Source organism: Schistocerca piceifrons, chromosome 4, assembly GCF_021461385.2.
Source record: "Schistocerca piceifrons isolate TAMUIC-IGC-003096 chromosome 4, iqSchPice1.1, whole genome shotgun sequence".
Classification (NCBI taxonomy): domain Eukaryota; kingdom Metazoa; phylum Arthropoda; class Insecta; order Orthoptera; family Acrididae; genus Schistocerca; species Schistocerca piceifrons.
In genome coordinates, this window is record NC_060141.1 from 609,347,471 (window position 1) to 609,419,559 (window position 72,089).

The following is a 72,089-nucleotide window of genomic DNA, read 5'->3' on the forward strand; positions in this document are numbered from 1 at the left end:
TTGCTGGAGACCTGAAGACCGAATCGGTTTCATACCTGTTTAGGAGCCGGCTAATCTTACCCGTTACTGTGCCACTGAACGGCAAAACGCAAGGACACACTGGACTCGGCCATCGGAAAGTTGAAGAAGGCGCGACGCGTGCGCAGCGAAAACATTACCATATACGGAGATGGAGCGAGCAACAGTGACGTCACAGAAAGGAGCGCTGCTATACGAGGACGGCAGCAGTAGTCACACGACAGCCAACAACTGACTATCTCCGAGGATTTCTCCACTGTAAGCTTGTGTACATTTAATCTCTTAACGCCGCTGGAAGCTCGAGAAATTTGTATCAATAATAGGTATATTTTTATCAAATAGCTTTAATATGTTTACTTTTCAAAAAATGGCTCTGAGTACTAAGGGAACCGCTGAGGTCATAAGTCCCCTAGAACTTAGAACTACTTAAACCTAACTAACCTAAGGACAACACACACATCCACGCCCGAGGCAGGATTCGAACCTGCGACCGTAGCGGTCGCGCGGTTCCAGACTGCAGCGCCAGAACCGCTCGGCCACCAGCGGCCGGCTTACTTTTCTAGCATCTTAAATAAAATTTGAAGGTTGTTCCAAATTTAAATTGTTACGATACTGAAGAGAACAATTTTAGTTCGCAATGTGGAGACTTTCAAGCTTTTATTTACTGTCAAGTTTCCATTATCCGGAACGGCTAAGCAGACCGTGAGAACAAAATTACGAGTTAATGCGAAGCGCAAATCGTTATTTTCTGAATCTTTGCCAACTGGCGACCTGCACTGCACGGTATTTTGTAATTAATGCATTGAGGATAACCACGAACCGGGGCCAACAAAATCAAAGAGTGACGGCATTTGTCTTTGTATGCACTGGGGTTGGTCGAGATTCCCTGTGTGCAATATGTCTTCAGTTACGATATTTTATAAAAAATTAAAAACCTGCCTCGATTGCGAAAAAGCACTTAGTGTTAAGAGTTAACCCAAGTTTCGGCGTAGATAACTACACCCTCTTCAGAACAAAACCCACAAGTGTCTAAGAAGACCTTTGTCAATTATTAAAAGAACACCATAGCTATACATTTATAAACAAAAAAGAAAAGGAAAACACAAACAGTAGATATGTACAAAGTGAAAACCACTACTTAAATTAATGATGTACGCTCCACCTGACACCGGTCTATGTTCGATGGGCCATGACCCGCCATAAACTGCAGCTACAAACGGTCGCTCAATTACAAGCCTGACCCGCTATCTATGTACATGCGCAAGACAAGGGAAGTTACTTGAACGTGAATGTGCATACGAATACGAGAAAGTTTATACATGAGTCGGGGCTAAATAGCCCATATACTCCCAACCGTAGATCAACGTATATCAAAAAATGAAATGAATAGAACAAGAGACGAGTTAATTAGGAGATGAAACCTAAAAATAACCGCACACGGTTGCTTATGCTAGTAAAGAAACTTATATTTGAAGCTACCTATGACAACAGGAGGAACTCTTATTAAAAACTATGCCTAAAACCAGTAGTTAGCCTGGGGGGGGGGGGGGGGGGCTGAAGGGACGTATGTGAAGACATCGTGGTAATAAAGATATAGGGATAAAACGTGAGGTGTTCAACGGGCTAAAATGACCTTCATCGTAAAAGGAAAATGAGGATAAAAAGAAAGAAGATGAACAGCTTGACCAACCGCGCTCGCCAATCAGCGCGCGCATGTAATAGTGCCCAGATCATCAGATTTACAAGTATGAAGAACAAAGTAAAGGCGTGAAACCTTCAAATAATTTTCTATTTCTTAGTAGGAGTTGGTCATTGAGGATATTGTCTTTAACATGTTGCAGATTCTTAAAGATCTGCATTTCTTCCAAAACATCCAGTTTTAAGCCCTTGTCTTCGGGATGAAGTAACCGGGTATTAACTGGAGGGCTCGGCGCAAGAGCCGTTTGCACAAGGTGTTCCGCATAAGTAGAGCCCTTAGTACCGTCACCGCCTCTAGTAGGAATATGCTCTTTATACATGAGACCTAGAGCTCGCCCCGTTTGCCCGATGTAAAATTTTGGACAATCCCCGCATGTAATTTTATATACTCCTGATTGGGAACGTTCAACGCTCTTACTCTGCAAGGAGTGAATTAAATTCCTATGTAAATTATTATTGGTACAATAGGCGACTCTGAATTTATGGGCTCTGAGTAAACGCCCCAATTGGTAACTTATATTGCCTATGTAAGGGATAGATGTCGTTGCCACCTGTTTGTCATCTAACGCATCCACTAGGGTGGAAGACGTAATACTATTTTCATTTATTGTCTTGTTATACATCTGGCTTACCAACTGAGGCCTATAGCCATTATTTATAGCAATATTCTCAAGTGTGACCAGTTCAGTTTCTACTGCATCTGGTGCAAGAGGGATAGCTGTAACTCGATGAATATTAGAATGAAAAAAGGCCATCTTACGGGCGTACGGATGGGCCCAGTCTGCAGGGATAATAATGTCGGAAAACGCGTTTTTCGGAAAAAAATTAAATTCAGTGCGGTTGTCAACCACAGTTAAAGTGAGGTCCAAGTAACTTCCCTTGTCTTGCGCATGTGCATAGATAGCGGGTCGGGATTATAAGTGAGCGACTGTTTGTAGCTGCAGTTTATGCCGGGTCATGGCCCATCCAACATAGGCCGGTGTGAGGTGGAGCGTACACCATTAAGTAGTGGTTTTGACTTTGTACATATGTACTGTTTGTGTTTTCCTTTTCTTTTTCGTTTATAAATGCATAGCTATGGTGTTCTTTTAATCATTGACAAAGGTCTTCTTAGGCACTTGTGGGTTTTATTGTTGTTCTGAAGAAGGTGTACTTACCTACGCCGAAACCTGGGTTAACAATGCTAGGTGCTTTTTTCGCAATCGAGGCGGGTTTTTAGTTTTTTATAAAATAATAACCAACGATTGCTGACGCGCTGCGATGTTGAAGGATCTTACGATATTTTCTTTGGATAGATTGAGAGAGAATCAATTAACAGTGTCTTAATTTCAAGTTTTCAGACCTATCTGACTGATAAACGCTAGAGCAACGTGTAGTAAGAAACGCAGATTCCCTCAGACGTTGCTCCTTTAAGAGACGTGACAGGTAGGACCATGACACGGGAAGGGCGTCCCCGCATCACGCCGTAAATAGCAGCCCTGTCTGCCACAAGCGCTCGTTAGCTACACACCTTGCCTCAGCCAGCCGTCAGTAGCAAACACGACCCACTTTTATCGGCTGCCTATCAGCGTTAATATTACGCATCCATCCCACTTTATTAGCGGCAATTTTGGCATGGCCGCATTTTTTAAATATTCAGCACACCATCCGTTCGCTTTTTTTACGGCCACGTTACAGCAGACACGAAAACATCAATGGAAACGAGCCACGTGGCCTTATGGCCTGTGCAGAAGTCGTTGCTGTTCCAAAGCGTTATCAAACAATTATGAAGATCTAGTGGTACTGCTTTGTAAATTATTGATTCTCAAATATCTGTATTACTATACTACTGATGTAGTTCATGGCACTATTCCAGTTGCAGGCAGAAGCAAAAAAATCTCCATTTTTCAATGTTTCTGAAACCTTCCCGTCACCTCTATACCTCTTTTGTTACGTAATAACCGTCTCCTCTATATCTCATTTGTTACTCAACCTTCGCTTCTACAATAACCTATGAAACATTCCCTTAGGATTTCTATCTCTCGCTTAATAATAACAAATGAAATCTTCCCTTTGAAATTAATTCTTTTTCTCAATCTTCGCATACAAATTTAAATGCTGCTTATTAAAAGTTATTTTCTGATTTTTTCGACAAAACATAGAATGTGTCGTCGTCGTGGCCCTCAGTCGTTACTTGCAATAACCCAAAACAGTTCCTTACCTTCTTTACTGTTATTGGATCGCCATCTGACTGCTACATCGAACTGCGACATGAATATACTTACTCTGTTTTACTATACTCTATTAGCTGCTGGTGGACTTTCATAATAAGTGGTTATATTTATTACCAAAGCTGACGTTATTCATTAATAGCAAAGCTGACGTTATTCCTTAATTAATTTGACTGAAGTTACGTAATTCATAGTTAAACTTTTTCTTGACAAACAATAAAATTTTGCGAAGTTTTACGTTGATGGTTTTTGAGATGGATTATAATTAGAAATGCAATATTGCTGGCAAAAATTAATTATATTCTGAATGAAATGATTTTACAAACGTTCAAATGGGACTTACTTTTTACAATAACCTTACAACTAGCATTGCGCAAACATACCTTCAGTAGTCTTGACTTTCTCCACAAAATAATTCAATAATATTAGTTCCTCTTACAATAATAGTTAGCTGATGTCTCTGTACATTCGTTTATAATCTCTTATAAATCATAGCTGGTGGCTGACAGGCACACCGCTCCTCTCAACCTCTCGCTTCAGACCTGCTACCGACTAGCTTCACTTCTCGCTTACTACTGACTTCCTACGAACGCTTAAGTGCGGTCTCTCCCGCCAACAGTGCTTTCTGGTGCAAGCAATCCTTGCTACCATTACAAAAGTATCAGTGCGCGGTCTTTCCCGCTCTTTTCTTAAAATGTATCCATACGTGGTCTCTCACGCCCATTTTTAAAACTATACCAACAATACTTTGGTGCAGATATTCCCTGCTACCACAGTTATTTCCAACATGACAAATATTAATTATTCCTACTTAATCCTATTAATAAAATATAAACATCTTTCATAAGTTGTGGTTTGACAATAGACAATAGAAATACACGCGTCTTACATTTCTTATGATTTATTACTGACCGAATTTAAAAATTCCATATGCTGTCATAGTCTGTTCATTAAGAGGTACACTGATCGGCCAGAACATTATGACCAACTACCTAGTAGCCGGTGCGTCCACCATTGGCACGGATAACAGCGGCGACGCGTCGTGGCAAGGAAACACAGAAGTCTCGGTAGTTCGCTGTACCACATCTGCACACACAAGTAACCCAATTTCCGTTAATTCGAGAAAGGGGGAGATGACCTCTGACACCACGTTCAATCACATCCCAGATATGTTCTATCGGGTTCAGATATAGCGAGTTGGGAGGGTCAGCACACCAACTGGAACTCGCCACTGCGTTCCTCGAACCACTCCATCACTCACGCCTTGTGATATGGCGCATTATCTTTTTGAAAAATGGCAGTGCCTTGGCGAAGCATGATCGTCATGAAGGGATGTACGTGATATGCAACGAGCGTACGATACTCCTTGGGCATCATGGTGCCTTGCATCAGCTCCACGAGTCCTGTGCATGCCCACATGGCTGGCCGGGGTGGGCGAGGGGTTCTAGGCGCTACAGTCTGGAACAGCGCGACCGCTACGGTCGCAGGTTCGAATCCTGCCTCGGGCATCGATGTGTGTGATGTCTTTAGGTTAGTTAGGTTTAAGTAGTTCTATGGGACTGATGGCCGCAGCAGTTGAATCCCATAGTGCTTAGAGCCATTTGAATTTGCCATGCCCACGTGAATGTTTCCCAAGGATAATGGAGCTGCCGCCAGCTTGTTTCCGTCCCATAGTACAGGTGTCAAGGAGCTGTTTCCCTGGAAGACGACGGGTTCGCGCCCTCCCATAGGCATGATGAAGAAAGTATCGGGATTCATCAGACGGTGCAACGCTCTGCTGCTGTGCCAACGTCCAGTGCCGATGGTTACGCCCCCGTTTCGTAGTTGCCGACGTCGTGGTGCTAACATTGGCGCATGCAGTGGTCGTCAGCTGCGGAGGCCCACCGTTAGGAGTGTTCGGTGCTCTGTGTGTTCAGACACACTTGTACTCAGCCCAGCATTTATGTCCGATGTTAGTTCCGCAGCAGTTCGCCGCCTTTCCTGCTTTGCCAGTCTGTCCAGCCTACGATATCCGACATCTGTAGTGAAGGGTGGTCGCCCAACCCCACGACATCTGGTCGTGTTTTCCCCTTGATTTCGCCACCTGCTGAAGACACCACAGCACTGCTAGAATACCCGACAAGTCGTGGAGTTCCCGATATGGTCGTGCCGAATAGCCGGGCCATCGCAATCTGCCTTCCGTCAAACTCAGATAGATCGCGCGCCTTCCTCGTTCTACATAGAGAACTCATGTAGGGACAGAGTGGCCAATCGGCCCGTGGCCGCCATGATTTTACCATACTGCGAGCGGGACGTGCAGTTAGGTAGCGACGAGAGCAGAGGGCGAGCCACTTCACGAGTAAATTAAGGCATGTGTTTGACGCATGAGACCAAAGCAGATCATCTAGCTCAATACTCAGTACATGATTAAAACAAATGACATTCGTCTTCGTTTATATAGGCGCAATAAATTTGTGAGCAAATGGAAGTATCGTGAAGCAGTATGTGTGTCTGCCGAATTTCAGCAGTATTTTATGATGCTATATAAACATTGACAACTGATTAATAAGAGGAAGAAGTTCCATTTAATGTATCTCAGAGTACATGATGCTATTTCAGATTTTTCCTTGCGGATATTCATCGCTGAAATTGGTAAACTCTTGTTTCTCTCCTTCCCAACATAATGCATTTTAAGTGTGTGTCAGTCTTATAACATTTTTCTTATGCTGGCTAAATCCGTCATTCTGTACACACTTTTAGGAACTCTGTACCACAGAAAATGGGAAAAATATCAATATTTAGATCCTCTACTGAAACAGCAGAAAGTAATTCAAAATAGGTAACTGAATATCCACACGATAATTATTTTTAATTTGCAGGAATGTGAATAGCCAAGATTACAGAGCCAAGTGCGAGTCGCCAGTCGGAAGTACGTAAACTTAGGGTTCCGTATACATGTTAAAACACATCGTGTCACTCAGAACCATTAAAAGTCTAGAAAATAACGTTTAAAGAAAATCTGGACTGAACAGGATTCCGACTCACGATGTTCGGATTACAACGAGCAATATACATCCATCTTCACTTCAGTTTTTGCACCCAACAGCGGAGCAACCAGGGATTTCTCTTGATTGTCCTTAATGATTTTGAAGTTCATATCATAAGTGACACTCAGTAAATCACTTTAAATAAAAATTTTGCCTCTGAAATTGCTGTAAATTTCTAAAAATATCGTTATAGATACGAGCAACAGAGTGACTGTAACGTAATTTACATAAATAGGATCGACAGAGAACATGTAACAGTCCTTCAATAGCTACCGTATTACAACCTGTACACAATTGTACAGTGGAATTGGCGACTGAAAGGTTGAAGAGAACCAGTAGTACAGAATCACGCACAGTATCTATTTATACTCGTAACAAGTCAGCATTAGTTTGATAAAATCATGGCGTCCTCTGCTCTCAGCCAAGCAGCGACGCTATCACCATTGGCCACTCTCTCCCTCTATATAGGCTCTCTAGTTCTACACACGGACAACACGCTCACTGATACTACATGTGCCTTGGGTGTGTCTGAGTAGCCGCCATTCCTTGCCACGTGTCACTGCTGTCGCCTTGACGGTTTCACATTAATAGTTGCTCGATGGAAATAATGTTCCGGCTCATCAGTTTATAACGCAATGTTAAATGTTTAACACAGTAACACAAGTATTACTGAAACTTCGTGGCAGATTAAAACTGTGTGCCAGACCGCGACTCGAATTCGGGACCTTTGCCTTTCGCGGGCTAGTGCTCTACCAAGTGAGCTACCCAAGCCCGACTCACGCCCCGTCGTCACAGCTTTACTTCTGCCAGTACCTCAAGTCTTGGTCCGGCACACAGTTTTAATCTGCCAGGAAGTTTCATATCAGCGCACACTTCGCTGCAGAGTGAAAATCTCATTCTGGAAACAAATATTACTGTTAGAAACTGTGCGAGTGTTTTGAGTCGGCGTAGCTCACGCGGCGCAAATACGGAAATTTTATTCATCCAGTATTTGAGAATGTGATTACATTGTGATTTGCAACAAACCTCAATAATTTCAAACATTTACGAAACTTTCTACTCTCTGACACATCCCAAGAAGTGTTAAAACGAAGAAACTTCATCGCTTACTGCATATTCACTGTTCATGCGGTAGAACTAACGCATCAGGGGAGGTGCTTCCATTTATTGTGAGAGGTGATCAAAAAGCATCCGTTTGAGGGCACTGCTGCAGCGTACATGCACCGTAGAACGACTCCGATGCTGATATATAAGCACAGACATGTAGGCAAGGGACTGCTGTGACACTGGTGTCGTTCCAACATGCCTGAGGTAAGTGCAGAAATGAAACTTCGTGGCAGATTAAAACTGTGTGTAGGTCCGAGACTCGAGCTCGGGACCTTTGCCTTTCGCGGGCAAGTGCTCTACCAACTGAACTACCCAAGCACAACTCAAGCCTCGACTCTACAGCTATATTTCCGCCAGTACATCGTAGGTAGGAGACGAGGTATTGGCGGAATTAAAGCTGTGAGGCGGGCCGAGAGTCCTGCTTGGATAGCTCAGTTGGTAGAGCACTTGCCCGCGAAAGGCAAAGGTCCCGAGTTCAAGTCTAGGTCCAGCAAACAGTTTTAGTCTGCCACGAAGTTTCATATCACCGCACACTCCGCTTCAGAGTGAAAATTTCATTCTGGTAAGCGCAGAAACGTGAATTATGTCGAAGTTATTACCAAATTCGTCCAAAAAGGACCAACAGACTATTATTCTTTCCTCGTTGCCGAGGGACAAACATCAATAGAGGAGGAGAAGAAGATGAGTGTTTAACTTCCCGTCGACAACGAGGTCATTAGAGACGGAGCACAAGCCCAGATTAGGAAAGGATGGGGAAAGAAAGTGACTTTTTGAAGGAACCATTCCGACATTCGCCTTAAGCGATTTAGAGAACTCATAGAAAACCTTAATCAGGACTATCGGACGCTGATTTGAACCGCCGTCCTCCAGAATGCGATTCCAGTAAGGCAACCACTGCGCTACCACGCTCGGAGAAACCAGTAGACATCCATCGGTGCATGAACAATGTGTATAGGACAGCATGTCTGTCGAAATCCACCACTGTGGAATGGTGCGCCCACTCACATCCTCATTTCGCTGATGTCCTAACGCAGAAGTTACGTGAACTCAAGTGGGAAACACTCGAACAGCCGCTCCATAGTCCTGATCTCTCCCGACGCCGTTCTCACGCCTTCGGTCCCTTACAAAACGAAGATGTGCTGCGGGCAGTAACAGACTTCTTCACTGAGCTCAGGGTGATTTACAAGACAGATATCTTGAACATGATACGTCGGTGGGTCATTGTGTCAGTGGTCACGGCGATTTTATTTGACTGGTATACCGTTCCTGGGCTGTACAGCATTCGAATGGAAACTTTTGTTCGGCCGTTGCTCTTCTTTACCACTACCTTTATACGCCACATTTTGTACAGACGCTATCCAGATATACACGGAAAATTTTGACATTCAGGACATATGACGACATAACATTGAGATACGTAGAAAAGCTAGCTTTTAATTAAAACGGACCGCAAATTACTCAGATTATATTCATCCAGTGTTTGATTATGTGAGCACTTACTGATTTCCATCAAACTATTAACGTAATTTCAAAACATTTGTGATCTTTCTCTTATACAGCGTGGTACATTGATAGTGAACGGGCCAAATATCTCACGAAATAGGCATCAAACGAAAAAACTACAAAGAACGAAACTCGCCTAGCTTAAAGGGGGAAACCAGATCGAGGAATGGTTGGCCTGCTGGATGACGCTGCCATAGGTCAAACGGATATCAACTGCGTTTCTTTTTTAAATAGGAACCCCCATTTTTATTACATTTTCCTGTAGTACGTAAAGAAATATGAATGTTTTATTTGGACAACTTCTTTCACTTTCTGAAAGATGGCGCTGTAAAGTCACAAACATATAAGTACGTGGTATCACGTAACATTCCTCCAGTGCGGACGGTATTTGCTTCGTAATACATTACCCTTGTTGAAATAGACTGCTTACAAATTGCGGAAAAGGTCGATATCGTGTTGATGTACGGCTATTGTGATCAAAACGCACAACTGGCGTGTGCTACGTACGCTGATCAGTATTCTGGACGACATCATCCAAGTGTCCGAACCGTTCGCCGGATAGTTACGTTATTTAAGGAAACAGGAAGTGTTCAGCCATATGTGAAACGTCAACCACGACCTGCAACAAATGATGATGCCCAAGTAGGCGTTTTAGCTGCTGTCGCAGCTAATCCGCACATCAGTAGCAGACAAATTGCGCGAGAATAGGGAAACTCAAAATCGTCGGTGTTGAGAATGCTACATCAACATCGATTGAACCCGTACCGTATTTATGAGCAGCAGGAATTGCGTGGCGACGAATTTGAACGTCGTGTACAGTTCTGCCACTGGGCACCAGAGAAATTACGGGACGATGACAGCTTTTTTTGCACGCGTTCTATTTAGCAACGAAGCGTCTTTCACCAACCGGCATAATGTGCTCTATTCGGCAACGGAAAACCCACGATGGCTGCGACAAGTGGAACATCACCGACCTTGGTGGCTTAATGAATGGTGCGGCATTATGGAAGGAAGGATAATTGGCCCCCATTTTATCGATGGAAATCTAAATGATGCAATGTTTGCTGATTTGCTACGTACTATTGTACCGATGTTACTACAAGAAGTTTCAATGCATGAAAGAATGGCGATGTACTTCCAACATGATGGGTGTCCGAGACATAGCTCGTAAGCGGTTGAAGCGGTACTGAATATCATACTTCATGACAGGTGGATTGGTCGTCGAAGAACCATACCATGGCCCGCACGTTCACCGGATCTGACGTCCCCCGATTTCTTTCTGTGGGGAAAGTTGAAGGATATTTGCTATCGTGATCCACCGACAACGCCTGACAACATGCGTCAGCGCATTGTCAATGCATGTGCGAACATTACGGAAGGCGAACTACTCGCTGTTGAGAGAAATGTCGTTACACGTATTGCCAAATGCATTTTGGTCGCCGGACATCATTTTGAGCATTTATTTCATTAATGTGGGATTTACAGGTAATCACTCTGTAACTGCATGCGTTCTCAGAAATTATAAGTTCACAAAGGTACATGTATCACATTGGAACGACCGAAATAAAATGTTCAAACGTACCTACGTTCTGAATTTTAATTTTAAAAACCTACCTGTTACCAACTGTTTGTCTAATATTGTGAGCCATATGTTTGTGACTATTACAGCGCCATCTATCACAAAGCGAAAAAAGTGGTCCAACTAGAACATTCATATTTCTTTTCGTACTACACGAATGTTGTTGCTGTGGTCTTCAGACCAGAGGCTGGTCTGATGGAGCTGTCCATGCTACTCTATCCTGTGCAACATTCCTCATCCCCCAGTACCTTTGCAACCTACATCCTTCTGAATCTGTTTAGTCTATTCATCTCTCCCTCTACGATTTTTATCCGACACGCTGCCCTCCAATACTAAATTGGTGATCCCTTGATGCCTCAGAATATGCCCTACCAACCTATCCCTTCTTCTATTCAAGTTGTGCCACAGATTTCTCTTCTCTCCAATTCTATTCAGTACCTCCTCAGTAGTTATGTGATCTACCCATCTAATCTTCAGCATTCCTCTGTAGCACTACATTTCAAAAGCTTCTATTCACTTCTTGTCTAAATTATTTATCGTCCATGTTTCACTTTCATACATGGCTACACTCCATACATATACTTTCAGAAACGACTTCCTGACACTTAAATCTATACCCGATGTTAACAAATTTCTCTTCTTCAGAAACGCTTTCCTTGCTATTGCCAGTCTACATTTTATATTTTTTCTACTTCGACCATCATCAGTTATTTTTCTTCCCAGATAGTAAAACTAATTTACTACTTTAAAAGTCTCATTTCCTAATCTAATTCCCGAAGCATCATCCGATTTAATTCGACTACATTCCATTATCCTCGTTCTGCTTTTGTTTATGTTCATCTGACATCCTCCTTTCAAGACACTGTCCATTCCGTTCAGCTGCTCTTCCAGGTCCTTTGCTGTGTCTGACAGAATTACAATGTCATCAGCGAACCTCAAAGTTTTTATTTCTTCTCCATGGAATTTAATTCCTACTCCGAATTTTTCTTTTGTTTCCTTTACTGCTTGCTCAATATACAGATTGAATAACATCGGGGATAGGCCACAACCCTGTCTCACTCCTTTCCCAACGACTGCTTCCCTTTCATGCCCCTCGACTCTTATAATTTTCATCTGGATTCTGTACAAATGGTAAATAGCCTTTAGCTCCCTGTGTTTTACCCCTGCTACCTTCAGAATTTGAAAGAGCGTATTCCAGTCAACATTGTCAACCGCTTTCTCTAAGTCTACAAATGCTAGATAAGTGGGTGTGGTGTCAGCGCCAGACACCACACTTGCTAGGTGGTAGCTTTAAATCGGCCGCGGTCCATTAGTACATGTCGGACCCGCGTGTCGCCACTGTGTGATCGCAGACCGAGCGCCACCACAAGGCAGGTCTCGAGACACGGAATAGCACTCGCCCCAGTTGTACGGACGACATTGCTAGCGACTACACTGACGAAGCATCGCTCATGAGCCGAGCAGATAGTTAGAATAGCCTTCAGCTAAGTCCATGGCTACGACCTAGCAAGGCGCCATTAGCCTTACATAGCAATTGATAGTTTGATAGTTATCGTATGAGATGTCTCATCAAGAACGCTGTATACAAATGGTGGATTAAAGTTGAGTGTTCCAGCAGCTACGTACTTTTCTTTATAGCATTTATGAAGTGTCCTGTTTCAGACCATCAAGTCCGCCTGCTTGCTTAATGGCCTCTCCCTTAAATAATGTGCGTAGTGTTGGCAATCTGTCAACACTACAGTGGGTTTGTCCTTCCTTAATCTATTTTGTAAGACAAGTCTTAGGGTCAGTACTGCATCACGTGATCCAACATTTCTACGGAATCCAATCTGTTCTTCCCCGTGGTCGGCTTCTACCAGTTTTTACATTCGTCTGTAAGGAATTCGTGTTAAAATTTTGCAGCCGTTGCTTATTAAATTGATAGTTCGTTAATTTTCACATCTGTCAACACCTGCTTTCTTTGGGATTGGAATTATAATATTCTTCTTGACGTTTGAGGGTATTTCACCTGTCTCATTCATCTTGGTCACCAGTTGGTAGAGTTTTGTTAAGCCTGGCTCTCCCAAGGCTGTCAGTAGTTCTAATGGAATATTGTCTACTCTCGCGGCCTTGTTTCCACTTAGGTTTTTCACTGCTCTGTCAAACTCTTCACGCGGTATCATGTCTCCTATTTCATTTTCGTCTACGTTCTCTTCCATTTCTATAATATTGTCCTCAAGAACATCGCCCTTTTATAGACGCTGTATATACTCCTTCCACCTTTCTGTTTTCCCTTCTTTGCTTATAACTGGACTTCCATCTGAGCTCTTGATATTCATGCAAGTGGTTCTCTTTTCTCCAAAGGTCTCTTTAATTTACCTGTAGGCAGTGTCTATTTTACCCCTAGTGAAACGCGCCTCTGCATCCTTACATTTGTCGTCTAGCCTTCCCTGCTTAGCCATTTCGCACTACCTGTGGATCTCATTTTTGTGACGTTTGTATGCCATTTTGCCTTCTTCATTTGCTGCATTTTCATATTTTCTCCTTTCATCAATTAAATTCAGTATCTCTTCTGTTTCCCAAGGATTTCTATTAGTCCTCGTATTTTTACCTACTTAATCCTCTGCTACCTTCACTATTTTATCTCAAAGCCACCCATTCTTCTTCTTCTGTATTTCTTTCCTCCATTCTCGTCAGTCGTTCCCTAATGCTCTCCCTGAAGCTCTCTACACTCACGAATATGTAATAAAAATGGGGGTTCCTATTTTTATAAAAACGCAGTTGATATCCGTTTGACCTATGGCAGCGCCATCTAGCGGGCCAACCATAGCGCCATCTCGTTTCCCCCTTCAAGCTAGACAAGTTTCGTTCTTTGTAGTTTTTTCGTTTGACGCTTATTTCGTGAGATATTTGGTCCGGTCACGATCAATGGACCACCCTTTATACTAAAAGTCACATATTTAACGCAGTAACTGCACTGTAAACTAAAGTTCATCTTTAATGAATCGGGGATTCACTGGTAAATAAATGTTATACACACTACATGCTTCATATCATTGTCAGTACGACTGCAAATAATAGGACGTACTGAGAAACACTTGCTGATGCAAACAGAGATAAGATCTTCAAATGGTTCAAATGGCTCTGAGCACTATTGGACTTAACATCTGTGGTCATCAGTCCCCTAGAACTTAGAACTACTTAAACCTAACTAACCTAAGGACATCACACACATCCATGCCCTAGGCAGGATGCGAACCTGCGACCGTAGCGGTCACGCGGTTTCAGACTGAAGCGCCTATAACCGCACGGCCACACCGGCCGGCAGAGATAAGATCTCTCTCTCTCTCTCTCTCTCTCCGTCCGTATCCTTTGGTCATTAGACCGACCCTACAACTCAACCGCACGCTTCGCAATTGTTTCGCGACGACAATGACCAAACTCGCGGCTGTCCACGTGGCAGCTCAAGCGTCCGTGACCAACGGCAGATAAGGAAATACACCACCTGAGTTAAGAGCGTGCGAACGATGTACACTTACAGCGAAAAAGAAGTGCAAAGATATAATTTCTCTGCAACTAGCAGTTGAGAAGAAGGCCTGCGGGGAAAGAGGTGCTAAACGGAAGTAGTTCTTCCATTCGTTCCGCGGTTGCCAGCGGGCTGTGATGCGGTCCGCCCAAAAAATACTTCTTTGGACGTTGTGTTTCACCGTTCAACGTTTCTGGTTTCACGGTCTCTTTTTTTATTATTTAAAGCACCACTGCCAGAGGGGAAAAATTTAGTGATAAATACATGTAGACATCAATCAAAATTAAAATCAGTACATGGACGAAAGAATTCCTACCACTGGCAATGCTTTAACTGAATAAAACGTACGTGTATCATGACGAAAAAATACACTTCATCAGGCCCGCTGAGAGCGGGGTAGGTGATGGGGGTTGGGGGAGGGGATGGGAGGGAGAAAGTCCCCGGGCCTTTGTTTCTCGAGGTTTCGAATTGCCAGGATGCTCAGTTCCCAAGTATCAGGCAGCGAGTGTAAAATAATTTGCGTATCATATAATAAGTAAATGAACATTACCTCGGCACCAGCGTAGCCAGTTTAGCTCTTGCTTTCTACTTCAAACATTCACTTTTTTGATTCCTGCAGACCATCTGGATACAATTCAAGTTCGTGTTTGATCTTGAATCCACAATACTTTCTTTACACATCGTGCACTTAAAGCCGCATTGTTATGGAGCCGACAATGCTTTTTCTTTTAGTGTTGTTAGAAATGCTACCAGAACATTTCCCCAAAAAATATACACGGAAATACCTGTGAAATTTCGTTTTCATTTGATAGGATTGCCAACAACATTCAAAGACAATACACTTCTGATTACCTCACACGGTGATTTTACAAGAAACACTCGGGAAATTTTTACATTGCGGAGAAAACACAAAATAAAACGTATCTACACCACTGGCCATTAAGATTGCTACACCACGAAGAGGACGTGCTACAGACGCGAAATTTAACCAACAGGAAGAAGATGCTGTGATATGCAGATAATTAGCTTTTCATAGCATTCACACAAGGTTGGCCGGTGGCGACACGTGCAACGTACTGACATGAAGAAAGTTTCCAACCGATTTCTCATACACAAACAGCAGTTCACCGGCGTTGCCTGGTGAAACGTTGCTGTGATGCCTCGTGTAAGGAGGAGAAATACCTACCATCACGTTTCTGACTTTGATAAAGGTCGCATTGTAGCCTATCGCGATTGCAGTTTACCGTATCGTGACATTGCTGCTCGCATTGGTCGAGATTTAATAACAGTTGTGTTGTGTGCTGTCCTTTGGTTAGTTAGGTTTAAGTAGTTCTAAGTTCTAGGGGACTGATGACCATAGATGTTAAGTCCCATAGTGCTCAGAGCCATTTGAACCATTGAACCAATACCAGTTAGCAGAATATGGAATCGGTGGGTTCAGGAGGGTAATACGGAACGCCGTGCTGGATCGCAACGGCCTCGTATCACTAGTAGTCGAGATGACAGGCATCTTATCCGCATGGCTGTAACGGATCGTGCAGCCACGTCTCGATCCCTGAGTCAACAGATGGGGACGGTTGAAAGACAACAACCAACTGCACGAACAGTTCGACGACGTCTGCAGCAACATGGACTATCAGCTCGGAGACCATGACCGCGGTTACCCTTGGCGCTCCATCACAGACAGCAGCGCGTGCGATGCCGAACTCAGCGACGAACCTGGGTGCAAGAATGGCAAAATGTCATTTTTTCGGATGAATCCAGGTTCTGTTTACAGCATCATGATGGTCGCATCCGTGTTTGGCGAAATCGAGGTGAACGCACATTGGAAGAGTGTATTCGTCATCGCCCTACTGGCGTATCACCCGGCGTGATATTATTATAGGGTGCCATTGGTTACACGTCTTGGTCACCTCTTATTCGCATTGACGGCACTTTGAACAGTGGACGTTACATTTCAGATGTGTTACGACTCGTGAATGGGTACCCGTGGTCTAGGGGCAGCGTCTTTGATACATAATCAAAACGTCTTCAGTCCTGGGTTCGATCCTCGCCACTGCCTAAATTTTGATAAATAATCAGCATTGGCGGCCGAAGACTTCCGGCATAAGAAGTCAGCCTCATTCTGCCAACGGCCTTGTCAAAGAGGGCGGAGGAGCGGATAGAGGTTCAGGGCACTCTCTTGTCCTAGGGGTGGGAAATTGCCCCTAAAGGCGGAAGAATCAGCAATGATCAACGACATGAGGATGCACAAGGCAATGGAAACCACTGCATTAAAGACAGGTAACGTGTATCCACAGGACATGTGGCCTGTAATTGAAGAAGTGTCATGATGATCTCTCCATTGGCAAAAGATTCCGGAATAGTCCCCCATTCGGATCTCCGGGAGGGGACTGCCAACGGGGAGGTTACCAGGAGAGAAAGATTGAGTAATCAACGAAAGGATAACGTTCTACGAGTCGGGGCGTGGAATGTCAGATGTTTGAAAGTAGTAGGTAAACTAGAAAATCTGAAAAGGGAAATGCAAAGGCTCAATCTAGATATAGTAGGGGTCAGTGAAGTGAAGTGGAAGGAAGACAAGGATTTCTAGTCAGATGAGTATCGGGTAATATCAACAGCAGCAGAAAATGGTATAAGAGGTGTAAGATTCGTTATGAATAGGAAGGTAGGGCACAGGGTGTGTTACTGTGAACAGTTCAGTGACCGGGTTGTTCTAATCAGAATCGACAGCAGACCAACACCGACAACGATAGTTCAGGTATACATGCCGACGTCGCAAGCTGAAGATGAACAGATAGAGAAAGTATATGAGGATATTGAAAGGGTAATGCAGTATGTAAAGGGGGACGAAAATCTAATAGTCATGGGCGACTGGAATGCAGTTGTAGGGGAAGGAGTAGAAGAAAAGGTTACAGGAGAATATGGGCTTGGGACAAGGAATGAAAGAGGAGAAAGACTAATTGAGTTCTGTAACAAGTTTCAGCTAATAATAGCGAATACCCTGTTCAAGAATCACAAGAGAAGGAGGTATACTTGGAAAAGGCCGGGAGATACGGGAAGATTTCAGCTAGATTACATCATGGTCAGACAGAGATTCCGAAATCAGATACTGGACTGTAAGGCGTACCCAGGAGCTGATATAGACTCAGATCACAATATAGTAGTGATGAAGAGTAGGCTAAAGTTAAGACATTAGTCAGAAAGAATCAATACGCAAAGAAGTGGGATACGGAAGTACTAAGGAATGATGAGATACGTTTGAAGTTCTCTAACGCTATAGATACAGCAATAAGGAATATCGCAGTAGGCAGTACAGTTGAAGAGGAATGGACATCTCTAAACAGGGCCATCACAGAAGTTGGGAAGGAAAACATAGGTACAAAGAAACCATGGGTAACAGAAGAAATACTTCAGTTGATTGAGGAAGGGAGAAAGTACAAACATGTTCCGGGAAAATCAGGAATACAGAAATACAAGTCGCTGAGGAATGAAATAAATAGGAAGTGCAGGGAAGCTAAGACGAAACGGCTGCAGGAAAAATGTGAAGACATCGAAAAAGATATGATTGTCGGAAGGACAGACTCAGCATACAGGAAATTCAAAACAACCTTTGGTGACATTAAGAGCAACGGTGGTAACATTAAGAGTGCAACGGGAATTCCACTGTTAAAAGCAGAGGAGACAGCAGATAGGTGGAAAGAATACATTGAAAGCCTCTATGAGGGTGAAGCTTTGTCTGATGTGATAGAAGAAGAAACAGGAGTCGATTTAGAAGGGATAGGGGATCCAGTATTAGAATCGGAATTTAAAAGAACTTTGGAGGACTTACGGTCATATAAGGCAGAAGGGATAGATAACATTCCATCAGAATTCCTAAAATCATTGGGGGAAGTGGCAACAAAACGACTATTCACGTTGGTGTGTAGACTATATGAGTCTGTCGATATACCATCAGACTTTCGGAAAAGCATCATCCACACAATTCTGAAGACGCCAAGAGCTGACAAGTGCGAGAATTATCGCACAATCAGCTTAACAGCTCATGCATCGAAGCTGCTTACAAGAATAATATACAGAAGAATGGAAAAGAAAATTGAGAATGCGCTAGGTGACGATCAATTCGGCTTTAGGAAAAGTAAAGGGACGAGAGAGGCAATTCTGACGTTACGGCTAATAATGGAAGTAAGGCTAAAGAAAAATCAAGACACTTTCATAGGATTTGTCGATCTGGAACAAGTGTTCGAAAATATAAAATGGTGCAAGTTGTTCGAGATTCTGAAAAAAGTAGGGGTTAGCTATAGGGAGAGACGGGTCATATACAATATGTACAACAACCAAGAGGGAATAATAAGAATGGACGATCAAGAACGAAGTGCTCGTATTAAGAAGGGTGTAAGACAAGGCTGTAGCCTTTCGCCCCTACTCTTCAATCTGTACATCGAGGAAGCAATGATGGAAATAAAAGAAAGGTTCATGAGTGGAATTAAAATACATGGTGAAAGGATATCAATGATACGATTCGCTGGTGACATTGTTATCCTGAGTGAAAGTGAAGAAGAATTAAATGATCTGCTGAACGGAATGAACAGTCTAATGAGTACACAGTATGGTTTGAGAGTAAATCGGAGAAAGACGAAGGTAATGAGAAGTAGTAGAAGTGAGAACTGTGTGTAACTTAACATCAGAATTGATGGTCACGAAGTCAATGAAGTTAAGGAATTCTGCTACCTAGGCAGTAAAATAACCAATGACGGACGGAGCAAGGAGGACATCAAAAGCAGACTCACTATGGAAAAAAAGGCATTTCTGGCCAAGAGATGTCTACTAATATCAAATACCGGCCTAATTTGAGGAAGAAATTTCTGAGGATGTACGTCTGGAGTACAGCATTGTATGGTAGTGAAACATGGACTGTGGGAAAACCGGAACGGAAGAGAATCGAAGCATTTGAGATGTGGTGCTATAGACGAATGTTGAAAATTAGGTGGACTGATAAGGTAAGGAATGAGGAGGTTCTACGCAGAATCGGAAAGGAAAGGAATATGTGGAAAACACTGATAAGGAGAAGGGACAGGATGATAGGACATCTGCTAAGACATGTGGGAATGACTTCCATGGCACTAGAGGGAGCTGTAGAGGGCAAATACTGTAGAGGAAGACAGAGATAGGAATACGTCAAGCAAAGAATTGAGGACGTAGGTTGCAAGTGCTACTCTGAGATGAAAGAGGTTAGCACAGGAAAGGAATTCGTGGCGGGCCGCATCAAATCAGTCAGCAGACTGATGAAAAAAAAAAAAAAAAAAGGACCCGTGGCCATGGCTCTACCCTTCATTCGATCCCTGCGAAACCGTACATTTCAGCAGGATAATGCACTAATGCACCACCGCATGTTGCAGGTCCTGTACGGCCCTTTCTGGATACAGAAAATGTTCGACTGCTGCCCCGGCCAGCACATTTTCCAGATCTCTCACCTACTGAAAACGTCTGGTCAATGGTGTCCGAGCAACTGGCTCGTCACAATACGCCAGTCAGTACTCTTGATTAACTGCGGTATCGTGTTGAAGCTGCACGGGCAGCTGTACCTGTACACTCCATCCAAGCTCTGTTTGAGTCAATGCCCAGGCGTATCAAGGCCGTTATTACGACCAGAGGTGGTTGTTCTGGGTACTGATTCCTGAGGGTCTATGCACCCAAATTGCGTGATAATGTAATCACATGTCAGTTCCAGTATAATATATTTGTCCAATGAGTACCCGTTTGTCATCTGCATTTCTTCTTTGTGTAGTAATTTTAATGACCAGTAGTGTATTTGTACACAGTTATGTTGTGGTGTCTGAAGAGCGAGATACTAAGGTAAGGTTGGTACCTTGCAACACAACCACGACCGCATCGACGAATGATTCACACCGACGTAGCCACGCACAGAAACTTTTCGCTACACCGCCTCAACGGGTCTTCCTCCTACGGCCCAGCTCAGTACCACTCAGCCCAATCTGCGATCAACGACAGCATCGTCTTCTATATCTTTGTGATAAATATATTAGGCAGAACTCAGTGTGAAAGTTATTGTTAAATGTATTCTGAGTGAGACACTCGTATTTCGTGTGTACCAAGTGATACGTTAATGTTTCAGACATAGTTGCCAGTACTCAAGACATTACTGTGGAAATGGAGTATACAAAGTTTAGCCTCCTTATCTCTGTTGTAATAAAGTGAACTAATATTTTATGGGTTACAGTATCTACTCAGCTTCCTCCGGAGCAGAATAAAGAATTCACTGTTGTACCGACGAGTGCATTTTCATCCGGTAGCCTACAACAACTCGTCCTGGAAGAATCACAAAATTGGTCATGCTGATGCTCGGAAGTGAAGAGTTAATGTTCTCCTTCTGTTCGTCTGTGGAACAGCCAACTTAGATGAAAACTCTCATGTTACGCGATGAGGCATTATTTCTTGGTCAAAGAAGTCTGGCTTTGAGTTCATCTCAGAAATTGGGGATCCAATTAATCAGAATTTCCTCGGCAATAAGAGCTCTTGAGGAACTATTATCCAGTTGTTTCCAAACACATTAGCAAGGTCAGAGAGGGACGAGAAGCTCTAAAGCGTTTATAAGTGCATTATTTGACAAGCGATACTCAAAATGAATTTAGTTCTCGTTGTGCTCATGTCAAGAGAGCCATCTTGGAACGGACAGCAAATCAGAAGTATTACTCAACTTTTCTTCCAAATTATTCACTGGAAGCGAATTTCATGGCATCATCTGCAATTTGTATAGATATAATACACAACAGTGATATACGAAAATCTGTGCCGGACTGAGACTCGAATCTGGATCTCCTGCTTATCATTATCGGTCCCCTCCACCACCTTTTTTTTCTTCTTCTTTTTTTTTAATTTTGCGTGCCGTTTCCACAACCACTCTTTTTTACAATGGTGCAGTACTATTCAATAATGGAAACTGCATTAAGGAAATATCATTTCCACAGTATTTAAGCAGTTACTAGTACAAATGACTGACTAGCAACTCTTTTTGAAGTATCACTTTTTTGCACCATCTTTTAATAGGATCATTTAAGATCTGGGAACATCATCAAAATGACAGACAGAAAAAAGTAACATAGAAACTCCCTCGCGGCGAATTAGAGCAACATGGCCACCACGAGAGGTGAATATATTCACTTTGATCCCCACGCGTCAGCATGCATGATTCGAGCACGTTTTCTCGAAAATTATTCCATAGTCCTGTCAATGGGTCTAGTTCCCGAACAGACACCAAACAAAGAATTCGTCTTCTCATACCTTGCACATCCCAGCCGCGCGGAGGGTCCATGAAAACACAACCCAAAAAACTGGCAAAGATCTGACGAAATCTCGAATGGCGCTCTAAAGAGTTACTACGATCCTGGAGAAACGCCCAAAGATCAAGGACACTTTTGCTGCCATCTGGAAACAGATAATAAACAGACAGTCCTTTGATCCTATTCACTGTGTTTGTCTTCGTGCGTGGAAAAGAAGCCTCATCCGGGAACGGAAGCGGCTGCGGCGCAAAAACGTGCGGAGCAACACGAAGTAGAAGTATTTTCCTTAACAACAGCCACATCTCTACAGAGGTTCATTCGCGTCTAGCGTGTAACTCTGAGGACAATGCGGAGAATCTGCCCACATCTTAATGTCGTAGTCTTACGTACGTCTCTCCTTACGTTCGCAAACGTTAGTCGATTCTCGCTTAGGGAGAGTGACACCACCACAAGTAATCGAGACAATTTTTACCTTTGTATGCCCTATCTCGGCTTTATGATAATTACGTAAGATTTGATATTATTCGAAATTATTTGTTGAATATGAATTTCATGGCACAAGCTGCAGTGAGTGTAGATGTATTACCCGCGATAAGCGGAAAATCCGGTTTCGAGCCCCGGACCGGCACAAATTTTCATTGTCGTTGTTCCATTACACAGCAGATGGCTGTCCATATTCGAAACTCCGAATGCATTCAAAATATATCAGAGTTAGCAAAAAGAAAAGGAACCAGAGAAAGTTACAGAAGAGTACAGGAGGGGGGGGGGGGGGGGGAGGGAAGAAAAGAGCGGAAAATTGCTTAACACAAATTAAGCTTCTTCATTTGTGTGGCGATAGTGTCCGTAGTTGCCTTACAATTCCTGAAGCTATTTTCTTTCCGTCGTTACATAAAGTGGGTGTGGAAATCACCATCAGTAAAAACCGAAATATCGTTAAAGAACTGTTTTGAAATGTTAAAAACAAATCAGATTGTAAATGTCTTTAATTACAGACCGCTGATGACGCGTTACCTCAATAAAGCGAAACGCGGCTGGTGCAAAAAATATGTATTTTCTTGGAGTTGTAACGACGGAACGAAAATACTCTCATGAATAAATGTAAATGTCGTGTGACTAGGTCTCCCAGTCGGGTAGACCGTTCGCCGGGTGCAAGTCATTCGATATGACGCCGCTTCGGTGACTTGCGCGTCGATGGGGATGAAATGATGATGATGAGAACAACACAACACCCAGTCCCCGAGCGGAGAAAATCTCCGACCCAGCTGGGAATTGAACCCGGGCACTTAGGATTGATATTATGTCGCACTGACCACTCAGCTACAGGGGGCGCACCAGGAACTAATAAAGCTGTGCATACACGTAAGAGGTTATAATAAATCTTGGCAAAGGTTAAAGTACAACTCTGTATTAGAGTGAATCTGTTCGTTGAGAATATCATCTCTACTGCTTTTTAAGTATCTGTAGATATAAATTTCACCCAAAATATCTAGGTCACGTCCTTTAGGTTCAACATGCAATATAGTAAGACAATTCTCAGTCGCGCCTTACTTACTTACTCGCTCACTGGTCATACCGGACTCGGGAGTCCATTACGCAGCAACGTATTTTCGCCATCTGTCCCTGTCTTGGGCTATTCCCTTCCATCCCTTTCAATACCTAGGCTCCTCAAATCAGCCTTCACATAGTCCTCCCATCTACGCCTCGGTCTCCCCACAGGACGTTTTCCCCCTAGGTGCCCTACCAGTACTCTGCGCGCTGCCCTGCTTTCATCCATTCGAGCTACGTGACCCGCCCATCGCAGCCTATGTGATTTAATGATACTGATTATGTCAGGGTTTGAATAGAGTTCGTGAACCTCTTCGTTATGCAGTTTTCGCCACTCTCCGCATATGTCATCCCTTTTTGCTCCGAAAATGTTCCTCAAAATTTTGTTTTCAAATACTCTAAACGGCTTTTCATTTTGCACAGTGAGAGACCAAGTCTCACACCCATATAGCATAACTGGTAGAATAATAGTTTTGTATATTCTAATCTTTAAATTCCTAGACAATATCCATGATGAAAGTAATCTATTCAGTGAGAAGTAGCACGCATTTCCCGCCCGTAATCTCTTCTTCAGTTCGGATTCAATCTCATTTCACGAAGTGATGTCCACGCCTAGATACTTAAATGTGTTCACTTTTTCAAACTGCATGTCTCCAACTCTTAACATTTCCTGATCTACTGCTGTTGGCATTCTAGTAGTAACCAGGTATTTAGTTTTGTCTTCATTTATCCTTAGACCTACATCTTCGCTAGCCTTGATTAACGCATACGCATTTGCTGTTACAGATTCTTTCCTATCGCTAATGATGTTTAGATCATCTGCATACCCTAATATCTTAATATTTCAATTTAACTCCACACCTTCTGAATTATCTTCTGCCATTCGTACAATATATTCTAGGACTAAATTAAAAAGTAGCGGAGACAGGGCTTCTCCCTGCTTAAGTCCGTTCTTTATTACAAATTCTTCTGACTCCAATTTCCCCACGCGTACTCTACCTTTTGTGTTTTTCAAACTCACTTCTATAAGTCTAACATACTTCTTTGGTATTCCAAGTTCCAAAAGAATTTTGTACAATTTTGATTGCAATACTGAATCATATGCTTTTGTAAAATCTATGAAAAGATTATGAACTGGTTTATTGTATTCCCATTTCTTTTCCAAAATTTGACGCAGGGTGAATATTTGGTCAATGGTTGATCTGTTCCTCCGAAAGCCGGCTTGGTGATCCGAGCGGTTTTAGGCGCTACAGTCTGGAACCTCGCGACCGCTACGGTCGCAGGTTCGAATCCTGCCTCGGGCATGGATGTGTGTGATGTCCTTAGGTTAGTTAGGTTTAAGTAGTTCTAAGTCCTAGGGGACTGATGACCAAAGAAGTTAAGTCCCATAGTGCTCAGAGCCATTTGAACCGGCTTGGTAATCCCACACAATTTCATCTGCATATGGTGTAAGCCTGCTTAGCGGAATATTCGAGAAAATTTTGGAACATACTGGTAATAGCGATATCCCTCTATAATTACTACAATCCATTTTGTCGGCTTTCTTAAAAACTGGGATCAGAATCCACTCCTGCCACTCTTCAGGTATCATCTCTGAGTTCCATACTTTAGTTATCACTTTGTGAAGTAATTCCACCAATTTCTGTCCCCTAGTTTTAACTAATTCTGCAGTTAGGCAATCTGATCCTGGTGCTTTATGGTTTTTCAATTTGTTGATTGCATCTCTTACTTCCTTTAACGTTGGCTCAGGTATCCGGGGTTCTGCTGTATGTATTTCGTACTCCTGCTCATTTCCTGCTTCCTGGTGTACATTTAATAGATGCTCAAAATGCGCGCTCCATTTACTTAATATAGCACTGGAGTCTGTCAGTATTCCCCCAGCATCCCCTCGAAGTGCATTTGTCCTAACCCTTAAGCCCTTCCTATACCCATTTATGTCTAGGTAAAGTTCCCTAATGTTTTTTGTTTTACTGTTTGTTTCCATTTTTGTAATTTGATTGTTCAAATAATCCCTCTTCTTTGCCCGTAGCCTACGACCAACTTCCCTTCTCCAGTTCCAGAACTCCTCTCGTTTTCTGTCTCCCATTCCATCCCAATCTAATCGCGCTTTTCTCCTTTCCTCTACCAATTTCTTGCATTCCTTATCAAACCACGGTTTCGTCCTGTTCTTCTTAATTGTACCTATTGTGACCTCCGCTGCCTCTTTGATATTATTCCGAACAGTGATCCACTGTTTATTTACATCCTCGTCTTGATCTTCGTGTGTCCTGCGAGCATCAAACCTATTTGAAATTTCTATCATGTACCTTCTTCTAAAGTTTTCATCATTTAGTTTGTCAGTGTCGAACCTAACAAGTTCTGCATTGTGACACCTTGAAGTTGCTGTAGATAGCCGTTGGTGAACTTTGGCAACTACAAGAAAATGATCAGAATCGCAGTCTGCTCCCCTGAATGTCCTAACATTTTCTATACTAGTGTGCCATCTCCGATCTACAAGAACATGATCAATTTGGTTTCGGGTGTGTCCATCCGGAGAGATCCAAGTTGCTTTATGAATGTCGCTCCTTTTGAAATATGTGCTCTCAACAATCATGTCTTTTGAAACAGCAAAATTAACCACCCTCGTGCCAATATCATTCGAAATGTTATGCAAACTTTCATTCCCAATTGTAGGCCGGAATGCTTCCTCCTTCCCTATCTTCGCATTAAAATCACGCCTTAAACATGTTTATTTTCAGGAAGGTGACAACCCATGGCTTGGAATATTCGTTGCAATATTCTTTAAATCTTTTAGCATCCTGTTTGTCCTATGTAAGAGCTACTACATTACACACATATGGTCTGATGGACTCCTGATTTTAAAAATTTATTTTGTTTACCACCAACTGAAGTACGTAAAACAAAATTAAGATTTCTACTTGTCTGGAAACCCGATTTGCGTTGCACTGCAGCGTCATTACTTAACTTAACTTTGGTTTAGAGCGTGACTTCAACCTAATGTCCAATGGTGGTTTTATTTTTAATGGCTGCCTGCATTCCCGGCGGCAACTTTGGGACAGGGAGAATTTTCCCCGGCGACGATTGAAAGTTGGGATTATGTGCAGCCACTATTTGGGATTTGATTGACGGTCCACCTACGATAGGTGTTTGCCTACTAGTTGTTTGGGAATGGACATTTCACATACACCTAATGGTTAAGACCCCGAAACCGTAGTACTCTATAGAGACTTCTGTCGTGCAAGACTTCGGTACAAAGTACGTTACAACTGTGGCACGCATGTCTGATGGAATATTGCATCATACTTCCTAATACCACATGAACTGCAATGACGTCTGATATGTTTCACTCTTCTCTTTCTGAAGTTCATTTCAAGACATATTTTGTCCCTGGTATATAGCTATTAATATGAACATGTAAAGACGACGAATTTTACTCCACGTGGAGCAGAGCGTTACAGAATATATATTTAATTGGCTGTTTATTTCTTCTTTGATGTTTCAAATCCATCGGACAGTATTTTAAACTTACTGTATTGACATTCTGTGATTTTAATTCAAATGATTCAGTTGGCTATGTGCACTAGGGGACTTAACATCTGAGGTCATCAGTCCCCTAGAACTTAGGACTACGTAAACCAAACTAACCTAAGGACATAACACACAGTCATGCCCGAGGCAGGATTCGAACCTGCGACCGTAGCGGTCGCGCGGTTCCAGACTGAAGTGCCTAGAACCGCTCGGCCACAGTGACCGGCTGTGATTTTAATATCCTGCTATTTGCACATACATATTCTTGTTGTGTCTACAGAGTCAGTTTCATTGAAATGGTTTTGTTACGTTGCATATACCTGTATTACCACAGTAAAATGTTCATGTTGATTTGTTAGCGTTTGACAATAAAGTATACCATTTTTACGACTCGTAGTCAATGATCTACACATGTCTCTGGATGCATTGCACCACCGACTTGGATCGTATAATCTTTATGTACCGTTTTGAATGTTTCTTTTATTGTTTTATTAAAACAGTTTATCACACTGTATTATTTTTCTGCCTTGCAACAGGTATATCGATGGTTTCTTGGGAATCAATGTTTTATAATATACAAAGATCTTTGGTGCCCGTATGAGGCCAGAGTGATGGAGACGTCGGCACACGAGACGAGTTACCTACTTGGCGCTCTACCAGATTTGTGACGTCCTACTTCAAGTGGAGGATCCATTTTGTCACATGAAACAAAAAAATGAGTTCTGCGATATTTCAGCAACGTGTCGCATAAAGTAGAGCCAATAGAAAGCAAGAACGCTCGCGACGTCACAAGCAGAAAGCCTGAAGCTCGCAGATATCAAAACGCCGTATTGTCTTGTTCAGTAGAGACCCATACTCGCTGGGTTTTGTGTTGTACCTTGCAGCCCATGAATATATGCTGTTTGTAAGCACATTGAATGTCTCGAGAGCGAATCGTTATTGGCACGATATGTTGTAATAAAACTCTGAGAAACTTCGTGTTGGTGCCGGCCGAAGTGGCCGTGCGGTTCTAGGCCCTACAGCCTGGAACCGAGCGACCGCTCCGGTCGCAGGTTCGAATTCTGCCTCGGGCATGGCTGGGCGACTGATGACCTCAGAAGTTGAGTCGCATAGTGCTCAGAGCCATTTGAACCATTTTTGAACTTCGTGTTGGTGGTTAAAGAATTTTCGTATTCGGTTATCATCACGTTATAACTCGCGTCTTATCAGAGTAAGCAACGGCACATTAAAGATTCATAAAAAAACTAATCGTTATTCTTAGGATTTGTTATAAAAAAATATAAATTAATAACATAACAGCAATTAAAGCCTATAGAAGACTAAGATAAGATCCTATTATAACGGTGCTACAACCTAACGTATGATGGCAAACTTCGGGTTTCTCTTACAAAGGAAGGTCTTGAACCCCCTAAGGATGCTGTTAGAAGGCCGAAACAGACAAGAATGGCAAGGTAGTGAAGAATTTTGTCGATGCTGCTGTTAGAGACTGCTCTTCTGTCCCCATATTCACTCCGGAGAAGACTAAGATGAACACATCAAGGATTTACTCAATGAATAAATTGGGTCTGGGCATTGACGAAGAGGAACTTCAGGCTTCACAAGAACAACATGTGGATGCTGAACCGCCACCAATTGAAGATGCAGTGAAGATGCCTCTCGAATTTTAGGACATGTTAAATTTGTTTCTCTGTTCCGCTGTTAAAGATTACATAACATGCCTCTGTCCATGAGTACTGAAATTGATGACTGTAGTTAGGTGACACTCTGTTTGTCATTATATTGTAATCAAATCATTTTTGATAATGGTTTTGTGGAATAACAATAATAATAATTACAATTATAATAATTAAGAGTCATGTGTAGAGGCACCATGTTCCGGGGCGGAGATTAGGGCGGTATAAGGCACGCGTCTTGTTGTGATCTTCAGTCTGAAGAATGGTTTGATGCAGCTCTCCACACTACTGTCCTGTGCAAGCTTCTTCATCTCTGAGTAACTACTGCAACATACATCCTTCTGATTCTGCTTAGTGTATTTCTGCCTTTGGTCTCCCCTTACCTCCCTCTTCCACTTCCCTCCAGTACTGAAGTGGTGATACCTTAAAGTGTCAGAATTTGTGCTGTCAATCGATCCCATTTACTCAAGAGACAAATTTTTTGTCTTCACAGTTATATTCAGTAACTCCTCATTAGTGACGAGATCTAACGGTCTAATTTTCAAAATTCTTCTTTAGCACCACATTTTGGAAGGTTCTATCCTCTTTTTGTCAAAACTGTTCATCGTCCATGTTCTACTTTCATATATGGCTTCATTCCAGACAAGTACTTTTAGGAAATCCTTCCTAACACGCCATCTATATTTCTCTTATTCACATACACTTTTCTTGTCATGGCCAGTCTACATATATATATCTTCTCTACTTCGACCATCATCAGTTATTTTGCTGTCTAAATAGCAAAACTCATCTAATATTTCAAGTGTCTCGTTTCCTACTCTAATTCCCTCATCATCATGTGATTTAGTTCGACTACAGGGCTATTACAAATGATTGAAGCGATTTCATAAATTCACTGTAGCTCCATTCATTGACATATGGTCACGACACACTACAGATACGTAGAAAAACTCATAAAGTTTTGTTCGGCTGAAGCCGCACTTCAGGTTTCTGCCGCCAGAGCGCCCGAGAGCGCAGCGAGACAAAATGGTGACAGGAGCCGAGAAAGCGTATGTCGTGCTTGAAATGCACTCACATCAGTCAGTCATAACAGTGCAACGACACTTCAGGACGAAGTTCAACAAAGATCCACCAACTGCTAACTCCATTCGGCGATGGTATGCGCAGTTTAAAGCTTCTGGATGCCTCTGTAAGGGGAAATCAACGGGTCAGCCTGCAGTGAGCGAAGAAACGGTTGAACGCGTGCGGGCAAGTTTCACGCGTAGCCCGCGGAAGTCGACGAATAAAGCAAGCAGGGAGCTAAACGTACTACAGCCGACGGTTTGGAAAATCTTACGGAAAAGGCTAAAGCAGAAGCCTTACCGTTAACAATTGCTACAAGCCCTGACACCCGATGACAAAGTCAAACGTTTGAATTTTCGGCGCGGTTGCAACAGCTCATGGAAGAGGATGCGTTCAGTGAGAAACTTGTTTTCAGTGATGAAGCAACATTTCTCCTTAATGGTGAAGTGAACAGACACAACGCGCGAATCTGGACGGTAGAGAATCCTAACGCATTCGTGCAGCAAATTCGCAATTCGTCAAAAGTTAACGTGTTTTATGCAATCTCACGGTTTAAAGTTAACGGCCCCTTTTTCTTCTGCAAAAAAAACGTTACAGGACACGTGTATCTGGACATGCTGGAAACTTGGCTCATGCCATAACTGGAGACCGACAGCGCTGACTTCATCTTTCAACAGGATGGTGCTCCACCGCACTTCCATCATGATGTTCGGCATTTCTTAAACAGGAAATTGGAAAACCGATGGATCGGTCGTGGTGGAGATCATGATCAGCAATTCATGTCATGGCCTCCACGCTCTCCCGACTTAACCCCATGCGATTTCGTTCTGTGGGGTTGTGTGAAAGATTCAGTGTTTAAACCTCCTCTACCAAGAAACGTGCCAGAACTGCGAGCTCGCATCAACGATGCTTTCGAACTCATTGATGGGGACATGCTGCACCGAGTGTGGGAGGAACTTCATTATCGGCTTGATGTCTGCTGAATCACTAAAGGGGCACATATCTAACATTTGTGAATGCCTAAAAAAACTTTTTGAGTTTTTGTATGTGTGTGCAAAGGAATGTGAAAATATCTCAAATAATAAAGTTATTGTAGAGCTGTGAAATCGCTTCAATCATTTGTAATAACCCTCCACTTTCTAGTAGAGGGACTAGAACAGGACCAGTGCATTTTGTTAGTGCAGGTTGTCTACATCAGGGCAGGTATGCACTCAGGGGCAAACCTACTGTTCTCCTTTGATTGACAGATACTGTTATGTTAAGTGGTTTTCCATGTCACCCCATTTCCTTTTGATTGACAGGCACTTAACCTATTGGTCCCATACCCCTTCCCAGCCCATCCCCCCGCAGGAAACCTCCCCCTCTCTGCTACAGGTGCTACCTCAGGTCTGAGTTACTGAAATAGCTACTCTCACTCTTAACAATTCTTTTCACTACTTAATTAAGCTGATCAAATTAACCTCTCACCCACTGGTAAACCCCATTACCCCTCCCCTCTCCTCCCCAGAAAATGGCAGGAAGTTCGAATTCCATCAGGACAATGCACCACACCTCTACTAAACTAAGAATATGGCAGGGGAAAAGGGCACTATGACTACCTCCAACAACCTAAGTCATCCGGCTGCCAACTCCTCCTAGGAATTGGCTGGAAAAGGACTCAGCCTGTCTGGACATAAGTCTTTATTATCACTCTTTATTTAAACAATTAGAGGCAGTACCACCACCAAATGTGTTCATGGAAAACCTAAATCAGGATGTTCGCACGCGGGATTGAGCCATCATCCTCCCGAGTGCGAGTCCTGTGACTAACCACTGCACCATCTTGCTTGTTAAAGATTTCACTCATCTACGTTAACGAGCGCTACTTACACACAGTCGTGTCTCAGATCAGCTGTCCATACACATGAAAACAATCAAGGTACAGTAATGACAATGTCAGACGCACTTACACTCTGCAGCTCGGACTTGTCCAAGGTTCTCTCAGTACTGAAGGACTTACGTCTGTCTCCACTCCGTGGCGTCGAAACACCGGCTCCCACCGCTGCACCTCCTCACTCCACACTCTCTTGCTCTTCTCCTGAAGTCGTATTCACATGGGACGAGGCAGCTAACGTTGACGTGCCCGCTGACCTGAAGTCCAGCGTCACGAGACAGAGCGCAGTCAGCACACGAGACGAGCTGGTTAACGTGATTTTGCGTCCTGAATGCTTTCCATACAATACAGTTTGTTCACGAAAATGGATGCGCGAAAATTCTGTGTACACATGAGTAAAAATTTCACTATTCGTGAAAATGTAATAACACGAAATGGGAAGATACAGGTCAGGGTCAGTAAGGATATCAGCATACTTAAAATCGACAAACTCACTCCTGACACAACGGACTTGTACTTATATATCACTAAGCATTACAGAAATTATTTCTGTTAATTTCGAAAGGAAGTCCCATAATCTTTTGGAAACTGCCAAGGTGTACAAAAAATATTAGACCTTGTCCATTCGCATGTCTGGGCAGGGACTACTCAGTAGGATGTCATCATCAGCAGAAACGAAACTGGTTTGCTGCGGATCAGAGCGTGGAATGTTCAATCCATTTATCGATCAGGCAGACCGTAAAAAATTTCAAAAAGTATATGGATGGGTCGAAGATCACGTAGTGGGAATTAGTGAACATCTTAGAAGATAGCTTAAGGAAAGGCAAACCTACGTTTATGAAATTTGTAGACCTAGACAAAACTCTTGACAATGTATACTGGATTAATCTCTTTTAAATTCCGAAAGTAGCAGAGGTAAAGTGTAGGGGGCGGAAAGCTATAACTTGTACAGAAACCGGACGGCAGTTATAAGAGTCGAAGTGCATGAAAGGGAAGCAGTGGTTGAGAAGGGAGTGAAACAGGATTGTAGCCCAGCCCTGTTGTTATTCAGTCTGCACACTGAACAAGCAGTAAAGGAAACCAATGAAAAATTTAGATTTGGAATTAAAATTCAGTGAGAAGAAATAAAAACTTTGAGGTTTGCTGATTTACAAGAGTCTCAGAAGAGCAGTTGAAAGGAATGGACAGTGTCTTGAAAGGAGGATGTAAGTTAACAATCAACAAATGCTAAACAATGATGATAGAATGAGTGACTATGCCAGCACCAGTGCATTTTGTTAGTGTGGGTTGACTACATTAGGGGCAGGTATGCACTCAGGGACAAACCTGTTGTTCTCCTTTGATTGACAGGTACTTAACCTATTGTTCTGTTAAGTTATTCTCCATATCACCCCCATTTACTTTTGATTGACAGGCACTTAACCAAGCCCTTCCCACCCTCAGGAAACCTCCCCCCTCTCTGCTACAGGTGCTACCTCAGGTCTGAGTTATAGTAAGAGCTACTCTCACTCTTAACAATTAGATTGACTACTTAATTAAGCTGATAAAATTAACCTCTCACCCACTGGTATACCTCATTGCCATGCTCCAGAAAATTGCAGAAAGTTCGAATTCCATCAGGACAATGCAACACACCTCTACTAAACTAAGAAAATGGCAGGGAAAAAGGGCATTATGACTACCTCCAATAACCTAAGTCATTTGGCTGCCAACTCTTCCTAGGAAATGGCTGGAAAAGGACTCAGCCTGTCCTGGACATGTGTCTTTATTTTCAGTCTTTATTTAAACAATTAGTGGCAGTACCACCATCAAGTGTGTTCACCCCGAGGTCCAGCATCCAAACTGACATAGTACACAGTACCGCCACCAGAGGGCACTATCGTCCATTCCGTGACATAACCCAAGATGGCTGCCTGGAGGGGAAAGGGACTCAGCCTGTGCTGGGCTGCTGAAGAGAGATTTATTTTGGAAAATTTATTTAGGGATGGTTTTTGAGAGATAGTAGATTTATTACATTGATATGAAACACATGCTCAGACATGCTTGGGGTCACACCACACAGCCTAGATACCTATAAACTAAATTACTGAAATAACACTCTGCAGACACGCAAATAACTCCTAAATTACCGAATTAATTTCAGTACACAGAACACAGACATTCAAACTCCTCCTAAATAATGCAGTACTCTGATGTGCGGACACGAAATTAATTTGTAAACTGTCCATATAATGCATAGCATAGCCTACAAACCTGCTCACAAAATAACGCAACACACATGCAAATAACTTGTGCAGGCACCACTTGCCTCCCCTGTCCACTGGCTGACACAGGAGGCTACCACACACGCTCCCAGAAGTTGGGATGCACTGGCAGCTGCCAGACCATGCATAGGTCACCATGCATAGGTCACCATTCAGGTCCCTCAAGCATGAGGCGGCTGCATCCCTTTCAGACTTGTCACTTGAGAAAATCCTCTCGAAATACATGATTATTTATTCACAATTGTTGATGTGACTGGGGGGGAACGAAGAACTATTTGCAGTGCGCAGATGCTCCAAGGGCGAGAATTGACACCACCACAAGACACCACTGGACACAGTCGAGCGAGACCCGTCACTCCCCCGCAACTGCGCCTACAGTGAGCAGGTGAAAGTTGAGTCTATTTTCGGGTATACAGATACAGTTCTTCACATGTTATACTGACATCACAGAACTCCAAGAGGCGCTCATGTAAGATGCCTCCGGGCTGCACATGTGTTGACCATTGCTGATGGGAAATCTGCACATAACAACATCACAGAATAGCACAGGGTGCATTGTTCCTAGTGATGCTAACAGGACATGGGAGCTGCATCTAGCCATGCACACATACCCAAAGCAGCTGACATATCACTCGAAATGTTCATTCTGCTGTCAATGTATGTCTCAGAAATGTTAAACTTTCTCACCACTGCAGCCAAGCAACGACACTGTTAATCATAAAAGTATTCTTGTTGTTTAGATAGAGAGCACTGTCTAAGCACAGATGGGGGGGGGGACAGAACATAATCAGAACAATTACACAAACAGAATTTGAAACACTGTCTTACAGAAGAGAAAACATGGCTGGAATTTTCAGTATCCTACAGGTACAGGTGTGGAGATGTTCTAATGCCACAGTGGTGGATGAGTGACGGAATCCTAGGCAGAGATGGATGGTCTGCTTCAACTTGTCTGGGACTTTCCATACGTACTTTGCCTCCATCTTGTTCAAATCAGTTTGTAAATGCTCGTATGTCCTGGCACAAAGGATGTCTTGTGAACGAATAGAGCATTATGATTGTATTTTGTACAGATCACCATATTTCACCGACAATTAAATCTCACAAAGTGGCCTACAGATTGTCAAATACGAATAAGACACTTACTCAGTTACACTGCTCTCCCACTAAGGACAGAAACTTGAATATTAGAGCGTGAAACAGATCTCCAACCAAGCAATATATCACCGCGTACAATGTCGATGTAGTAAACATACAATTTGTATCCTTTGCCACACAAATTCAGCCCTTTTGCACATACCACGAAGACAGATAGCACTGTATACACTCCCTACAGCACTAGATATCACCCCAATGGGTGACCATAGCACCCTCAGCAGACCAAAGTCACTCTCAGAACTGTTCTACATATTCAGGCTCATTCCCTCTCGGCACAAACGCGTTAGTGTTTCTGGTCCGGACCTGCTTGCTTGCTTGCTTTTTCTACATCCAACTCCAGACTTGGGAATTACAAGAACACATGTATTTTCTCATTGTTTGCCATAACATTAACCATTTTCGCGTTACTTCTCGATATCAAGCACACAGCAGTATCCAACTCATCGCTTGTGCAACATAATTCCGAAGGTATAGACTGCAAGTTATTTCTCTGCAAACACGAAACTTTAGCTAGGTGGGGCGTGCTGTAAACCAATGACTAACTAGAAACTTGTCATGTCTGTGAAGACATTATCGCAGAAACTCGAAAAAATAGGAAAACTGATAATTCGACTCGCTAGTACCGATGTCAGTGCTGCAGCAGATTCCAAACCATTCCTATAATTTACAAGGTCAACTAAGGTGCTTCTCATGTCTAGAGAACCGGCAGAAGTGTCTTCCACATGCTAGATGCACACACCACAATCGATCTTCTCACAACTAAATAAAGATGGGAAATGTGCAGAAGCAGCCAACCAAACAATTTACATGGGAGGGGATAACGGTCCAGCACAAACACACCTCCATATTAAATCTTCTCAAATTTCCATGCGATCACGAAATCTATCTATGATATACTAAGTATTAGTTCGCTATTCGGTCGTCTAGAGGACTAGACAGTTAATTCAACTACATTCCTACACTCCAGCAGGCCTCTTCATTTGGACAGCTCCTTCTGTTAATGGGAAACGTGAATCATCCTCTCACAGGCCACTGGCGCTGCATCCCAAGCACACACACGTAGAATCATCATCCTAAGAACTCCGTCACATATTAATTTTAACCCTCTACTTACAACTAAATGTTACGATCGTGGTCTCAGTTGAACGACATTCAACAATAAACGAAGTATCGGAAATACACCTTCTTGACGTCTGTGGCTCTGGAAATAGAAATATCAGTATCATTCTTATGACTTGACGTACTCTTCCCCTTGCTATCACAGTACTCGGCGCCAAATCCATACCGTCCTTACGAATGGACATACTCATTTCCTTTGCACATGTCAGAACACAAACACATACTTCATAAGTCTGATGCTCACCCCCTACTACTGAGTATAATACTTCATCAGTAACTGATCGCTGGCGGTACAAAATAATACTGAACGAAAATCAACGATATGGGTGGACATGTCTCATAAGTTTCTCTTGCGAGTGCTATCACCGTGTCTTAGAAAGAGAGGTTGAATCATCTTACAAACTGCCAGATGTTAAAAAAGTCCGATTCCAACAACTACTGTATGTTACTGTTACAAGCAGTCTTGGTTCTACATGTGCACATAAGTATCCATGTTAAAAGCTGTATCAGCTTTATAAATCAACATATGACATTACCTACGAATCACGTAGATCGCTGGAGTGTATATTATCAGACCAGTAGTCCGGTTACACATAGCCCATGATGCAATCTCGTCATAAAATCGCAGAGTTTCGAAAGAGATTGTGCTAAGTAACGTTTTTGAAACCGCTGTTTGCAACCCTTCACGCTGCCGCCACTAGATATTTCTCCATTATTTTTAATGTATTCCACCTCGATAGCGTGTCAGAGGTTCTGCGATATATTCACTGAATTATAGGCAATGACTGATTGAGAAGGATCACGGACAGTAGCAGATGGTGTGCTGATTGAGGTCGTAAGAAATGTACACTAGCTTTTCAGATCTCTAGTGTAACACTATCCACTAGAGATGATGTCTATGATTCGGAATCAAGTCTTTCCATTCAACCATATACATGCGTTGGCTTCTATGGAGAAGTCCTCTAATGATTACAGCCACAACTTGATCAAATTTCTGGCTCTCTCATATCTCGAAACGAGTCACCTTACCGAGACTAGGGAATCATATTTCTGGCAATCTCATACCTTGAAACAAGTCACCTATGTAGAATCTATCTGCTACAATAAAATTCCCACCTTGTTTTAGGTAGCCCCTATGCATCCTGCAACTGCCCCCTCAGACTCTGCACTACCATCACTGCAGCTTTGCCCACGTGATCATTCCAGTGTAAGTCAGAACCGAGTAGGGGTCGGAGGAAACAATATCTACCACCTCCTGCAATCTGTGTAGAAAGATTCAAAGCTGAGTTACTGTGATAGAACTATGTTTTAACCATTCAACGGAAATGGAGCCTTCTCCTGCAACACGAGGTAGTATAAAAGACAACTGGGTGAAGGACATGGATTTTGCTACTGCATTGTGGTGCTTCTCCAAATTACAAGCAGGTACTATAGATCCACGTACCTCAGGGCCCATTCACATCTATCACCACAGCATTCTATCATCGTTGTTCTATTCCATCCACCAGAGGAAAATTACAAACTATAAAAGTTACACTAACTTCATCTGACAGAGAACTCAATAAGATTTTTACCGCATCTCTCTCTTCCCATATATCGAAAACAAATACCGCATGCATGCCGGCATCGAGCACATGTGACAATCCAATTGAATATGCAGGTGTTGATCCACTGCACAGACCAGTTTAAAGTTTCATCACCTGTACTGTAGGAGGATGATGGTATCCCACAGACCATACAGTAAGCCACAAGAGACGCTCCCTGTCACCCCCATGTCATTGTTTGAAACATTGTTTTTCTTCTGCTGTAACACGCTTTGTACAGTGCCATACATTTTGTTTTTCCACCACGACTTTGAGCTCTGTGTCAGGTTCTAAACTGACATTAACACGTTCTGATCCATTGCCTCTTGCAGAAAACATTGTAAATCATCTAATTACTCCGGTTACCATAACACACCACACACACTGGATGATTTTAAATGAAAAACAGTTACAACATAAAGAAACTGGAAGGGTTTGGCGCCGTTGTGGAGAGTTTCCGAACTGAGTCCGAAAGTGATTTAAACTCATCTGTCTCAGTGACGGAATACCTGATGGCTCTGCATTCCATTTCAACTGACTCCTCACGCTGCACTCATGTACAGATCACTGTTTCAGTGCCATCCATTCCCAGAAATTGTTGGTCCTCCACGAAAACTCTTTCTTCAACTCAAACAAGCTATGTCAGTCTATCATTATGTGGTAACCAACAGCGTACCAGTGGACAGATGACGTGGAAAGAACACCATCAATGTACTCTAATAATAAGCATCACAGTTGATAGTCCAAATAATTTTATGAATTTTACAGTAATTTCAACAACGAGCAATGCTGCAACAGCATGTTTCCCAATTTCAGTATCGTAGCTAAACTGCCCCTCTCTCTCTACTTTGTGAGTATCATTGCGAATGTAGATAGATAACTGTGCAGTACGTCCATTCATTGTTAACTGTTGAACACATACATCATCAAAGTAAACCAGACAGCACTCTATATATTCCTAACACCTCAAGCGTATTGCTTAATTTACGATCTATCTCTATGCTGATGGGGTTCAAAGTCTTAGGGTAAAATTAGAGACTGAAAGACCCCTCACATTGTCACTGACCAACCAGCCCTGCAGCACCGCTACTGATATAATCTGCAACCAACCAGAAGTAGACCGATACATATCACGACTCGTGAATGAATGGAGCTAGCCAAGTCATCGCCCATCCAAGTGCACAATATTTCTCCAGATGCACCCATGTCAATCGGTGTACAGTAACGTATTTGAAAGTGATGTGATGTAATAGCAGATGGTTAAGAATAACAGGAAATGGGTGACTTTCATCCATGTTGGAGTTCCAGAGAGATGGAGCTCGAAGCATTTTATGTAAATCAACTATGCTATCAACTCTAAAGTATTGTTCTAGAGTCTAGTATCAGTACCTGGAAGGTATTGGTAAGAGAGAACTTAAACACAGGCACTCCTAGGGCTACAACATTCCGCACTTAAAACAGGCCATAATGTTAGATCGCTTCTGTTCCCGATCAATCTATCATGTGGAATACAGCACTGTTAATATACCAATACAAGAAATATATTTCCAGCGCATGACATACATCCTTCTTGCAGGTTTCTCTACAATAAACTATAGTATCGAATTGTAAAAAGGGAAAAGTACTTCCTAACCACTGGCTCTGTGTGATACGTGCACAATATAGCTTTCCAGAGTTGTATAGCGTCCACTGTCCACATCCGATCACAGTTTGGAAATTATACTATGCCCACATCAGTCCTATATAAAATGATCGTTAGTAATGGAGAATACCTCTTACAAGGAAACAGATAAACGCATAGAAATGGCGTCCAACATGTGAAATTACAAGTCATGTCGCCACTAACTTTGTAAACAGCACATCTGTCAAGCAGATGTATACACAGGGGATTGCTGTATTTCACAAACACCTGTAATTAACTTAGTTATGAAACTGAAGCATCAATTTTGATCTTAACATGCGACAGGGGAATGGAGTAGATTGCATAAATCTTCGTTCATTTAGAGGAATGTGTCATGTTCCATCACACGTGAGATGGAAGTCCTCTGAAGACCGAGAGGTTTACTGTTAACGATCGCTAGTAGACACTGCTCTAAGACTCACATAAAACAAGTGGTTGTATATGAGTTGAACGCAGGCTAAGTCACACATCTGATGCGTCCTGACAGAACATCAGGAAGTAAATGGTTAAATGACTAGTAGCACTACCACCCACCCCCCCACTCTCTCTCTCTCTATAATGCATCATCAGTCTACCATTAAATTGCACCTCGTTACAACTCCATCTCAACCGACCAATCCATCCACTCTACATCGTCCTTTAACACAGATGCAAGTGAGTTTAGAGGCAGATGGTTCTCTGTCTTTCAGAAAAGCGTCAAATACATCAGTCAACTCACATGCCTCACTGTTACCTCAGTAGACATGCAGTAGAATGCTGCCTTGACGGAAAAAAGTGACTGTTTCCCTGGTTCCCTTCACTTCCATGTTGATGTTTTCTTGGATACCAATTGCTGTCGCAAGCTTGTTCTCATGTACAAATTCTGCGCCAGGCAGAAGACGTGCAGGTACTTCCTCAATTTCCCCACATTTCAGTGTATATTCCATCAATATATACATATCTTCCGCAATTCTATTGACTGTTTTATGTCAGTTCTACCTGTACGATCATGACATAACCTCTCGTTCTGTGTTTAAATTTGCATGTAAATGTAGTACAGCTGCCAACAGCGCAAATGCACTGATCGGGACGTATAATATAGCACTGTACTCAATTGTATCCAGTTGCATCCACATTCCGAGAGCGTCTGCTCTGTTTTCTGTATATCTGCTTACCTGCATGTGTCGCGGACGGCCCCCGACAGGTGTGGATAACCACCGACCTCGCAGGGTAATGTCTAGTGCTGCGAGAAGTGTATACGGTACTGCCTGTCTTCATGGTTTATGTATGAATGATGTAAAACGACTGATTTTGTATGGGACGGAATATAAATTGTACGTTTACTACATCGACATGGTACACGGTGATATACTGCTGGGTTGGAGATCTGTTTCATGCTCTAATAGTCAATCACCTGTCCACAGTGGGAGAGCAGTGTAACTGCGTAAGAGTATTTCCATATTTGATGATCTTTAGGCCACTTTGCTGAGTTTAACTGTTGGCGCAATATGGTGATCTGTACAAAATACAATCATAATCCTCTATTCATTCACAAGACATCCTGTGTGCTGGGACATCGGTGTATCTACAAACTGATTCGAACAAGATGGAGGCAATGTATGGACAAAAAGTCCCAGACAAGTTGAAGAAGACCATCCATGTCTGGTGAGGATGCCATTACTCATCTGCCACTGTGGCATTAGGATATCTCCAGACCAGTACCTGTAAGATACCGAAAATTCCGGCCATGTTTTTGTCTTCTGTAAAACAGTGCTTCAAATTCTGTTTACATAATTGTTCTTATTTACCCCATCCCCATCTGTGCTTAAAGAGTGCCCTCTTTCCAAACAACAATAACGCTTTTATGGTTAATGGTGTTTTTGCGGGCGTGCACAAGCTTTTAGCAGTGACAACGCTTAACTTTTCTGAGACGTATATTGATAGCACAATGAACATTTCACATGATAAGTCAGCTATGCAGGGTAAGCATGCACTGCTAGATGCAGCTCACATGTCCCATTAGCATCGCTAGGATGCACCCTGTGCTATTCTGTGACGCCAATATCTGCAGTTATCAAGTCAGAAAGAGTAAACACACATGCTGCCCAGATGCATAGCGTGTATGGGACCGGCAAGAGCGTGTCTTGGAATTCTGTGAGGTCAGTATAAGACTCGAAAAACTGTAACTGTATACCCAAAAATAAGCTCAACTTTCACCAGCTCACTGTGGCGCATTGGCATGAGAGTGATGGTTCACGCTGGCCGGTGTGCAATGCTGGCTCACAGTGCCGTCGTCGTGCACATGCCCTTGGAGTGTCTGTGTGCTGATACTAGGTCTTCGCTGCAGTAAGGTCGCATCAGCAATGGTGCCTAGGTGATCATGTATTTCTAGAGCAAATTCTCAGGTGTCAGGTATGAAAGGGATGCTGCTGTCTCATGCTTGAGGGACCTGAATGGTGACCTATGCATGGTCTGGCAGCTGCTAGTGCATCCCAACTTCTGGGAGCGTGTGTGGTAGCCTCCTGTGTGAGCCAAAGGACAGGGGAGGCAGGTGGTGCCTGCGCAAGTTGTTTGCATGTGTGTTGCATTATTTTGCGAGCAGGTCTGTAGGCTATGCTATGCATTATATGGACAGTTTACAAATTGATTTTGTGTCTGCACATCAGAGTACTGCTTTATTTAGGAGTTTGTATGTCTGTGTTCTGTGTACTGAAATTATTTCGGTAATTTAGGAGTTATTTGCGTGTCTGCAGAGTGTTATTTCAGTAATTTAGTTTACAGGTATCTAGGCTGTGTGGTGTGACCCCAAGCATGTCAGAGCATGTGTTTCATATCAATGTAATAATCTACTATCTCTCAAAAACCATCCCAAAACAAATTTTCCTAAATAAATTAAAAGTACACTCTTTCCTGTCTTCAGTAGCCCAGCACAGGCTGAGTCCCTTTGCCCTCCAGGCAGCCATCTTGGGTTACATCACAGAATGGATGATAGTGCCCTCTTGTGGTGGTACTATGTACTATGCCAGTTTGGATGCCGGACCTCGGGGTGAACACACTTTTTGGCGCTACTGCCTCTAATTGTTTCAATAAAGACTGAAAATAAAGACATACGTCCAGAACAGGCTGAGTCCTTTTCCAGCCATTTTCTAGGAGGAGTTGGCAGCCAAATGACTTAGGTTATTGGAGGTAGTCATAATGCCCTTTTTCCCTGCCATTTTCTTAGTTTAGTAGAGGTGTGTTGCATTGTCCTGATGGAATTCGAACTTCCTGCTATTTTCTGGAGAATGGCAATGAGGTTTACCAGTGGGTGAGAGGTTAATTTTATCAGCTTAATTAAGTAGTCAATCTAACTGTTAAGAGTGACAGTAGCTAGCTCAGACCTGAGGTAGCACCTGTAGCAGAGAGGGGGGAGGTTTCCTGAGGGTGGGAAGGGCTTGGTTAAGTGCCTGTCAGTCAAAAGGAAGTGGGGTGATATGGAGAATCACTTAACAGAACAATAGGTTAAGTACCTGTCAATCAAAGGAGAACAACAGGTTTGTCCCTGAGTGCATACCTGCCCCTAATGTAGTCAACCCACACTAACAAAATGCACTGGTCCTGGCATAGTCACTCTCCTCATTCTATCTTCATTGTTTAGCATTTGTTGACTGTTAACTTATATCCTCCTCTCAAGACACTGTCAATTCCGTTCAACTGCTCTTCTGAGACTCTTGTAAATCAGCAAACCTCAAAGTTTTTATTTCTTCTCACTGAATTTTAATTCCAACACCAAATTTTTCTTTGGTTTCCTTTACTGCTTGTTCAGTGTGCAGACTGAATAACAACAGGGATGGACTATAATCTTGTCTCACTCCCTTCTCAACCACTGCTTCCCTTTCATGCACTTCGACTCTTATAACTGCCGCCCGGTTTCTGTACAAGTTATAGCTTTCCTCTCCCTATACTTTACCTCTGTTACTTTCGGAATTTCAAGGAGATTAATCCAGTCTACATTGTCAAGAGTTTTGTCTAGGTCTACAAATTTCATAAACGTAGGTTTCCCTTTCCTTAAGCTATGTTCTAAGGTGTTCACTAATTCCCACTACGTCAACTTCGATCCATCCATATCCTTTTTTAAATTTTTTACGGTCTGCCTGACCGATAAATGGATTGAACATTCCACGCTCTGATCCGCAGCACACCAGTTTCGTTTCTGCTGATGACGACATCCTACTGAGTTGTCCCCGCCCAGACATGCAAATGGACAAGGTCTAATTTTTTTTGTTCACCTTTGCAGTTTCCAAAAGATTATGGGACTTCCTTTCGAAATTAATAGAAATAATTTCTGTAATGCTTAGTGATATATAAGTACAAGTCCGTTCTGTCAGGAGTGAGTTTGTCGATTTTAAGTATGCTGATATCCTTACTGACCGTGACCTGTATCTTCCCATTTCGTGTTATTACATTTTCACGAATAGTGAAATTTTTACTCATGTGTACACAGAATCTTCGCGCGTCCATTTTCGTGAACAAACTGTATTGTATGGAGAGCATTCAGGACGCAAAATCACGTTAACCAGCTCGTCCCGTGTGCCGACTGCGCTCTGTCTCGTGACGCTGGACATCAGGTCTGCGTGCACGTCAACGTTAGCTGCCTCGTCCCATGTGACGACGACTTTAGGAGAAGAGCAAGAGAGTGTGGAGTGGGGAGGTGCGGCGGTGGGAGCCGGTGTTTCGACGGCACGGGGTGGAGACACACGTAGTTCCTTCAGTACTGAGAGAACCATGTTTACTCTTCCACCACCTAGTGTCAATGTTGTCTTCGTTTCCCGGTCTTATGGAAACTCGCTTTGTAGTGTGTCATCTCATGTTACACACACACACACACACACACACACACACACACACACACACACACACACAACTAGTAACTCTCTTGTCCGTGTACTACCTTTGCACTTAGGTGAGAAGGAATGGGTTGTGCTTGCACTTTTGTTTAATGTTGCTCAGTTATTACTACCTAAAAAGTTATTTATATTGTATTTTCGTACACCTATTCGTTGGTTTTATTTCTATTTTAGATTATTGAATACGGGAATAACTGTGAAAAGCATCGTGCATACTTTGTGATCAGTAAAGTACACTACTGGCCACTAAAATTGCTACACCAAGAAGAAATGTAAATGATAAACGGGTATTCATTGGTCAAATATATTATACTAGAACTGACATGTGATTACATTTTCAAGCCATTTGGGTGCATATATCCTGAGAAATCAGTACCTAGAACAAACACCTCTGGCCGTAAAAACGGCCTTGATACGCCTGGGCATAAAGTCAAACATAGCTTGGATGGCGTGTATAGGTACAGCTGCCCATGCAGATTCAACACGATACCACAGTTCATCAAGAATAGTGACTGGTGTATTGTGACGAGCCAGTTCCTCGGCCACCATTGACAGGCGTTTTCAACTGGTGAGAGACCTGGAGAATGTCCTGCCCGGGGCAGCAGTAGAACATTTTCTGTATCCAGAATGGCCCGTACAGGACCTGAAACATGCGGTCGTGCATTATCCTACTGAAATGTATTGTTTCGCAGGGATCGAATGAAGGGTAGAGCCACGGGTCGTAACATCTGAAATGTAACGTCCACTGTTCAAAGTGCGTCAATGCGAACAAGAGGTGACCGAGACGTGTAACCAGTGGCACCCGATACAATCGCGCCAGGTGATACGCCAGTATGGCGATGACGAATACACGCTTCCAATGTGCGTTCACCGCGATGTCACCAAACATGGATGCGACCATCATGATGCTGTAAACAGAACCTGGATCCATTCGAAAAAATGAAGTTTTGCCATTCGTGCAACCAGGTTCGTCGTTGAGTACACCATGGCAGGTGCTCCTGTCTGTGATGGAGCGTCAAGGGTAACCGCAGCCACGGTCTCCGAGCTGATAGTGCATGCTGCAAACGTCGTCGAACTGTTCGTGCAGGTGTTTGTTGTCTTGCAAACGTCTCCATCTGTTGACTCAGGGATCGAGACGTGGCTGCACGATCTGTTACAGCCATGCGGATAAGATGTCTGTCATGTCGACTGCTAGTGATACGAGGCCGTTGGGATCCAGCATGGCGTTCCGCATTACCCTCCTGAACGCACCGACTCCATACTCTGCTGAAAGTCATTGGATCTCGACCAACGCGAGCAGCAATGTTGCGATACGATAAACCGCAATCGCGATAGGCTGCAATCCGACCTTTATCACAGTCGGAAACGTGATGCTATGCATTTCTCCACCTTACACGAGGCATCACAACAACGATTCACCAGGCAACGCAGGTAAACTGCTGTGCACGTTGTTGGTGTCGCCACCGGCGCCAACCTTGTGTGAATGCTCTGAAAAGCTAAGCATTTGCATATCACAGCATCTTCTTCTTGTAAGTTAAATTTCGCGTCTGTAGCACGTCATCTTCATGGGGTAGCAATTTTAATGGCCAGTACTGTAATTCTTCACCTGCTGTTATAATTTTATGCGATGTAGCCAGCTTAACGATAGATCTAAGCATGGTTGTCATTATGCTTTCAATAAAAGGGCACACTTGAAATCACCTAAAGTTTTAGTCGTACGAATAACGCACAGCCACAGATTTTAAGCCCATCGCTATTATGACAGCTCAAAGTAATGACCTGTGAGTGGGGCAGAAGGACGCGTGTAATTAGAGGATGGTTGCATGTGAAAGTCGCCTGGCGTGACTTTCAGGGAAAAAAGTAAATGCAGGTAATAATTTTCTGCAGAAGTGGACAAGTAGGACACTGCTTTTGACATTGCTTTCGTATATTTCCTTCTGGATTTTCTTAGCTTTAGTCATGGTCCTTTTGACAAAGCGGGCACAAATCCGCTGTGAGAAGAACTAATTACGAAACGTGCAGAGCTACAAAATCCAACTTCTCCCCTGCGTTTGTTACGAAATAGGAGCACCGCACTCCGCTTTCAAATTATATTTGCAAAGCGAGGTCTCGCCCCGGAGTAGGCGGTGCTTCCGGTACTCAGAGACAGCGGAGGTGGGTAATTTAAAAACTTGCATATTCGTGGGTGAGAGGCAGGGACTTTGTCGCCGCACTCGGAGAGGCTTTACTTGCGCAGATACGCCACTCGACGAGCTCCGTCGGCCCACAATGGCGGCGTTGAGCCTCGCCGCCAGCAGCAGTTCAAAAAAAAAAAAAAAAAAAAAGGTTCAAATGGCTCTGAGCACTATGGGACGTAACATCTGTGGTCATCAGTCCCCTAGAACTTAGAACTACTTAAACCTAACTAACCTAAGGACATCACACACATCCATGCCCGAGGCCGGATTCAAACCTGCGACGTAGCGGTCACGCGGTTCCAGACTGAAGCGCCTAGAACCGCACGGCCACACCGGCCGGCCCCAGCAGTAGTTCCTCTAAACAAGGCGCTCAGCGTGCGGCGTCGCCACGAGCTGCCGTTCAGTTAACTCGGCCTCGACAACCCGCACTGAGTTCACACTGTGAAAAGCCAGTGACAGTCAACGAATGGGGCGAAACATCTCCGTTGTTTTTTTTTATAAACAAAGGCAAAGCTGTCACCGATCCAAAGGCTGGCTTAAGGCCACATTGCTTTACTAGGCGTGGTCCTACTCAACAAAGGTGGTATACCTTTGTCTTCCGTCGACCTTCGAGCTAAATGCAACCAGCTAAATGCTGACCTACGATTTAACTGTTCAGCTCGGCATTTTTCACATTAAGTAATTTTTCAACTGTGAAAGATACAAGTTACAGGCATACGCTATCTAATTAAGAATATCTGGACTTCCTACACATGGATTACACTATGGAGTGCGTCCACCCTCCTCTTTTATGACATGAACTCTGCTGGAGATGAAACTTCCTGGCAGATTAAAACTGTGTGCTGGGCCGAGACTCGAACTCGGGACCTCCGCAATGCCCTCTCTTTCACGAGTGCTAGTTCTGCAATGATCGCAGGAGAGCTTCTGCAAAGTTTGGAAGGTAGGAGACCAGGTACTGGCAGAAATGAAGCTGTGGGGACGGGGCGTGAGTCGTGCTTGGGTAGGTCAGTGGTAGAGCACTTGCCCGCGAAAGGTCCCGAGTTCGAGTCTCGGTCCGGCACACAATTTTTGTGGTGTCACCGCCAGACACCACACTTGCTAGGTGGTAGCCTTTAAATCGGCCGCGGTCCATTAGTATACGCAGGACCCGCGTGTCGCCACTGTCAGTGATTGCAGACCGAGCGCCACCACACGGCAGGTCTAGAGAGACTGACTAGCACTCGCCCCAGTTGTACAGCCGACGTTCATAGCAATGGTTCACTGACAAATACGCTCTCATTTGCCGAGACGCTAATTAGCAAAGCCTTCAGCTACGCCATTTGTTACGACCTAGCAAAGCGCCATAGCATTTGATATTATTTTATATTGTGGTTATAACCTGTACCGTCAAGAGAGATGTTCCACAATTGTGGATTAAAGTTAAGTATTACATCAACTACGTACTTTATTTGCTACTATTAATTCCTTTAACTGTTCCAGACCTCACGCCAAACTGCGTGAGCTTAACGCGTTCCTTTCGGCTTCCTCTCATTGTGACTTGGCTGTCTTGCCAAGTCACAACAATTTTAATCTGCCAGGAAGTTTCATATCAGCGCACACTCCGCTGCAGAGTGAAAATCTCATTCCGGAAACATCCCCCAGCCGGTGGCTAAGCAAAGTCTCCGCAATATCCTTTCATTCAGGAGTACTAGTTCTGAAATGATCGCAGGAGAGCTTCTGCAAAGTTTGGAAGGTAGGAGACCAGGTACTGGCAGAAATAAAGCTGTGAGGACGGGGCGTGAGTCGTGCTTGGGTAGCTCAGTGGTAGACCACTTGCCCGTGAAAGGTCTCGAGTTCGAGTCTCGGTCCGGCACACAGTTTTAATCTGCCAGGAAGTTTCATATCAGCGCACACTCCGCTGCAGAGTAAAAATCTCATTCTGCTGGAGATACTTTCAATTATGTGTCTGTCTGCGGAGGTATCGCAGTCCAGTCTTCTTCAAGAGCTAGTCCGAACCGAAACCTGAATGGTCAGCGTGACGGATTGCCGTTCTACGGGCCCGGTTTAGATTATCGGCTGGGTCGGAGATTATCTCCGCTCAGGGACTGGGTGTTGTCTTCATCATCATTTCATCCCCATACGGCGAGCAGGTCGCCCAATGTGGCGTCGAATGTAATAAGACCTGCACCAAAGCGGCCGGACCTGCCCTGTAAGGAGCCTTCCGGCCAATGACGCCAACGCTCATTTCCATTTCATTTCCATAGGTCTAAATGTGTATACGAAAAATATATTCCACATTTTGGGAGGTGCTACTATGGACCAAACCGAAACAAAACTATCCAGTAAACAAAAGTCATATTATGGATACCATAAGAACTATGAGCACTTGTTCAACTTTGCTACTCTACAACCCATTTCTTGTAGTGCAAGCTCTATACTGTTTCGAACGACTTTTGAAATGCAGTAAACAAGTGAGAGCCCTTTCGTTATTTCTTGGTATCAGATCACAACTGCTTCTCTTCTCTTCGTCAGTACTTCATTAATTTTTGGTTGAATTGTTTCCGACCCACAGTCGAAAATTTGTAGTTACACTTCTCATACGCAGAATTCAGTTCACTACGATTCGACCTGCTGAAAATCCGTCCACAGTTTCCCGCGTAGAGGGGCAAACACTTCCACCCCATCTCGTCATAATTCCTACGACGTAAGAAAGCGGTTTAGCAGCGAATGCATTTAGCGGGTGGCCTAACCGCTTGCGGCCATTTGCTTTCTTTCCTCTCCACCTCGTCTTCCCCGGCTAAGCTACGGCGTAGCAGCCAGCAACCTGCGCCAGGCGCGAATCCCAGCTCATGAATTGTGCACGCACCGGCCCTCCAGGCCGGCGCTCACGAGTGCGCAGAATCCCGCTGGGATACACTCAGCGGACGGTAAAAGCGACCTCGTCGAAGAAAATCACTTGCGGAAAATCTTTATTGGCTGCGTGGCTGCAGCGACCTGGTGCTCTGTTTCTAGTACACTACTGGCCATTAAAATCGCTACACCACGAAGATGACGTGCTACAGACCCGAAATTTAACCGACAGGAAGAAAATGCTGTGATATGCAAATGATTAACTTTTCACAGCATTCACACAAGGCTGGCGCCGCTGGCGACACAAACAGCGTGCTGACATCAGGAAAGTTTCCAACCGATTTCTCTTACACAACCAGGAGTTGACCGGCGTTGATTGGTGAAACGTTGCTGTGATGCCTCGTGTAAGGAGGAGAAATGCGTACCATCAGTTTCCGACTTTGATAAAGGTACGATTGTAGCCTATCGCGATTACGGTTTACCGTATCGCAACACTGCTGCTCGAATTGGTCGAGATCCAATGACAGTTAGCAGAATAGGGAATCGGTGGGTTCAGGAGGGTAATACGGAACATCATGCTGGATCCCAACGGCCTCGTACCACTAGCAGTCGAGATGACAAGGCATCTTATCCGCATGGCTGTAACGGATCGTGCAGCCACGTCTCAATCCCTGAGTCTACAGATGGGGACGTTTGCAAGTCAACAATCATTTGCACGAACAGTTCGACGACGTTTGCAGCAGCATGGACTATCAGCTTGGAGACCATGGCTGCGGTTACCCTTCACGCTGCATCACAGACAGGAGCGCCTGCGATGGTGTACTCAACGACGAACCTGGGTGCACGAATGGCAAAACGTCATTTTTTCCGATGAATCCAGGTTCTGTTTACAGCGTCATGATGGTCGTATCCGTATTTGGCGACATCGCGGTGAACGCACATTGGAAGCGCGTATTCGACATCGCCATACTGGCGTATCATCCGGCGTGATGGTATGGGGTGCCATTGGGTACACGTCTCGTTCACCTCCTCTTCGCATTGACGGCACTTTCAACAGTGGACGTTACATTTAAGATGTGTTACGACCCGTGGCTCTACCCTTCATTCGCTACTTGCGAAACCCTACATTTCGGCAGGATAATGCACTACCGCATGTTGCAGGTCCTGTACGGGCCTTTCTGGATACAGAAAATGTTCGACTGCTGCCCTGGCCAGCACATTCTCCCGATCTCTCACCAATTGAAAACGTCTGGTCAATGGTGGCCGAGCAACTGGCTCGTCACAATACGCCAGTCACTAGTGTTGATGAACTGTGGTATCGTGTGGAAGCTGCATGGGCAGCTGTACCTGTACAAGCCATCCAAGCTCAGTTTGACTCAATGCCCAGTCGTATCAAGGCCGTTATTACGGCCAGAGGTGTTTGTTCGTGGCACTGATTTCTCAGGATCTATGCACCCAAATTGCGTGGAAATGTAATCACTTGTCAGTTCTAGCATAATATATTTGTCCAATGAATATCCTTTTATCACCTGCATTTCTTATTTATGTAACAATTTTAATGTCCAATAGTGTATTACGCGACAAAACGAAGCATTATTTTCAGTGGGTAACGGTCAAACACCACTACCCATTGAACCAAAATACGTGGATGGTGACGTGATAGTACTTTTCTTTGTTTATAATATATTTATTACCAAATATAGGTAACAACGAAAACTGACACAAATAATACAATGGAAACAAGCACGAGCCGCTTGCCAGTTACCTTCAAATGTGTGGTTATGGTCTTCTGACTGCAGAGTGAAAGAGTTCTAATTACACAGGTCGTTGTGACGCGTAAACATTTCGATAACGCTGATGTGACAAATTTCATGAGAGAACGATACGCACACATACAGATGGCGGCAGTATCGCGTACGCATGGTGTAAGACCACAGAGCACTGGAGGAGCTGTCATTTCCACTCAGGTGTTTCGTGTGAAAAAGTTCCCGACGTGGTTGCGGTCGCACGACGGGAATTACCAGACATTGAACGCGGAATGGTAGTTGGAGCGAGACGCATGGGACATTCCACTTCGGATATCGTTAGCGATCCGAGATCCACAGAGTCAAGAGTGTTTCGAGAATGCCAAATTTAAGGCATTATGTCTCACCATGGACAATGCTATTGCCGACGGCCTTCACTTAAAGACGAGAGCAGTGGCGAATGAGTCGAATTGTCAGTGCTAACAGATAAGTAACATTGCGTGAAATTGCGAGGTGTCGGGGTGGAGACGAGTTTGTACCTCTTTAATTCTGACGAATTTTGCGTGAGAACGAGATATGCACTCGACCCCCTCCTTACCTACCACCTAATTAATTATGGGCACTATGCTAACGGAAGTAAATGATGGTGGACTCTGCTAGTTGGTAATATAAGGAGTGCAAACTCATAATAATTTAATAAAAAACGTAATCTACTCAGAAAAAAGAGAGAACTTCATCATGATGAATAACAGAAAATGGGATTCTGCATATATCTGCGAAATGATGCGGATTAAATATTACAATGAGATTTATTATACATCAGAACACAAATGCACATGATTATCGACACAAACAGTATGTTAAAGGATAGGGAATACCGAACTATTATGAGAATAAGAGTTGGCTCGAGAACAAGGGGCTGCAATAGATTGACGATAATTGCTGGAGGTCCTAATGAATCAAATATTAATCTTCCGACTCTACCCAGACTGTTACAAAAAGGTACGGCCAAACTTTCAGGAAGCATTCCTCACACACAAATAGAGAAAAGATGTTATGTGGACATGTGTCCGGAAACGCTTGATTTCCATGTTAGAGCTCATTTTAGTATCGTCAGTATGTACTGTACTTCCTTGATTCACCGCCAGTTGGCCCAATTGAAGGCAGGTGATGTTGACTTCGGTGCTTGTGTTGACATGCGACTCATTGCTCTACAGTACTAGCATCAAGCACATCAGTACGTAGCATCAACAGGTTAGTGTTCATCAAGAACGTGGTTTTGCAGTCAGTGCCATGTTTACAAATGTGGAGTTAGCAGATGCCCATTTGATGTATGGATTAGCATGGGGCAATAGCCGTGCCGCGGTACGTTTGTATCGAGACAGATTTCCAGAACTAAGGTGTCCCGACAGGAAGACGTTCGAAGCAATTGATCGGCGTCTTAGGGAAAACGGAACATTCCAGCCTATGACTCGCAACTGGGGAAGACCTAGAACGACGAGGACACCTGCAATGGACGAGGCAATTCTTCACGCAGTTGACGATAACCCTAATGTCGGCGTCAGAGAAGTTGCTGCTGTACAAGGTAACGTTGACCACGTCACTGTATGGAGAGTGCTACGGGAGAACCAGTTGTTTCCGTACCATGTACAGCGTGTGCAGGCACTAACAGCAGCTGATTGGCCTGCACGGGTACACTTCTGCGAATGGTTCATCCAACAATGTGTCAATCCTCATTTCAGTGCAAATGTCCTCTTTACGGATGACGCTTCATTCCAACGTGATCAAATTGTAAATTTTCACAAACAACATGTGTGGGCTGACGAGAACCCGCACGCAATTGTGCAATGACGCCATCAACACAGATTTTCTGTGAACGTTTGGGCAGGCATTGTTGGTGATTTCTTGATCGGGCCCCATGTTCTTCCACCTACGCTCAATGGAGCACGTTATCATGATTTCATACGGGATACTCTACCTGTGCTGCTAGAACATGTGCCTTTACAAATACGACACAACTTGTGGTTTATGCACGATGGAGCTCCTGCACATTTCAGTCGAAGTGTTCCTACGCTTCTCAACAACAGATTCGGTGACCGATGGGTTGGTAGAGGCGGACCAATTCCATGGCCTCCACGCTCTCCTGACTTCAACCCTCTTGACTTTCATTTATGGGGGCATTTGAAAGCTCTTGTCTGCGCAACCCTGGTACCAAATGTAGAGATTCTTCGCGCTCGTATTGTGGACAGCTGTGATGCAATACGCCATTCTCCAGGGCTGCATCAACGCATCAGGGATTCCATGCGACGGAGGGTGGATGCATGTATCCTCGCAAACGGAGGACATTTTGAACATTTCCTGTAACAAAGTGTTTGAAGTCACGCTGGTACGTTCTGTTGCTGTGTGTTTCCATTCCATGATTAATGTTATTTGAAGAGAAGTAATAAAATGAGCTCTAACATGGAAAGTAAGCGTTTCCGGACACATGTCCACATAACATATTTTCGTTCTTTGTGTGTGAGGAATGTTTCCTGGAAGTTTGGCCGTACCTTTTTGTAACACCCTTTATAGCAGTATCGCAATTAGTAGTGAGAGTTCAAATGGGATCACATGGAGAAGCAAGCAATGTGGACTTGTAGCAAAGCGAGCGCGAGTGCTGCTGAGGGATTCAGTATAAAACTGATAAGGTCCTACAATGCTAGAGCCGCAAAACACTGTACCAGTACTGTAATCTGCAGCACATCGTCGGTAGGCAGCGTCCTGATGAAGTAGGTGCCGGCTTCTGCCGTGCAGAAACTCTGTGTCAACCCCTGGCCTCGAAGGCTGTCCAAGAATTCTAAGTTCTTCCGAAAAAGAGCGACAAAGTCGCAAGACTGTCCGACTCCAAGGAAAATCAGATCCCGAATCCCCTCTGTGATGCGGTGCAAGAGCGAAGCCAGCATTGCTCAACTCCCCACTCTCCTCGAAAACCGCGAATCAGCATTCAGTGCTGATTCCAAAATTCCCCCACGCTGTCTCGGAACATCATTCGTGCCAATAGCGACCATTCCCTCCAATTTCGAGCAGGGCTTTACGACGTCAACTAGCCTCAGTTTAAGTTGACCAATCATGCCTCTGCTACTCAGCTGAGGGCACTGAACTTGCCGTATTCACAGAATCAAGAGGACAATGCAGTCAGTCGTCGCCAGTAGTCTTCGTTCCGGACGCGCCGTAACGGTAAACACATAAACTGCGGCGACACTCGGACGTCTCGCAGGTCGTTTCGCCCTGCATACAATAGGCGAGACTCGACCAACGTCAGTCGTTCTGCCAGGCGCTTAAGCCCAGAATTCGGGGAATTGCAGCCCCCAACCGGAAATGCAGTGTACTGCGTCCTCCGATGCTCGCCTGGCACAGGGTACACAGGGAAGTAACCCAACATGTATCGGAATCAAGTGAAAAGTATTTTTGAGCTCTCAGTACAAATACTCACATTACAATAACCTTATTCGGTCTGTTACTACCGTGCAATGACATAGAACATCAATAAAACTGATGAACATGAGAGGCGACATGCAAAAGAGGGCATGGAACCTCTCACAATAACCGCAGAAATCAATGTGGTACCTACGACGAACATATCCATCAGGGCACTGCGGCGAAATTTGACGTTAATGGGCTGTGGCAGGAAACGATTGGCGCAAGTGGCTTTGCTAACAGCACGACGTCTTTTGCAGTCCGTCACCTGTGCTCGTGCCATAACGGTTGGACCCTACAAGAGTTGAAAATCGTGGCCTGTTCAGATGAGTCCCGATTTCTGTTGGTAAGAGCTGACGATAGAGTGTGGCCACGGACGCAAGTTGTCAACAAGGCAGTGTTCAAGCTGATGGTGGCTCCATAATGGTGTGGGCTGTGTTTACGTGCATTGCATGGGATCCTATGTTCCAACTAAACGGATCATTGACTAGAAAATTGTTCGGCTACTTGGATACCATTTTCTGCCATTCAAGGACTTCATGTTCCCAAACAACGATGTCACGCTACAGGGCCACAGTTTTGCGCGACTGGCCTGAAAAACGTTCTTGACAGTTCGAGCGAATAATTTGGCCATCCAGATCGCCCAACATGAGTCCCATCGAGATATAAGGGACGTAATCGTGAGGTCGGTTCGTGCACAACGACCTGCACTGGTAACATTTCCGGAACTATGGGCGGCTATTGAGGCAGCATGCCTCAGTATTTCTGCTGGGCACTTCCAACGACTTGTTGAGTCCATGCCACGTCGATTTGCTGCACTACGCCGGGCAAAAGGCGCTCTGGCACGATATTAGGAGGTATCGTACGATTTTTGTCACCTCAAATTACATCCTTATCTAACTGGACTAAAATTTTACCCATAGCTGACTTTCACAAGAAATACAATGCTGCTTCATCAGGACAGATGCTACAATTTAGTGTACACTCCTATATCTGGAAGTTGTTCCACAAGCCATACTCGCATATTCGCATACATTTGGCACTGATTTATAAATTCTTTTAATCACCCCCGAACATACTCATAGAAGTTTTACAAGACTGTACAGTTCGCAATAGGCAGGAGCGCTCCACACTTGATTTTTGAGACGACTTGTAGCAGCACATTGGCAATTATCACGTAAACGGCTCGTTTACAGGCATGTGTTTTACTGGAACCTTTTTGCTCTTATAATCGCATACTTTCGACTTTGGCAGTTTCTTCTAATAACAGCGATACACCCGGTAATCTAAAGAACAACTGTTCCACTTAAATGAGTTGTTTCACCATCTGAAGCTCCACTTAAACATGTCCTCACCGAGGAAAAATACCCAACTCTTTGAAACAACAAAAATCCTTTGTAAATAGGCCTTAAAATTTATATTCATTACTTACGAAGAAAGAAAAAAACTGGTAGAAGCCGACCTTTGGGAAGACCAGATTGCATTTCGTTGAAATGTAGGAATACGCGAGGCAATACCGACGCTACGACTTCTCATAAGATAGGTTAAGGGAGGACAAATCTACGTTCATTGCATTTGTAGACTTAGAGGAAGATTTTGAAGATTTTGACGATTTTGACTGGAATACTCTGTATGAAATAATGAAGGTAGCAAAAGTAAAATACAGGGAATGAAAGGTTATTTCCAACTTCTGTAGACACCAGACGACAGTTAAAAGAATCCAGGGGCATGAAAGAGAAGCAGTGGCTGAAAGAAGGTTTGAGACAGGGTTATAGCCTATCCTCGATATAATTCAATCTGTACACTGAACAAGCAGTAAAGGAAACGAAATAAAAATTTGGAGTTCATGGAGAAGAAATAAAAACTTTGAGGTTCGCCGATGACATTGTAATTCTGTTAGAGACAGCAAAGGACCTGGAAGAGCAGCTGAACGGAATGGTCTGTGTCTTGAAAGGAGGATATAAGATGAACATCAACGATAATGGAATGTAGTCGAATTAAATCGGGTGATGCTGAGGTATTAGATTAGGAAATGAGACGCTTAAAGTAGTAAACGAGTTTTGCTATTTGGGGAACAAAATAACTGATGATGGTCGAAGTAGAGAGGATATAAAATGTAGACTGGCAATGGCAAGAAAACCGTTTCTGAAGAAGAGAAATTTGTTAACATCGATTATAGATTTAAGTGTCAGGAAGTCTTTTCTGAAAGTATTTGTATGGAGTGTAGCCATGTATGGAAGTGAAACGTGGACGATAAATAGTTTAGACAAAAGGAAAATAGAAGCTTTCGAAATGTGGTGCTACAGAATAATGCTGAATATTACATGAGTAGATCACATAACTAATGAGGACGTATTGAATAGAATTGGGGAGAAGAGAAATTTGTCGCACAACTTGACTAGAAGAAGGGATCGGTTGGTAGGGCATATTCTAAGGCATCAAGGGGTCACCAATTTAGTACTGGAGAGCAGCGGGACGGGTAAAAACTATAGAGGGAGACCAAGAGATGAATACACTAAGCAAATTCAGAAGGATGTAGGTTGCAGTAGGTACTGGGAGATGAAGAAGCTTGCACAGGATAGAGTAGCATGGACAGCTGCATCAAACCAGTCTCTGGACTGAAGACCACAAAAACAAAAACATAAAAGTACAAGGAGAACAAATAAGAACTTTGAGGTTTGCTGAGTACAATGTTATAAAAGACTGAAAGAGTTTAACGGAATAGACAGTGTCTTGAAAGGGGAATATAAGATGAACATCAATAAAAGTAAGATAAGGGTAATGGAATATAGTCGAACTCAAACACGCGATGCTGAGAGAATCGGATTAGGAAATGAGATATTTAAAATTACAGATAGTTTTCGTTATTTGGGCAGCAAAATAACTTATGAAGGCCGAAGTAGAAAGGATATAAACTGTAGACTGGCAACGGCAACAAAAGCGTTTCTGAAGGAGAGAACTCTGTTAACATCTAATATAGACTTAAGTGTTAGAAATTCTTTTCTGAAGATACTTGTCTGGAACTTAGCCAAGTATAAAAGTGAGACATGGACGATAAACAGTCCAGACTAGAAGAGAATAGCAGGCTTTGAAGTGTGGTGTTACGGAAGATTCCTGAAAATTCGATGAGTAGATCTCGTAAATAATGAAGAGGTACTGAATAGAATTCAGGTGACAAGAAATTTGTACACAACTTGACTAAAATAAGGGATCGGTTGATAAGATGATAAGATACTTTGAGACATCAAGGGATCAACAATTTGGTATTGGAGGGAAGTGTGTGTGTGTGTGTGTGTGTGTGTGTGTGTGTGTGTGTGTGTGTGTCTGTGTGTGCGTGTGTTCGTGTGTGTATGTGTGTGTGGACGCCAGTGGGGGAGGTCAAAATTTTAAAGGGAGACAAAGAGAAGAACACTGCAAGCGGATTCAGAAAAATGTCGCTTGCTGTAGTTATTCGGAGATGAAGAGGTCTGCACAGGACAGAGTAGTTTTGAGAGCTGCAAGAAACCAGTCTTTGGACTGGAGACCACAACAATAACACATACGATGCTTTCCCGAGAGATTTTTAAGAAAGCAACTTCATTAGATGTTCTGCAGTTTTCTCTCATTTGCACTTTTCAACTGTGAATCAAATGTTACATGTAGAGTTCAAATGGATAATACGAGGCGCAAATGGGACAAAACTACAGAGCGCCTAACAACGTTGTCTTTCCGAGGACTAAACGTACCATCCCCCGAAGAACAAAGCTTTTACAAATACAGTTATATGGGAAATACGGATGTTATTTCTGATAAAGATATATGATTCTGTTCACCACTAAAAATCGCGAGGTATGTCGCAACGGATGGAAAGAGAATCATTTCTGACGGACTTTCCTAAACCGTTCAAGTCACGCTGTACTGACTAACCGGCAGTGTACTTTTTTTTACAAGCATCGATAAGGCATAACTTTTCGCATGCCACAATCGCGAGAAATGGTACTCGCATTGCCACGGGGACCACTTGGGCTGTGGGGATTTTTGAAAAAGGGGAGTCTGTCGAGCTCGTGTTGCCATACGCAGGAAAATATGGATGACGTTCGATGCGCAATGATGGAAAATACGTTACTGGGGTTGGGATCTTCTACTGAATAACGCTTCCTTCGCTTGGAGTAATCAATTTTAGGGCATTTTTTTCGTTTTTGGTCAGGCCATCCCGTGAATTCGTTCTTCCTGTCGCTTTTACTATTGTTTCATTGACAGTTACCATGTTACATAGTCGTTGTTCACCTCTTTTCCACTCGGCATCACCTTCCGATTAACACTGTTTATTTTGAACCCCTAATCTACACCACACTCTCTGTTTCATTCAATAAGTCTTTCAGTTCTTGCTCGTTTACGACTTAGACGTCTAAGTCTTGCTAAACCTTATCAATGCTATCTGTTTCGAAATTTTCTTTTCCGGCCGATGTGGCCGAGCGCTTCTAGGCGCTTCGGTCTGGAACCGCGCGACCGCTACGGTCGCAGGTTGGGATACTGCCTCGGGCATGTATGTAGGTGATGTCTTTCGGTTAGTTAGGTTGAAGTAGTTCTAAGTTCTAGGGGACTGGTCACCTCAGATGTTAAGTCCCATAGTGCTCAGAGCCATCTGAGCCATTTTGAAATTTTATTTTGCTTACTTGGTTGGTTTTTTCGATGTACAGAGTAAATACGAGTAGTTGCAGCTATAGCTAACGCTCTTCTTAAAACATGTTTTCTTTGTTGTTTTCCACATTTTACACCAACTTCTAATTTTTATACAGGGTGGTCAGAAACAGTTTCACAAGCTTGTGAGGCTGAATACTTTACTGAAAAATAATTATTAAAGAAGAAATTAGATTCGTTGCGTCGTTTCCGAGTTATTTAGCGTTGAAATTAGCCAGTCAGGTCGCCGCGCGCACAAAAGCAAGCTACCTGTTGGAGACAGTATCGCCAAACCTGTTCTTCATTTCGTTTCCTCAATCTGAACAAATGTAGCTTTTACTCACATAGCTCCAGTTTATCACTCCCGAAAAACGCACGTTTTAAGTAGTAACGATCAGCTCACCAAGTGGTTCTGCAGTCCTAAAGTATCGGCTGCATGCCGACCAGCGTAGCGCCACGAAACGGCATCAGGAAGGCGCAGACCCGCACTACAGTGGAAAGAGCGGGAAGCGCCACACCTCCATTGTGAGAGAATTCAGCGCCCCCTGTCAAAGCTGACTTAACCAGCCGCACATCGGTGATCGGCCCAGTTTGGTCACAGACTTCAATAGCATCGGTACTGAGTAATAGGAGGACGATAGTTAGCCTGCGTTCTGCGAATAGTAATAGAGTGTAAAAGTAATTGAACCTAGGAGGCAAAGGAAGCACATCAAGCCACCTCATAACGAGAAGTTCTGTTTCTTTCCTTTTTAGAAATAAAGTGCAGGTGTTAATTGCAAGTGTTACACTACTGGCCATTAAAATTTCTACACCAAGAAGAAATGCAGATGATAAACGGGTATCCATTGGACAAATATATTATACTAGAACTGACATGCGATTACATTTTCACGCAATTTGGGTGCATAGATCCTGAGAAATCAGTACCCAGAACAACCACCTCTGGACGTAATAACGGCCTTGATACGCCTGGGCATTGAGTCAGAGCTTGGATGGCGTGTGCAGGTACAGCTGCCCATGCAGCTTCAACACGATACCACAGTTCATCAAGAGTAGTGACTGGCGTATTGTGACGAGCCATTTGCTTGGCCACCATTGACCAGACGTTTTCAGTTGGTGAGAGATCTGGAGAATGTGCTGGCCAGGGCAGCAGTCGAACATTTTCTGTATCCAGAAAGCCCCGTACAGGATCTGTAACATGCGGTCGTGTATTATCCAGCTGAAATGTAGGGTTTCGCAGGGATCGAATGAAGGGTAGAGCCACTGGTCGCAACACACCTGAAATGTAACGTCCACTGTTCAAAGTGCCGTCACTGCGAACAAGAGGTGATCAATACGTGTAACCAATGGCACCCCGTACCATCACGCCGGATGATACGCCATTATGGCGATGATGAATACACTCTTCCAATGTGCGTTCACCGCGATGTCGCCAAACACGGATGCGACCATCATGATGCTGTAAACAGAACCTGGATTCATCCGAAAAAAATGACGTTTTGCCATTCGTGCACCCAGGCTCGTTGTTGAATACACCATCGCAGGTGCTCCTGTCTGTGGTGCAGCGTCAAGGGTAACCGCAGCCATGGTCTCCGAGCTGATAGTCCATGCTGCTGCAAACGTCTTCGAACTGTTCGTGCAGATGGATGTTGTCTTGCAAACGTCCCCATCTGTTGACACAGGGATCGAGACGTGGCTGCATAATCCATTACAGCCATGCGGATAAGATGCCTGTCATCTCGAATGCTAGTGATGCGAGGCCGTTGGGATCCAGCACGGCGTTACGTATTACCCTCCTCAATCCACCGATGCCATATTCTGCTAACAGTCATTGGATCTCGACCAACGCGAGCAGCAATGTCTGCGATACGATAAACGGCAATCGCAATAGGCTGCATTCCGACTTTTATCAAAGTCGGAAACGTGATGGAAGGCATTTCTCCTCCTTACACGAGGCATCACAAAACGTTTCACCAGGCAACGCCGGTCGACTGCTGTTTGTGTATGAGAAATCAGTTGGGAACTTTCCTCATGTCAGCACGTTGTTGGTGTCTGAAAAGCTAATCATTTGCATATCACAGCATCTTCTTCCTGTCGGTTAAATTTCGCGTCTGTAGCGCATCATCTTCGTGGTGTAGTAATTTTAATGGCCAGGAGTGTATATACCGTTAAAGTGTTAATTGCAAGTGTTGTTTAAAGATCGTTTTGAATTCCTGCTACCGGCCATCGCAGCTTCTCTCGTTCATTGTGTCGGTGCAGACTCCCATAGTAGCCGACAAAACAGTGGTAACTCACGGACCCCCAAATGTCTGGGCATTACCGCATTTTAGCGCTTCCAAGTGCTTGAATTTGCGTGCAACGATATGATGGGCTGGATTTAATGTTAAATAGCTTGGAAACGGTGCAACGTATCTAGTCTTTTTCTTAACAATCATTTCTCAGCACAACTTCCCCTGACTGCCCTAACAACTTTTCAGACTATTTCGGACCACCCTTTATAGACTAAGTTGTACCTTACTCGCCTGACACTGAGTTCATCCCCCTCGTCTTAGATAATGTCAAATGGAACAAGATGTACGTCATGCCAAAGTTTACACTAGGTCCAGAAACGCTAAGAAGTTATCAGGATTTTCCACTGATAAGCTCAAACTTCGAAATCAAAACGATCTTCCCCCAGTATCTCTCCACTTTTCCTTTCCATTCAGTGTGTTTCTCATCAGTTTACGAACATCGCTTGTCAAACTAATAAACCTGTTGCATTTAATTTATCCGCTGTTTCCACTGCGGTACTGTAATGCTAATGAGGATGAAGATGTTTGGTTTGTAGGGCGCTCAACTGCGCGGTTATCTGCGCCCGTACAAATTCCCAACCTTTCCTGTCCAATTTCGCCACTTTCATGAATGATGATGAAATGAAAAGGACAACACAGACACCCAGTCATATCGAAGCAGGTGAAAATCCCTGATCCGCCGGGAATCGAACCCGAGACCACGAGCTGCGGACTACAATAATGCTCGTCTCAGTAACTGAAAGAACATGTTTCATAATTTTTCACAGTAGCTCAAGAAACCTTTTAGTTCTTGTACCTACCACACCTATATAATTTTATAATCGACTCTTAAAGGCCGTGTTTGAGTTCAAACTAGGCAACGCTCTGTCAATCTCTGACCACTGTACTGCATCATCTCCTTGTTCCACGTCAGCTTCCTCGAGGGACAGTGTTTCTCCACTGGACTGTCCTATGAGCATTCTCTCCATAGAACCTTCCATCTCATAGATTAAGATCTACTTCTTTACTTCTCGTAAGTTTGGTTTAAGTGTACTGCACACCTCGTCAATTTTTCCTACGATTGTCTGTTCTCAATTTACAGGTCTCTCCCACCAATGTCTCTATCAATCTTATACCGCTAAAGTATATTATCCTAGAGCGACAATGGTTATTTCCGAGGCGAAGTTTTGATACGAACCCCAAACACACCACCGCCAAAATTGTCTAACCTTAGAAGGTTATGCTATTAGTTCTTCCGTAGCTCAGTTGGAGGATGGTGTCTGAAAGCTTGATAACTTGATGGTTTTGCGAATGAAACAGATCATAAGGGAAAAATAACGGATGTAGGGCACAGGTGGGGAGCTGCTGTTGAGGATTCGAGACTTGAATATCTCAATTATTATTGCAGACATTGGCGTAAAGCATCATCTACATCTACATTTATACTCCGCAAGCCACCCAACGGTGTGTGGCGGAGGGCACTTTACGAGCCACTGTCATTACCTCCCTTTCCTGTTCCAGTCGCGTATGGTTCGCGGGGAGAACGACTGCCGGAAAGCCACCGTGCGCGCTCCAATCTCTCTAATTTTACATTCGTGATCTCCTCGGGAGGTATAAGTAGGGTTAAGCAATATATTCGATACCTCATCCAGAGACGCACCCTCTCGAAAACTGGTCAGCAAGCTACACCGCGATGCAGAGCGCCTCTCTTGCAGAGTCTGTCACTTGAGTTTGCTAAACATCTCCGTAACGATATCACGCTTGCGAGGAGCCGGGGCTAGTAGTGTATTTAACACTAAATTCTTCTAGAAGGTGAAGTTGTCCCTAAACTAGATTGTGACATTTATGACGCAGTGGTATGTGGAGCCAATTCCTTGCAACTAAAATCTTAAGAGAAACACCCGGCCAACCCAATATTAATTGCTGCTATGGTAGTGAGATCTCATGCAATGAACATCCAAGACAGAACCACGTAAGAAAAGACGGGAACAGGCGCGATCTGCTGGGCTCTGATTATCACAGAGCAAATTCTCTAATCTGCCGGTGTTGCGGACATACGTTACCAAGCTGTTTTCTTAAGTGCAAGGACATGACCTGGTGTACTGGAAGCGATGCCTGGTTGCTTCGACGCCCCGTCGTGGCGATGATAATGCCACGAGTATAGCCTGAAACAAATTACCCTGGTCTGGTTGTTCCAGACGAAAGACTTCCTTTCAATACAAATGCGCCTCTGAGGGAGACGAAGAAGGCTCGCCACACAATCACTGACGGTACAGTGATTGATTTTAACAATCGAAGTCACACAGTAACTCCGATACAGTCAACTTTAGCCAAAACTGCTCAAGATGGACAACACAGGCCACTTGTACGCAGAACGCTCAATTGCCAACTGTACCCGGAAATTTACGTTGAAGTCGAAACTTCAGCAAATTCGTCAAACAGTTAAGATTAAATGAGAGTATATTAGACAGCCACCGGAAGGCAGGCTGTCCAGAGCAGGAAGAGCTCAGTCTTGTAATCTACTCTGACCGAAAGGCAAGAGCCGACTCTCTAAAGAGGACCCGTATAAAACCGAACACAGAACATTCCCGCCCCACTACAGTGGCCGTGGTTAAACGTTCCAACCAGCAACTCGAAAACCGGCGGAGAATTCCACTGTATTGCTGAAGCACTACCATTCCACCAATGGAGATTCTTGGTGCCAATTTCTGCGCCGATTTTGCTACGTCACGGAGCTATGCCCTGAGCAAGCCAATCACAGTTACGATTTTTCAGAAAACGCGGGAATTTGCCCGCCCAGACTGCCTGGGAACACAAGTCATTCCCACGCCTCCCTGGTAGCCCGCCAGAAAGTGTTTTCGCTAAGTTTCTGCGATGCAACGGAATCTGTAGCCCAGCCGCTCCTTCAGGCCCCTGCGGGCGTGTCTCTGCCGCTATTATGACAATGTCGGCATCTGGAAAGCATTCACTCGACTCCCTCACACCCGTCGGCTTAACCCTCTCAAGATCAGCAAAGCCCGCCTGTCACCGGACCACCCGGGTGACGAGAGACGCTGCGTGGGAAGTGACGCTGCGTGGGAAGTCCGCGTGTGAAGGAATAGCAACTTTTCACTGCATGCAATTAGAGAGGAAAATCGAATTACTCAGAGTAAGACAGAAATATGAGAGGGGGCTTCTGCCACCTCTCATAGCCCCTACGCCATTTTAGATTGTAATTGGTGAGTGGTTGTCTCACTTAGGAGCAAGGTAGTGAGTCAATCGCCCAAGAACAATCTTGCAAACTGATTCCACATGCGACACTCTATAATAAAAATCACTGCAACTGAAAAATGCAGCTCATAGAGGGAGGATTATTTATGATGTAGCCAACTTCACCTTCTTAATATGGAACACTTACATCACACATCCATACCCAGGGAGCCCCTTCCAAACACTGGTTCACACAGACATTCACGCTCTAAATATGGCCCGGGCACATGAGCCAAATATGGAGCAGTTTATTCTTTACAATCAGAGTTGGAGTGCTCCACAATTAAATGCCCAAGATGTTACAACAATTTCAATCATTAAACTAACCTGAACTCAATCACACATGATAATATTTAAGTTAACAATTTCTTTGTGAACTTTCATAATCTAATTACAACCTCCAATTAATTCTGTCTCCCTGCAGCAAGAATAACCTTTACAAAATGTTCCCTGAACTGATGGTCCATTCACAATGACAGTGGTGGTATCTGCTTCAGTTTATGGGGACTTCAGGCACACTGTTTGCATACACACAACAAAAAATACAGAATCCAAAAAAAAAAAAACATGGTGTAGAGAACAATACAGTAATTTGTAATTTGTGCACTCTATCACAGTGCAAATTCACAAACACATACAAGGTATAACATACATTACAAAAACAACACTAGAGAAAGAAATTTAAGAAAAAAAAACAAGGTTCATGGGGTGTCAAGTTGTGCTTGCACATTGCACAATGTTCACGACTGAGCTGAGAATGAGGCACTAAATCACATTGTTAGAAATATTCGAAGCACTTCACAAATTCGTTAGTTTCTCTGGGGGGGTTGGTATGTGCATTGATGCACGTGGTTCCGTGTCTTGAGCATCAGAGGAGGGCTTTAGCGATGGGGCCACAGTACTGATATCACATAGGGCTAAACATCGGGTGTTGTTGCTACATTGTTGCAACAACAATAGGGTGTGCTGGAGCATCTGCAGTACTCTGTTGAGATTGCAGCAAGACTCACGCATATCATCATCACGGCAGTACGGTAGGAAGACATAGTGATAGGCTCTCCTCACGTCGATTAATTGTCTCTGAGGTCTACTAGTTGGGATACATCACTAGTCCGGGTCTCTTCTCTCCCTGGACAGTACTTTACGTTTCCCAATATTGCAGTTCGACGAGGGATGATGGCACGTGGAGTGACTCCACAAGTGTGTGAGGTCATCCAGACAGGATCGAACTAGGAGCGACGATTGCTACAACTGCTCTCTACGTGAGAGGAGAAGTTAGAAATGAGACAATTCATTTGTTAGAGCTTATGGCACGATACTGCTTTGTGTATGCAGATCGGCCAATGCTGGTGAGTTGTAAAAACTCAAATAGGTGATTATATAGCGTCCCTTTCTGTTCTGAGGCACATGAGGCGCAGGTTCTGACACCTTATGTGATCTTCGTGTACTCACGACAGCGTGGCCTGCCGTAGGGAATCCCTCCAAACAGCTGCCGCGTCCGGAGAGCTAGCTGGCTGTTGCGTGCTGGTCGCATGTCAGTGTCAACAGCCAGCCTCACTTTCGCTTGTGGCCCAGCGAGGGCTGTCTGCCACCTAATACCTCAGGTATACGGCCTGGTGACTGTCAGCTTGTAGGACCGGACGCAGCCGCACCCTTCTCGTCAGGTGGCGCGCTGACGCTCCCCTTCTTGTTTTTTGCTCCGGCCGGCCTCTGCATTGCCACGATTCCCGTCATCTGCACAGTTCTGACAAAATCTTATGCCTAACTTTTCCCCATGACCTTCTATGTTATAATAAATTTACATAACGATACATTGATGGTCTGTCATTTCAGACACTCATATTTTAATTTTATAGTTATCAGTCTATAGCTATCATTATAACAAAACCTTGGTATATGTGATCTAGACATGGAAATAATCTATCTTGATATTTGTGTTGAGACCGATCTCACTACTGTACATGTTGTGTGACGCTATATTGGATGAACAACTAAATGTGCGGGCCCGCACTAATATTACTATTAATTTTATAGATCGACAGTAGACATGCTCAAGAATTAACTACCATTTGCCAACGATCTACATTCTATGTCTTTTAATTCAATTATGTTATTATGCAGGTCGAAGTTTTACAGTGCTATAAAGAACAGGCAACTATTCTACTTTCGCTCGCCCGTCGTCCCTCCATCTCGGGTCTGTGGTTTGGTGACCTGAAAAATAGCATCCCAACAGGCGCGTGCCAAACACTTGTGGTAGAAAATCCCCACAATATTAAGGATCTAGTTATTGTTAAATCCTAAAGTTTAACTTATCCTAGTATATGGTACTCTGTCTCTGTCTCTCTCTCTCTCTCTTTTATTTATATATATTTTTTTTTTTTACCTTATACAACACTCTTACATAATTCCTGTTACGCTGAGATGTCTCGCTGCTCGCCGCTATTGACGACAGTGATGTGCGCGCCGTACGACATGGCCTCCGAGTTCTCACTACGCCTCACTGAAACTCCAGAGACTGGGTTAGCCATGGCTATACAAGACAATAAATTTATAGTTGCAACTTCTTTTTCTATGTTATGCGGTATTCGCGATCAAAGCACACCTTTCCAGAGGCAATGTAATATGACCAAGCCAGGACTGGTTCCTGTCGAGTTCTCTGTCGCCCACCACGCACCAGCTACACAGTATGTCACAAATCTCCAAGTATACCTCGTTGGTTATTCATCTGTGACAGTCACAAGCAGCACGCTGAATCCCCAACCAGCACATTGGCATGGTAGGCTGTATGTCCGCATTTCTACCGTCTAGGGCACCATTGGAGTCAAACACTCACAGGTTCACACCGACTTGCAAGACAACGATGGTGGGGCATCACTATAAAAACTATACTGCCCATATTCATCCTCGAAATCACGCAATATACGACAATCTTGCAGTGCACTGACGCGTGCCTGCAAGCATTGGTATGAACGTCTCACGAACTGGTTGTGGCCGCTATGGAGCGTATCACGACTTCTCAGAACGCTTCTAAGAGCACGTTCTTGTATGCGCCCGTTTGTGCGACATCTCCTCACTCATCATTATCCCTCAACATGGACACCAGACAGGAAAGGACAAAAACATTGGTCATGGGAAGGTAGTGTCTCCTGCTCCATCGACATTGGAAGTCGCGAACATAAACAAAAAAGGGTAGCAGCAGTAAATTCTTATGCGAGACAACGCAGCGTGTTAATACTTTAGCAATCTTAATCTATTAATGCAAAGATTATTGTTCCCCGAAGAAAGGTTCATATATTTGCCTATTCTACTATGTACACCACTTGCACTACTACTATAGCAAGGTTCATGTATTTGCCCATTCTACTATGTACACCACTTACACTGCTACTATTCCACGAACTTCTTTATGTGAGAGACGTGGTGGAGTCCTATGGACTTCTTTCCTTTCAGCGTCTCCAATTCATAAGCATTGTGGTGAGCTGCTCTCCTTATACGATACGGGCCGTTGTAAACAGAATAGAATTTTTGGCATTTCATTTTTTGTTTGTTAGAGAGTCGGAAAGACTTCACGAGCACCCTTTGTCCAATATGGAAGTGTCGTAGACGAGCTCCCCTGTCGGCACGTCTCTTCCTGACCTCTGCTGCAGCCCGTATCTTCTTGAGAGCCAAATCCACTATGGCTCGGCGCTGCGTCCGCGCCCTTGGTGGGAAGTTTACGACCTCGGTTATCAAGTCCTTAGGAATCCGGTTTTTCAGTACTGTAATGGGTGCCAATTTTGTTATCCCATGGGGTGCCTCATTGATCACCTCCTGGAAGTCTTTAAGGAAAACGTCCCATGCCGTGTGCTGTTTGTTACAGTACAACCGGCACAAGTTTCCGAGTTCCTTAATAACCCGTTCTGCAGCATTCGAGCTTGGATGGTGTGAAGATATAAAAAATGGGATCAATTTTACATCGACGCAACGTCTCCTTCCATGTCTTTGACTTAAACTGTGGCCCGTTATCAGAAATAATTCTACTCACATGACCAACCCGTGGTAGGAAATCCCGGATTAGGGCTCGTGATACAGTTCGTCCTGTCGCCCTCTTCAGTGCCGTAAAGGTAACGTATTTGGACGTTAGTTCAACAAACACTAATACGTAAGTATATCCTCTTCTTGTTATTGGCGAAGGCCCCATCAAATCTGCTGCTGCTAATTGTCTTAATTTGGTCGGTACGATTGGGTGCCTGCATGCTCACAGTGATATGCTTAGCCTTTTGGCAGTCTTTACACACCGACAGCACCCTGCGAATTCGACGCTCCATGTTTCGAAAGTAACACATGGTCCTTAGCTTGAGATTGCACTTGTGTGGTCCAAAGTGTCCATAGCTGAGGTGAGTATGCCATATAACCTTGTTTATTAGGTGTTCAGGGATGCATACCCCCCATTCAGTGTCATTGGCATAATTTCGGTGGAAAATTATGCCTTTCTGCAAGAGGTAGATCTGCCTGACGGTGGCGTGTCTTCTGTCTATCCATTTCTGTTTCAATAACACTAGGGCAGGGTCCTTGTCTTGCTCCTTCTTGATGACCTGCATACTACAGGTAATAAAATTTTCAAAGGCTACTTTCTGCATATAGAAAAGGCAGTAGTGATTTTCCTCCGGATCTTCTTCCATGTTGTGCTCAAATCCGATCGGTGACCGTGATAAGGCGTCTGCAATAATTTTCTGACCGCGGGGATATATTCTATCGAAAAATTGTACTGCTGCAGATATGATGCCTACCTAATGAGCCTCCTGTGATTAAGCTTTGCAGTCATCAGGAGCTCGAGTGACTTGTGGTCTGTGTAGACCCACGTCTTGCGACCAAACCGAAGGTATCTGAATTTTTCAAACACCCATACAATAGCCAGTGCCTCTAACTCGGTTACTGAGTAATTCCTCTCACTCTTGGCTAGTACTCTGCCACCAAACGCAATTGTCTTCCACACCCTGTTTCCTTCATGTACATAGTCTTGGAACACCATGACACCCAGACCTGAGTATGAACTGTCCGTTACTATGCAAAGCTCTACCGCTAAATTAGGGTGTGAGTGGATGGGAGCTTGTAATAATGCGAATTCTAATGCTTTTCATTCGGATTCGGCCGCCTCATCCCATTCCCAAGGAATCTTCTTTCCTGTAAGTTGATGCAACCTAGGAGTTTTGACATGTATAAAGCGGTTGTAAAAATTTATGATCCCTAAGAACCCCCTTAACTGCTTCTTTGTCGTAGGAATGGGAAACTTTTCAATCGCTTCGACCTTTTCGGGATTCGGCACAATGCCCTCTCCCGTGACGATATGTCTTAGAAATTTGACAGAGGACGTCCCAAAATTCGATTTTTCGATATTGATAGTCACTCCGTATTCCTTGAATGTCACAAGGAGTTCATCGAGGACCGCATTATGCTCTCCCCACGATTTCTCCGCGAACAGCAAATCGTCCACATAGCTGGTGACATGACGTTTCAAATTATAGCTTAGTATGCCGAATGAATGTGGCAGACGAAATGTTCAAACCAAATGGTAGACGACGAAACCGGTAACATCTTCCAAACGCTAAAACGGCTATGTACTGTCTGCAATTTGGGTGGAGCTCGATCTGCCAGAAACTCGATTTTAGATCAACGGATGAGGATATTGATATTCCATGGAAGTTTTGTAAGAGTTCCTCTAATCGTTCCGGTCTGTCTGTTTCGGGTTCAGTTATGGAATTAATTTGTCGCGAGTCCAAGACCTAACGAATACTACCATATGCCTTCTCGACTACTCTTAACGGGTTATTATAGGCTGAAGCCGTAGGTTCTATTATTCCTTCACTCAGCATTCGCGTAATTTCAGCTGCTACTTTCTGTCGATATGCCAAGGGGATTGGGTAGGGTGGCACACGAAACTGGTTGTGCGGATGTACACGGAATTCATATTGGAAGTTCTTTATTGATCCTGTCTTGGGAATGAAAACCCCCGCATGTTCTACTAGTAGTTTATGAAGTTCTTTGCGGTGGTCGCACCTTATATTCTTTATTGCTTCCACTTTTTCTCCTATTTTCTCCTTTATTTCTCCCATTGTTCCGACTTCATTCTCATCCGTGTCCTCTCCCCTACCCGCAACGTCGACCTGTTCTTCCCTTCTGTCTTTCAGACACGCATAGTTTATCCGTACACAAATAGACGGTAGTTGAGCTGGGATCAGCTGGTTGTCGAACTTAATGTGGACGGGATTCCCTTTCCTCAAAACCACTTCACCTCGTCCTAGATCAACTATCGCTTCGTGCTCATTTAGGAAGTCCGTTCCTATTATCATGTCGATCGCCAGATTTGGCACGATCCAGAAGTTAGACTCTATTTTGTGTCCTTGGCAGGAGAATTCCAGTCTTGTTTGTTGGGTGACCTCCGTACATTTACCCGCTAATGTCCCTTTTATTTTGGTTTTCTTAACCGATAGAACAGGTCAGTCCACCTCCTGAGAGCACCTCTTGTATGCTGCCTCAGGTATTGCTGTTATGTTGCCTCCACTATCTATTATCGCATTCATACTCTTTTCAGGTATTGTTACTTTGATAAGAGGCTGCCGATCCTGTCAGGAGTTGTTTTATGTTCTTTGAGCAGGATTTCTGATAAATCTTCATTATTTATCATCCGTAGTTGGCCAGGTCCGAGATTACGTGCGAAATTCCGGCGGCCTGTGTTCGCACTAGTCTGGCGTCAATCCCTTGTTAAGCTCCCCCTCCTCTGACGTGCATTAGAATTTGCGGGTCTAGTTTTAATCTCCTGGCTCCACTGTTGTCCTTGGTTTCGCTCTCTCCAATTACGGTCGCTTTGCCGTTCGTTATTCCTCCTATCCCAGATTCCTTGTCTAGATTGACCCTGTTCCCTGACGTTCTGGTTTCCATGTCTCTGGTTTCCATAACCTTGAATAGCGTAACCTTGACTTCCGTAACCCTGGTTTCCTAACTGACCAATGCGATTACGCGATCTGTTGTCTTCCCTTCCTGGCCCGTGGTATTTGTTACTTTGCCCCTTATTCTTGTCCTTTGCGTCTTGTTTATCAAAGACTACTTCGAGTTCGCGCAATAGACTCTTGAATGCTTCTATGTCAGCTCCACACTTCCCGACAAGTGTCTGTTGGTACCTAACTGGCAATTTGGAATAGCAAAATTTAATGACATCTCCGTTGCTATATGGACTATCTAAAAATTGATTCTTCTTGAGTAAATCATCAAGAAATTTGGTTGCGCTCCTATGCCCGGACACTTCCAGTTCAGGACAAAATATTATTTCCTCTTTAATCTTGTCATGCGTTTCCTTTGACCAGTAGGCCCGCAGGAATGCACCAACAAATTCCTGATAAGTCTCACACGTCGCTGCCACACCCTGCATCTTT